Below are 60,948 nucleotides of genomic sequence, written 5' to 3'. Positions count from 1 at the left end.
AATTGTGTTTCACAAAAAATGCTGCGGTGCACATTCCAGCAGGCTAGTCAGTTCCTTTTTCTCACTCTTGGCTGCTGAAGCTATTCCACTTTGTATAAATCATAAAATATGCAGCAGCTTAGTGACTGGTGCTATAGACATGTGGTTAGGGTACACACCTGGGATGGAGACCCAGGTTCAAGTCCCTACATCTCATGCGAACGCCTTGGCTATTCTGGGTCTGGCGCTCTGGTTTTGAGTAGAAACTCCATCCTAGACTTGAGGAACCTTCTCAACAACATTTTCATGAAACCCAATATACCTTTATGCAAAGTTAACCTGTTCCAAGGAAGAACATTCGAGTAGCTCTACTTCCGAATCCCAACCCTTGTACCACGCTGGATGGCTTTGTGGAAGTCAGCTGACATTCCCTTTCCTATTGCTAGTTTCAAATGTTACCGTATAGACCATTCAATACGAGGAGACGGTGTCCATTTTAATTGACAGCTTTATTGTCACACCACTGATCTGTTCGTAGGCATGGAGAAGGGCTCTGCACTCTGGAGCATCAGACTGTGCAACTGCTAGAAAAGGAGCAGCTTTCCTGGTAGTGAGAGGCAGGTTGGTTTCCCCATGACAGACTTCATGGGCTCAGGCCCAGACTTCTTTCATGCAGTAAAATATTCAGATGAGGCACAGCTGTAACCATGCTGCTCAAGGCAATGGCTAGCCACCTCAGAGCAAGGCAATGGTCCAAACCGCAGCCCCAAGAGCTTTATAATCCAGGTTAACCCTTGTCACTAGGAGGGGGATACCCTTCTAATCCTGTAGCCACTGCAGCCCCCTATCTTGTTCTAAGCGATAGCAGCTGCAGTCTGCTCCATTTTATGAAGATAACATGCAGCATGCAGGCTATGGGTAAGCTGCCAATGTGCCCCCTGAGCTAGGCAGACTACAGGCATCCTCGGCCAGGGAATCTGGATGTTTTGACACAAAACCGTCTTTACATCTAAGCAGCCTTAAGGAAGAGTCCCCCTGCAGGAAAGACTGCAGCAGTTTTGAAGAAAAGTCTGCACATTTGTCTTCTATTGCCACAAATGCACCCCTTGAATTTCCTGCTTAGGGACCCACTGATGAGCCACCTGCCTCACACCTCTAAACTCCCTCCCACTTCTCTGCCACATAAAGTGACCGGCACAAAGGAGACCTGGAAAGAAAGGTCTGTACTGCTGATGAACTAAGATAAGCAGGGCTCACTTTTACAACAGGTTGGGCCATATCCTGAGATGGGAGAGGGAACACAAATAGTAAAGGACAAGTTAAAAAATCAACATTCAGGGGGTCTACTTAATACACTGTATACAGAAAATTCACAGTTAAGGTTGCCAGTTTGCATTTTAATTCAGTCACTAGTGCAGTGATTCCCAAACATTTTACCTCATGCCCACCCATACCCTGTCCACACTCCCCCCTACGGAGCCGGGAGCAGGGCTGCGGCTCCAAGAGGGGGGGATGCAAACAGTGATAAGGAGGGCCAAGGCTGAGGCCACATATTGGGATGGGGGCAGACCTTCAGCCAGGGGCAGAAGTCTTCAGTTGCGGCCAGCCAGATCCCCAGATGTGGGGCCACCCGCCATGGTCAGGGGCATATCCCTAGGCATGGGGCTGACAGCCAGGATCCCCAGGCACAGACCAGGAGCAGAACTGGGCAGCACTCCCTCCCCACCTCCTTTGGGGGTTGGTCTGGGTCTCAGCCGCACCCCACAGAACACAACTCTGCACCACTTCCCCCCAACCTCCCCCGTCCAAGAGGGCCTGCCCCATGACTGCAGACCACCGCACTAATGCCTAGGCATTGTGGCTTATATGAGAGTGTGTGACTGCCCCTCTCTTTTCAGTTCCCTCTCCCAAACAGCAAAACTGAAATAAGGGTGCAAAGAGAAACAGCCCAATTAGCTGGCTCTTGGGTGCAGTTTTCTTTGTATCAGAGCAAGATGGTTATTCCCCCCTGCCCCCACAAGAACAGCCTCTAAGGTGACTGGGAGCAGGTTATAGGAAAGCTTTAATGCACAGGCCCTGGTAAATTAATATCAACCATCCTAGCAGATTGCTTGGGGATGAGAGTTTATCTTGGCACAGAACCACTGCAGCTGTGTGAACCCAAGCATCACCTCTTGTTACTTTCAAATGTTTAAGACAAAATAACGCCCCCCCTACCCTTCCATACTCTTACAGATCCCAGAGCAAGTGCTGTTAAGCTCCTAAACACATGACTCGAAGAGACAGCTGCTTTCTGGGGCTGAATAAAGTCTGTAATTCAGTTATATAGTTTTCCCCCTACATCTAAGGTTCATGGGTAACTGTTGATAGATGGTGACTATCAGTGGCTTCTACTATACAAGAAGCCGCTCATCTCTTGTTCCGTCAAGTCCCAATGCTACACCCAAGTGACAGTTTATCTTTTTATACTTAATATGGCAGACACCAAGCATAAGTACGTATGATCATTGCTGGTTAAGGTGTCACATCTTTGACTATTTGGGTTTAGTTAGAGTGTATGCAGATTAATATGACCACAAAAGATGCTTCTCACAGGTAGGCATTTCTAGTCATTTGAAGTCACCTCGGTGTTCAGAATACATAACAGAGTTAGTCTCCCTTCCACCACTCTGGTACAATATCCACTGGATGTTTGTGTAGAGCAAAGGTGCCGAGATCCTCTCCTAGTTTCAGGATGTGCAGCACATGTAAACGTATGACAGTGTCACAGCAGGGAGGTTTCTGGATGTAGCTGCTGGTTTTAAAACAGTCTCTTAAAAACAGGTATCAGACTGTTTTCCTTGCCAACCTCATGAACTGTTGGACACAAGGCAAGTCCTTGTCCAGAGCTGGGTTATTTTCTGACCATTTAGTGCACTTTTTTAGGGGTACAAGAGGACACTAAGCATTGCACAGTCATTTAGACTTGGGAGTTTCCCCCAGTAGTTACCAAGGAGTCATCTTTAGTCAGCACGTGATGGAAGATAGGAGTTTGGATCAAAGTAGCAGTGAAGACTTGAGAAGGATCCTAAGAGTAGATAGGAGCTGAGAGGGGTAGAACAGAGCTGGCTGCTAATGGAGCTTCGAGTGGCAGCTGCCTCTAGACGGTTCTTGTTATCTCTCAGGGGTGAGCGCGGCTTCCGCAAGATTCCCTAATCCTGTCAAAAGAAGTACATCTGCCTGTCATGACTATAACCTTTCCTCCAGTGTCACAATGGAAGACAGCAGTATGCTGCCTAAGCAAAGGACTAAGTTTTTTTTGTTTGTTTGTTTTTTTTAATAGAGCTGCTGACATGCTTGACAAGGCTTAGAAACAATTCTGCTTATATTGACGGTATTCCTCAACACAATTGCAGCAGAAACCCCAGCCAGCACCAGAGTGTCATCTAAGGAGCTGGCAGAGGTAACAAGCAAATCATGAGCTACAACATAGAAAGGCCTGGAAGAGACATCTGGAAAACAGAGGGGCTCTTGGACAAGGTGCTAACTTATTAGTCTTTTGTAATATAGGCCAAATATTAAAATTAATGTTTTCACTGCAAAAGGCTGAAAAAAAATGCAGAAAGAAATGCAAACTATATTGCAGAGCTCCATCCTAAGGGATCAGGAAACCAGGATCTGTGTTCATTACATTCTGCTGCTTATTCTCAGCCTGAAGTCAGAACTGGCTGCTAGAACTGAAATTGACAGTATCATAAGAAGGGATAAACCTCAGCTGGGAAATAAGATACTAGCTCAGTTAACTCCAAACATTTAAAGATAGTTTGGTGTTTTGACTCAACTCCATATGACTTGCCTACTACTTAAAGACAGGAGAAGCCGAGTCCTGTATCACTGAAAGTTAGATAGCCATATATACCGAAAGAGCAGACAGGGGCCTACAAAGAGGCTGGGCCAGTATTATGTGCATCTTTCTGCTAATTCATCACAGAGCTTGCAACCACAAGACAGATTCAGAGCAACCCAAGGTCTGTGATGAATTAGGGGATGCATAAATGAATGTGAGGTGGTTGGTACAAGCAGCACTTTAGTGTGGTTAACTTGTACCTTTTACCCAAGGGAATCAGGGACAACTGCTCAGAAGCAAGATGGTTTCTAAATCCAGCATTTTGCCATAGCTTTTTAGTAGTAAATATCTCCCAAATGCCCGTTCTCTGATCCTCCTTACCTTGGAGCCCACGGATGGGAGAAAAGACCTTGTCCCAATAAATTCACGCCAAGTGAATTCTATTATTTATTTAAAGCGTCTCCCTCCAAAAATCAGCTAAGATCTCAGGCTTGGGCACAGCTTCTTTTTTCCCCCTCTAAGTTTTAAAGCAACAAGGCCTTAGAATGAAGTTTATAATCTGTTAATCCTTACAAAAACAGAATAGTAGGCAGAATTGAAGTAGTCCAGGCAACAGTGAAGTAGGAAAAACTAAGTATACAGTTGCTTGAAGCTTTTCAGTTTGGACAATCAGATGATCATGCCTTGTTTTCTGCTGATTATTCCTCCCTTTGCCAATTTACCACACAATTATGCTCCTCAATGGGCACAGAATCTGATATTCCACTTTCCCCACAAAATGCCCTGCTACTCCCAAGTTCATCCCCAGCAATCGGATCATTCCTTCTATATTAAAAAAAATGATTAGAAAAAGGTTATAAAAACTGTTTATTAAATAATGTAAAATTTCTCCTTGGCATTTTTTTTTAAAGAGAAAATCTTAAATTCCTCTTTGGAGTAGGCCAATCTAGGCAACCCCCCTCTTCCCCTTCGCATCCCATGCGTTATGGAACAGCCTAACCTAACCCTGCTATCCCTGTATTCAAACATCTTTTGTTTGGAAAAAGAAAGAGCTGTCACATCTGGTCACCTGGAGGAGCTGCGCTCTTTGCTCACACAATCATCTTGAGAGGTAGTGTCACCGTTACCCATTATGCTGCAAGTCCTTCTCTTTTTCCGCCGATGCATCATCCCTTCGGTCTCAGAGCCAGAATCGCACTAAATACAGAGAGACATAAAATGAATAAGCAAATCAGTGCAGGAAAATACAAACCTTCAGTTATTACTCAGAAGATCTGACAGTGAACCATACCAGTCACTAATACAGTCACCAGAGAAGTTATCATGCATGTTCTTCTCTGAAGCATCACAATTTCTATACAAGAGCGCATGTTGCATGCCCTGCAACTTACTGCAATACACTTAGGCTACGATTTTCAGGTATTCTAATCAGGCACCCAAAGGCCCCTGATTTTCAGACTGAGTGCTCAGCACTTTCTGGAAAATCAAGTCACTTAAGGCATCTCAAGTTAGGCAACCAAAATCATTAGTCACATCTGAAAAAAAATCTTGGCCCTAGCTCTGTGGCCTTGTTCCCCCATCTATAAAATAAGAATATAGTTTTACTTCCTATTTAAGGGTGGATACAGGTTTGTAAAGTGAATAAAGAGCCTCAGATGAAAGATGCTGTGCAAGTACTAAACTAGTCAAATTTTCTCAAAGGCTGTAAAGGTTGGCGAGACTCAAACTCACCCTCCCTCCCACTAAGAGTTTTTGTATGAGAATTTCTCATTCAGGTTCCTCTGAACACCTTAGAGAATGAGTTATGAAATGTAATAAGAGTCAGTTAATAGATACTGCTAGTAAGTGGCAAAAAAATAAAGTTTGAAGGATGGGAGAGAAAATGAGAAGAATGTTTCCAGGTGTCAGAACGTGACCACTGTATGGCTGGAGAGAGGAGATAGGGTCTACACAAGCCCATACTCATGAGAGTGACAAGGTATCATAACCTAGTCCCAGATTTGGACCTTAGCGTCCAAAATATGGGGGTTAGCATGAAAACCTCCAAGCTTAGTTACCAGCTTGGACCTGGTAAAGCTGCCACCACCCAAAAAATTAGAGTGTTTTGTGGCACTCTGGTCCCCCCAACAACATTCCCTAGGAACCCCAAGACCCAAATCCCTTGAGTCTCACAACAAAGGGAAATAAACCTTTTCCCTTCCCCCCTTCAGGTGTTCCTGGAGAGACACACAGAAGCAAGCTCCGTGAATCTAAACAGAGGGATTCCACCCTCCCAGTTTCCAGCCTTGGAAAACAGAAGTACCGAGAGCTAATCTCTCTTCCCCCCTCACCCAGAGGGAATGCAAAGTCAGGCTAGTAAATCTAACACACACAGATTTCCCCCTGACTTCTTCCTCCCACCAATTCCCCGGTGAGCACAGACTCAATTCCCTGGAGTTCCCCACTAAAGAAAACTCCAACAGGTCTTAAAAAGAAAGCTTTATGTAAAAAGAAAGAAAAATACATAAAAATTGGTCTCTCTGTATTAAGGTGACAAATACAGGGTCAATTGCTCAAAAGAAATATGAACAAACAGCCTTATTCAAAAGAATACAATTTAAAAACACTCCAGCAACTACACCATGTAAATACAAAAGAAAAAAACAATAACCCCTATTGTATTATGATCTCTGTACTCACAACTTGGAAACAGAAGATTAGAAAGCAGGAAACAGAAATCCTCCCATAGCCGAGAGAGACACAGGCACAAGACAAAGAACTCAGACACAAACTTCCCTCCACCCTGACCTGAAAAAGTCTGGTTTCCTGATCGGTCCTCTGGTCAGGTGTTTCAGGTTACTTTTTTTCAGGTGAAAGAGACATTAACCCTTAGCTATCTGTTTATGACACAAGGTCTCAAAGAAGTTGCGAGTATATCCATGCAACTTAAAAGGGAAGATCTGCAAGGAGCTGGATGCCAAGACAAATGGGAAGCCAGTGGAACCATTAGAAGATGGTGAAAACAGCAGCACAAAGTATATTAAGCATAAAAAGATGGGAGTCTGGGGAGCACAGAGAATCAGGAATGTCTCAAAGCCAAGTTTGTTTTGGCAAGAGGAGTTGGCCACCCCTCATAGAAGACTGAAGCTCTCACCAAGATCCCCACTGGTCCAGTCCTTTGCTTTATACTTGCACACTATTAGCTTTCTCTGAAGTTTAGGATTTAACTTTTGAGTCTAACGTTTATTCAACTGTTACCTTCAAACCCACTTGAGAGTTGAGAGTCAAGGAGATTGTACGTATTTTTAGAAAAGAAACAGGCAAGATTCCTTCGACAACTGGTTGAAAAGGGTAGTGTAGTCATGGGATAAGGGTTATCTGCAGTGGCAAAGCCTTACCTCTGAATCAGAGTCCGAGGAGCTGGAGCTAGAGGAACTGGAGGAATCACTGGAACTATCAGATGCAATACCTGTCGATTCTTGTAGATCAACTGAATCAGCCAACACTGCCAGCTCAGGATGCTCTTGTTTTAGGATCCTAAACACAGCCATCATGATTAGCATTTAGAACACAATGAGAAACAAAAGAATGTCCTTGCTTTTATGGGTGTAGCATGGTTTTAATTTACACTAGCATACATCACAAAATCTGTCCATTGCCAGGTTAATGCAAGATCAACAGATAATGATTTGCTAGCAAGATGCATCACGGAGCATTGTGCAACTTCCTGCACTCTAGCTTTGATGGGTTTTTATACAGTTTCCATAGTTATTTTACCTCAAATTTAATATTCTAACATGGAACCTCAAAGTAGAGAATTTTAACAAGGTTTTGATATCAATAAGATCCTCCTGAAGGGAGAACGGAATTAGTAGTGATAACTGAGTTGCCTTTTTTTTTAATCTAAAGTAGTTTGAAGTAAACTGTGCTTATATTCAGAGGCTACTGGGTGAGAAAAATACCTTGAATTTAAAGGTTTCCATAAGATACTAGATCTGGACAATAGACATCTCTAGAGATCAGTAAGGCATATGAAGCCTTTAACTTCTAGATTACATGGCTAAACATGAACCACCGCGGTAGTGACCTAAAGTTGTTGCTACCTGATGGCTAGTTAGCAGAATCTCAGCTCCTCCAACTAGAGCCTTGTCCATGTCACAAGAACCACATCACAATTAGTCTCACTGGTGGTGGTCTCTGCAGAACCAGGGAGTAAATGGGAAGGGAGAATAAGATATTCTCACCATAGTAGTTATCTCTGCAGATCAGGGGAAAAGACACATCCTTTCCAGGGGATAGTGGACTTCCATCTCCAAGGCAAATAACAGGACTCCCATCTCCATGCCCGCTAACATAAATCCTTTCACCAGTACTAAATTCCCCTTAAATGCTTAGAGCAGCAACTCCCATCATATTGGATCATGTATCACCTTCTTAAGAAAATTGTGAAGTAACTGACAGAACATCAAACTCATGCAGCACCAGTAGCACATGTACCACACTTTGGCAATCCCTGACTTAGAGCACTAGTTTACTAACTTACTGCCTCTACATTTTATCATGCTTAGCAAAGAATTTTCAGATTGCATTGTCTAAGTTTTATGCATGTCACTTGAACTCATCAAGTCACCTCCACAAGAGGTGAAATCCAGATCAGATCCTTCCCCAAACAGCAAGACTAAGCTACCAACTCCAGGGGAGGGAACCAAGAAACGTTGCTGTACAAAGCAGGACATAGCTTAGAAAACATGTCTTCAAAGTGACACAATGTGTTTTTCCCCCAAGAAAGTTGTACATGAGTATGTACTATGAGTGTTATTCCAGCTGCATGTCTTGCTTTGAAAGAAAGTGTTTGGACTATCCCTTCAACTGCCTAGAAATTAGAAATAGGAACAGAATTTACTGCACCGTTACCTGTACCACTTCCTTGATAATTTTGGCCTCCCTCTTACTGTCTTGTGCCATACCACAGGGAAGTTGGTACAGCTGGCAAAGTTCTGTGTGATGGCAATGGTTGTATCGAGATTGAGAACTACGTGCCACCAGCCACCTACAAAATGCAATGCAAGAGCAACTTTTAAACACATTTTTTTTAATATTGTTTAGTTAAAGTATTGTAGATACATCTATCTAAGGTACTTATACAGCCCCTATCACCACAGTATCTGAGCACCTCGCAATCTTTAATGCATTTTCTCTCAATATCCCAGTGCTGTTATTTTACAGATGGGAAACTGATGCACCAAAGAGACTAAGTGGCTTACCTAAAGTCACACATGTGCAGCAAAGCAGGAAGTCTCAGGCAAGGGCCCTAACCACTGAAATATCTGTCCTCAGCAGCTAGAATCAGCAATAGCTAATAGAGCCCACATTAAGAGGTGGAGTTGCATGTATATTAATATCTGTCTGTGGTTATGAATTTATGTATGTGTGTATATTACAAAGTCATAACCACAGTTGTACACATCTCATGACAATCAAGTTCAGAACATTACAAGCCTCCATAAAAGACCTTACTGATATACTTTTATAGTACAATAATACAGTATACAATCAGTTGGTTCAACTGCTCATTTTAGGGATTTAAACCATCTGTTCTTCTTTTGAGTTTCTGGACCCTAATCGTTACACCTTCATACCAGGAGGTCCCTCCACTCACCCTCTGACATCTTCCCAATATGATGACCAAATACAGAAGACTGCCTGCAAGTTTTTCCCCTAGCTCTCTTATTCCAGAATTTTCCCCTATACATAAGCCCCTATCGGAAAGCTGTAATCCTTTGACTCAGTGAATCATTCTTCAAGTTCAGTGACAGAACTTTCCAGCACATTATAAGTTAAATCTTCATTTTTGGTTAAGTGGTATCTCTCAGTATCTGGCTACTGACAGCTTGCTTAACTGCAAATGCCACTATGACCCAAGCTGCACAAAGGCCCAAGATCTAACTGCAGATCAATTTTCACACTTAAGGGAGTTTTTAGCTTGAAGAATTTCACTTTTTTTTTTTAAATAGAAATGTTTAAAGTTGTTTTTTCCCATAAAAGGGTAAAATTAGAGAGGTTCATATGGTCATGTTGTAATCCCATAAAATAATAAAGCCAGGATTCATAATGGAAATTGATAAGGCTCCAAAGCCTTCTTAACTGAAGACATAATAAAAAGGCACTAAGTACCAAGATTATTACAAGGCACTTTGCAAACATGAAATCATCATCCCCATTTTACAGAGAAGTAAACAGGCACAGAAGGGGAGATAAAGGATTTGCTCAAGCTCACATGGCAAGTCAGGGAAAAATAATAATAGAATTCAGGTGTCAAACTCCCCTGCTCTATCCAACAGATGTGCTCCTTCCCCTCCCAATTAAAGGAGGTGTAAGTCTGCATCAATTTCATAGGAATGCTATGCCCTTTTAATAGAGACACTTTTAGAAGCTACAGCATCATCTTGCATTTGAAATTAAAGTTGTGGAAAAAAGATGATGAATGGGGTCTGTCTGCATCTTTGCATGACTTTTTCCTCACACCTCACAAATCCTGTCATTTATCACACTGTCAGTAACCTCAAGAAAACAGAGAATGAGAGAAAGTTATTGGCCTTCAAAGGCCCCTATTTTTCCATGCTTTGATTACTTCCTCACTGCATAGTTTAGTTCAGGATCACTTTCCCAAGCACACTGTATGTTGTGTCTCTCATGTCCTGCTTGTTATGCAATCAGTCCCCTATAACAGGGGAACATACTTGGCATCTATGTTTTGGATATTCAAAGGGCAACACAAAAAACGTTTGAAACAATGTCTTACAGTGTAGAGTTTTGGAAAATGGAGGACTATGTAAACAAGTGTGGATACTTTTTCAACAAGGATACATCTAAATACGTGTTCTCCCATACTACTACAGATTTCCATTGGAGACAGCCACACATACCTGGTACAAAGACAGTCTCGCCTGGTTTCTGCACAATTTCCAGGGGTTTGAATTCAGGAGGCCAGGTGGGGAGCTGCGTCCTAGGGTATATGATACTGAACCAAGTGATCGCCTCATCCTGCTGGTTCCCTCCTTCTTCCCGTGTCACTTTAATCAACTCTCTGGGAGTGCTGGTAGGGAACAGGCACCAGCGCTTATGTCCGTGGACTAAGGCATTCCAAGCACTGGTTCCCAGAGGATCAATATGAATTCCTGTTCCTGATCGAGGTGGGCCCATTACAAACCATCTGCACATGGGGGGGAAAAAACATCCAGGTGCATTACAAGAAATAATTACTTTCTTCTATGAACTTTCCTTTTCCATTAAGCAAGCATGTTTTCCTCCCATTTCTACCACAGCTTGAAATTAACATGGTTCTTTATACATTTCTTAGTTTGGGCACCAGAAGCAGAGTTGGCAGCAGAGCACTGACTATTGGGATTGTTAGTTTAATACTGCAGCAAAAGGTGCATAATATTTTTGCCTAGGACCTATACAAATAATGGCAATTGTTTTTGTAATTTCTGGGAGCCAGCGTTTGTTTGTTTATATTAAAATAAAAATTGTTCAGAAACCAGAAATTGTTCCTCAGTAGATGATGATTATATCTGTTTTAAGGGCCTAAACCACCTGGTGTATAAAATGGTAATTGTGTTTTTCTAAGATTTTTCCTGGTTAAGAGTAGCATCTATAGACGTTCTGTTCTACAATTCTTGTTCCAATGAGGAACAAACAAAAAACATCTTCAGATAAGGGTTAAGAAGATGAAGTTAAGACAGCTCCCATCACCCACATACTGTTCACTTGTGACTTTCTATTCACCGCTGCATCATTTACCTGGTCACAGTTAATTCCCCAATAGTCTCATTGGGAAGATATGCAAGTCATTTTTCTCCACGCAGAAAACTACTGCTTCAAAGGCTTAAAGTTACACCCATCCCTAGTGATCTCAATTGGTCTGCGACAGGATATGAAAATGTACATAACAGTATCTAGTATGATATCTTATCTTAAGTTGGGTTAATCACTACTAGATGTCTACAAGAGAAGGAAATAATGCAGTTTCTACTTCCTGTGTGGGCAGAAGAGAGATTATGAATTAAGCACTCAGACAAGGGTATTGCGAGTCCTGTTACAATAAGATGCTTTGAGAACATCAATTATGTGCTGGAAATGGCAAATACCTCTGACATAAGAACTGTTCACCTCTCTGAGCTACATAGTTGGATTGATGTTAACTTTGTAGTGCAGGTCAGTCCAAATGTGTGGGGGGCATCTAAATTAGCTTCAGAAAAATCTTCACTACTTTGAGACAAATACAGTTAATTGATAGGCAGTTAAGCTAAAACCTCTAGTGTAGAAAAGCCTTTAGGCAGAGCTTGTATGAAATATGGAGCTAACATGAACTAGTTAAGTCTAACCTAAACTCGACACTTTCCTAGGGCTGATCTACATTGGAAACGTACATCCACAACCCTGAGACACATACTTATGTTGACCCAACCCCTGGTGTAGATAGCACTAGGACGATGGAAGAATTCTTCCATCAACCTATCAACCACCTCTCAGAGGAGGGTGGATTACCTATGCAAACAGATACTGTCTACACTGAAAAACTATAACAGCACAGCTGCAGCACTGCTGCTGTACAGTTTTAGCCCTAATCTAGACATGACTTAAAATACTGCTTGCTTTAGCAGGGCTGGTCTTAAGCACAACCGAAGTCCTAATAGTAAACTTGAGCCCAGTAACATAATTTGAAAATTCGAAGGCACTTTACAGCCACACAACATGGCTCTGGGGTGGCATTATTCTCATTTTACAGATGAGGAAACTTGTCTAAAGTCACATAGCAAGTCTGTACCAATAGCTGTTAACAGAACTCAGGAAACCTTACTCTGAGTTTCCTCCTCTCTATTCTGTATTTGCACGATAATCCCGAGAAATTTATAATCAAAATAAATTTAGGTTGCTTGTGAGCAACTGACAGAAGAAACCGGAATCCACATCCCAACACCATCCCATGGATACTGTACCTATAAGGTGGTCTGCGCTTCTCTCCTGCATATTGGAAAAGGTCATCAGTAAAGAATTTGGGCACTTCGTAGTCTTCCAGGAGTTTCCTGCGCTTAGGGTGCTCTCCGTAACTGCTGTCGAAGATGTAGAGGGGGCTGTCATCACGTGTGGTCTCCATATACTCTATGTAATATTTCATCTTCATCTTCACAGAGTACCCATCATTGTCCTCACCACACTTGAACTTCTGGTTCCTGTACTTGCGCTTCAGGCGTTCTAGAGTCCACTTCTCTTGGGCAGACCAGCCCATCTGAGCATTCAACAGAACTACAGGCTTATAAGGCTTTTCATAACGCTCAACAAATTCTTCCACTGATAAGTGGAGTGCATCTGCCCTTTCCACATTATCCTGTAAAAATCAGAGAACAGTTGGGAAAAAAGAACTGCAATGTACCGCAAAACACCTTAATCACCACAGACCAATTTTCTAAAGGTCAGTGCCTAAAATTATGTCTACGCTACAGCTGTAGTAGATTAGTGTAGACATCTCCTACAGTGACAGAACAAGTTTTTACATTGCTGTAGGTATCCAACTCTCCAAGCAGCAGTAGCTAGACTGACAGAAGCATTCTTCCACTGGCCTAGCTGCATCTACACAGAGGTTAAATTGGCATAGCTACAGCACTCTGAGGTATGAATTATTCACACCACTGCGTGCTGTAGCTATGTCGACCTAACTTGTATGTGTAGGCCAGGCTTAAGCTACATCTGGTAAATTTACGTTGGCAAGCCCTAACTTGCATTCAAACCTAGAGGATATGGAGACATTACATACAGTGCATGCAATTTTAGGCTTCCTCTGCACAATACTGCACTGACACTTTCCCTGCAGTGTCAGACCCCAACTGTAATAAGCCTCTGTACCTGCTCCTACACACATCACCTACATCATGACAAACATAAGCATATTTAAATTTTGCTTAATGCTCTTCAATGTAGAGGTGACCCAAGATCCACTAGAGATAAGCAAATCCCTAGCCTGAAGCCTGGCAAACAGTTCCTCTTGCACAGCATTTTACTCTGCTATTTGTGATGTGAGAATTCTATTTCTTCCTCCCTGTGATACCATGGGGAAGAGATTAAGAAACTACCTTTGAATTAAGTAGGCATATCTGTGTTAAGTAAAAATACACACCACTATGGAATCCAGGGGTTTTCCCAAGTCCCTTATCAACAATCCTGTTTTTATTATTTTGTTTTTTATTATCCGTCCTCTGACTCCCCCATCCTGACTTCCTCAAAAGTTTCAATGCATCTCCCAGACTCTCCTTTCAGGTCACCTAGTTAAATACTGTAGGAGCAACAATCATGCAGCACTAGGTCAGTTAACCAAATGACAATAGCTTTTTTCCATTTCCAAGAATTTTCCTTTCAGCTCACATACTGCCCATTATCTACAGCTCCTGCCCTTTCCCTCTCCACTCTTTGGGCTTGTCTACATCAGAAAGTTGCAGCGCTGGTGAGGGAGTTACAGCGCTGCAAATTTGAAGGTGTACACATCTGCAGGGCATCACCAGCGCTGCAACTCCCTGTTTGCAGCGCTGGCCGTACTCCCGTTTTGTCTCGGGTGTAGAGGATCCGCGCTGGTGATCCAGCGCTGGTAATCCAATGTAGACACTTACCAGCGCTTTTCTTGACCTCCGTGGAAGGAGGAAGCCTCTGGTAATCAAGCTGGTCTCCTTTCCTGGTTTGCTCTCTCGTTCCCGGAATCCCGAGCAAGCAGGTCTCCTTCCCTGCGGTTTGCAGGGTGGCTCCGGGAACGCGAGAGCAAACCGCGGCGAAGCTGGTCTCCTTTCCCGGTTTGCTCTCTCGTTCCCGGAACCCCGAGCAAGCAGGTCTCCTTCCCTGCGGTTTGCAGGGTGGCTCCGGGAACGCGAGAGCAAACCGCGGCGAAGCTGGTCTCCTTTCCCGGTTTGCTCTCTCGTTCCCGGAACCCCGAGCAAGCAGGTCTCCTTCCCTGCGGTTTGCAGGGTGGTTCGGGGAACGCGAGAGCAAACCGCGGCGAAGCTGGTCTTTCCCGGTTTGCTCTCGCGTTCCCGGAACCCCCCTTGAAGCCGCCCAACAGCGCTGCAGTGTGGCCACATCTAACACCACTTGCAGCGCTGGTTGCTGTAAGTGTGGCCACTCTGCAGCGCTGGCCCTATACAGCTGTACTAATACAGCTGTAACAACCAGCGCTGCAAAATTTTAGATGTCGACATGGCCATAGTCCGGCATCAAAAACGTGCTTGATGAGCTTCAGGGAACGGGAGAGCTTCACCAGACCTGAATCCTAGGAGTTATACTCAATGAAGAGCAACCCGAGCCGCTCCCTCCCTCCCTCCCTCCAGGAAGGAGAGAGCTACTTCTGGTAAGAAGGAAATGGATGCATGCCAACCCTTTTCCATGTTCTGGCCAGTCCCTTGCTCTTCCACAGCTTGTACGATACCCAGTTTAGACTAAAGCTCTTTGGGGCAGGCCCTGGCAATTTCTTAGCTGCCTTGGGGTGAAGTACCAGCAGCACCTCTCACTGTGACTGATTTGCTGGCTTCACAGGACTAGGCGCTGGTCTCCCAAGGCAGCCTCCTGCCTTAGGGAACCACAGAGCAGCCTGTCCCCTCCCCACTCCTCTTCATATGGGGGATAGTTGGGGGGGAGGTCTCCCATCTTCCCCTCTGCGAGCTCCCCCACACACCGTAGATGGATGCTCTAGAGATGCGCCAACCCCCTTCTCTGGGTGCCTCTTCTTCCTGAGGCATCTCGGAGGAAGGGCGGGGGGTGGGTGGGGCTCCACCGTTCCCTCACCAGAGATCCTAGGCTCTTTACCCCAGGATCCGAGTTCAGCCTGGAAATCCCATTGCCAAGGAACCGACACCCCCCTGGGCGGACCTCACCGTAAAGCCCCCTCCCCTTGGAGCTCGGGTCCGGAACTAGGCGCCCCCCCTCCCCTTGGAGCTCGGGTCTGGAACTAGGCGCCCCCCCCTTGGAGCTCGGGTCTGGAACTAGGCGCCCCCTTGGAGCTCGGGTCCGGAACTAGGCGTCCCTCTCCCGGTCGGCCCCCCCCGTGCACCGCCCCCGGCTCGGGGCTGGCAGGGGAGCCGGCCCCCGGGCTCCCCCCAGCCCGGTCCGCACCGTGCAAGCCGCCGCGCTCAGCGGGAAGGTCTCGCAGTAGTTGTGCCGGGTCCAGTCCAGCGAGTCCTTCAGCTCGGGCCGGGCGCTGCGCTTCGCCTCCCGGATCCGCTTCTTGCTCTTGTGGTTCATGCTCGGCGACCCGGGGCCGGGGCCCGCCGCCTCCTCCGCTCCCGGACGGGCCCCGACAGCCGCCTCCTCCGCTCCAGGCCCCAGGACCCGCCGCTGTTGCCGTTGGCACCACTAGGGAATCCCGGCCCCGGGGCCGGCTCGGCTCCCAACCAGGGCCGCCCGCGACTCCGCCAAACCCGCGCCCCCTCGGCCGGCAGGCTTCGAGAAATTTCACCCTTACCGCTGCCTCTACCTCAGCCAGGCCGGGGCCCCGCCCACGAGCACCGCGGCGCGAGCCTATTGGTCATTGCCTTCCCTTCCGCCTCGCGTCTCTGCCCATCCCCAGCAATGATTGGCCGCACCGGACCGGGGGAGGTGGGGTCTTTGCCGCCATCTTGAGAAGGAAACGTGGGGCGGGGGGGAGCTAGGGTAGATTCCTGCTCCACCTGCCCTGTCTTCTTGTGCTTCTCTTCTCCAGATTCCCCGTGGCTGCGCTTTCTCTCTGCTCTCCTTGATTTCCTTCCCTTCTTTTTTCTCTCTCCACCCTCCTCCACTTCCACTCACTCCCAACCCATTGTCTTTTCAGACACTTAAATGTACTAAGCAGCACTCTCAATCCCTTCCCTCTGACTCCTAGAGGCGTTCACATGGCTTAGCTTGTCATGCTTTGGGGCTCTGAAGGGTAAAAAGGGGGGGGGGGTCTGCAGCTACTGGGAACACCACACTGACAGATTAGCTTTTACCTTTTGTAACATCTGGGTTTTTTTTCTCTGTTGTATTGTTTTCATTGGTTCAATGACACACAACATGGTATTTTCAGTGTTTATATTTTGTGGGTCTTAACTGAAAACAAGTCAGAAACGTAAAAACAAACTAACCTTTTTCAACAAGCAGCTTGTTTCATCATGTTTATCATCCCAATAAGAACAATATTTATTTGTGCAAAGCTCCCAAACACTGGGTTTTTGGAAATTGAGACTTCTAGTAAAATGAAATGATGGAAACCAGGGTAGATCCTGAGATCATGGGTTGCAGGAGGGAATTCCAGACAGTTCCATTTAACAAATTTCAAGAGATAGTTTTAAATCCCACTAGATGGAAATACAGAGAGTTAATTTAGGGTAAAATTGTACAGTGTTAAAACACTGCCCTGATAAAACTCCCATTGAAGTCAGCATGAGTTTTAATGAAAGCCAAGAACAGGCTTTCTGTCTTCCATATGATTCCACTAGGATCAGCAGTTTTCAACCTTTCCCATTTTGTGATCACATGTTACAAGAGAAAAAAAGTTTCCTAGTTCTCTCTCACCTACTCATGAAGAAAGGGAGGGTGGCTATGACCCTCAGCTTGGGCCACCATTTCTTAAATAAACCTAATTTAAGGATTGATCCTACAGATTTGCTCCCTGGAGTAAAAGACTTCCCACATGATTGAGTGTCACAGGATCAAACTCCTTAATTATTGTAACTTTCCACAAACTGAGACAGTAACTCTTAAGGGCATGTATTTGTCTAGGGAAGAGATCCTCATACACAAACAGCTCATTCTACCTCTCAACAGTGCCTAGAAAAAATCAGGACCACAACGCTGCAATAATCTTTGGGTCAAATCCTGCATTCCCTATGCCTGCAAATTGCCTATTGACTTCAAAGGGAGCAGAATCAAAATTCAGAAGGTTTAGTCTGGCGTGGGAGTACAGGATTTGGCCTTCAAATGCCCACTGCAATTTAAATCTTTGCTGTTTTCATAAGGGAAGGAGGGGGTGCCGTGGGCCTGGATACTAGCCCAGAAATTTGCTGTGCTTTATTCTCCTGCAAGGCATAAGGTGATGTTATCAGGATCATCCCAATATTAGGGGTCTTGTCTTATATGAGCAACTATACCTCCCCCCAAAATCCCAATTTGTCACACTTGCTGTTGGTCACCCTAACTGCAGAATTAACGCCGCAGCAGCAGACTTAGAGCACGTACGCTGCTGCTGCTGGGGAGGAACTAGGCGACTGTGGGAGGTGATTAAGGGAAGGAAGTGGGTGGACCTTTTTGCCATTTTATCTTCCCGGGTCTCAGACCCTCTCAGCCAGCTAACGATGGTTGGACATTGACAAGACGCTGCCTTAAACTTTCGTGCCTGTGATTGGTCTGCTTTGATGTCAGTCAGCTCACGGGTGAAGTCAGCAGAGGAGAAGAAGTACGTGCATTATTGGAGCAGCAGCGGCCGCCTGGCTAGAGAAGTGATTCCAATGTGCGACGAGGGTCCGCGGTTCAGTGTCAAGGAGTACAGGTTTGCAGAAGAGCAGGACGAGCAAGAAAGAGAAGAGCTGAAGCCAGAGCTGGTGGTGCTGATTCCTGAGGTGCTGATACATTTACACCTGTAGCCCTTCAGTTCGTTGTGAAGCCTGATTGCCTTCCTCCCCTGATCGGGGTGCAGGGTCCAGGAACGCTGAGCCATGTGGGGATGGAAAAGGGAGGAAGAATTTTCATATATATAACAAAAAGGCTTAGATCTTTGCATTCTTTACCTGGATTTCTTTAAGGTGCCACCAGACTCCTCATTGTTTTTGTGTATACAGAGTAACACAGCTACCCCTCGGATACTTGGAATCATTGATAAACTCATTTGAGTGTGTAGACACAAAGGGCCTTCATTTTTAAATTGTGAAGAACTGATATAGACAGATAATTGGGTCTAAAATGCACTGAATCACCATATCTAGGCACAAATTGACTTTAAAAGGAGTTTTACCTGAGTAAAGATGGCAGGAGAGATCTTTCACCAAGGAAAAATGGGTTGAAATCAAGAAAAAGTAAATGTAGGCTAAATGTCAGATTAAAAATTTTAACAAAGATTCCCTTTGATCCTAGATTCCTTACTGTGTGCCTAGCTATGCTCTTTTACTGCAATAGGACTACTTAGCTGAGTGAAAATTCCAGAACCAGACTATTAGAATGTGGAATAATATCCCAAAACAAGATGATAGAAGTGTCATTGCTTGGATGTATTTCAAATGTGCACTGGTAAAGCACAAGACTGCATGCTTAAATCTTTACTAGTCTAGAAAAGTTAACCAGGAGGGTGAGGCAAGAGTCTTTGCTAATCAAGTAGGAACGCTGTAGCCATGTGGGAAATAGCTTACTTAATTGTAGGGATGTACACTGTGTTTGAATTACATATGAGCAGAAAATAACAGTAGGTCACTTGAAGTAGGGATAGCTCAGGATCAGGCTTAAAATGAGTGACCAAAGCAGAACTAGAGTAAAAATGCACTAATATATCTTCAGATCGTATAAATCTTTAGCCTTTTACTAAAGATTTTTCTGCCACTTTCGAAGTGTTTTGTGGTGCTGCCAAAGATCACAGAAGGGACTTATTGTTTCAGGTCCTGGATTCCCAATATGGCATGTATGTTTGGCCCTGTGCTGTGGTTCTTGCTCAGTACCTATGGTTTCACAGAAGAATACTACCTGGCAAGAGAATTTTGGAGGTAAACGTAGTCTCGAAAGATTTTTGATCATACAAACTTACCTTTAAAAAAAAATGAGTAGGCTCATGGTTACCGTGTCTTAACTCTCAATCAGTTGTACTTTCTTATAGATAAGCTAGGAAAGTACAATTTAGATGGGGCTACTATAAGGTGGGTGCATAACTGGCTGGATAACCGTACTCAGAGAGTAGTTGTTAATGGCTCCCAATCCTGCTGGAAAGGTATAACAAGTGGGGTTCCGCAGGGGTCTGTTTTGGGACCGGTTCTGTTCAATATCTTCATCAACGATTTAGATGTTGGCATAGAAAGTACGCTTATTAAGTTTGCGGACGATACCAAACAGGGAGGGATTGCAACTGCTTTGGAGGACAGGGTCAAAATTCAAAATGATCTGGACAAGTTGGAGAAATGGTCTGAGGTAAACAGGATGAAGTTCAATAAAGATAAATGCAAAGTGCTCCACTTAGGAAGGAACAATCAGTTTCACACATACAGAATGGGAAGAGACTGTCTAGGAAGGAGTATGGCAGAAAGAGATCTAGGGGTCATAGTGGACCACAAGCTTAATATGAGTCAACAGTGTGATACTGTTGCAAAAAAAGCAAACGTGATTCTAGGATGCATTAACAGGTGTGTTGTAAACAAGACACGAGAAGTCATTCTTCCGCTTTACTCTGCGCTGGTTAGGCCTCAACTGGAGTATTGTGTCCAGTTCTGGGCACCGCATTTCAAGAAAGATGTGGAGAAATTGGAGAGGGTCCAGAGAAGAGCAACAAGAATGATTAAAGGTCTTGAGAACATGACCTATGAAGGAAGGCTGAAGGAATTGGGTTTGTTTAGTTTGGAAAAGAGAAGACTGAGAGGGGACATGATAGCAGTTTCCAGGTGTCTAAAAGGGTGTCATCAGGAGGAGGGAGAAAACTTGTTCACCTTAGCCTCCAATGACAGAACAAGAAGCAATGGGCTTAAACTGCAGCAAGGGAGATTTAGGTTGGACATTAGGAAAAAGTTCCTAACTGTCAGGGTAGTTAAACACTGGAATAGATTGCCTAGGGAAGTTGTGGAATCTCCATCGCTGGAGATATTTAAGAGTAGGTTAGATAAATGTCTATCAGGGATGGTCTAGACAGTATTTGGTCCTGCCATGAGGGCAGGGGACTGGACTCGATGACCTCTCAAGGTCCCTTCCAGTCCTAGAGTCTATGAGTCTGAGTTTTAGTTTTGATTTCTTTTTTTATTTAGAAGCAGCAAAAAGTCAACAGACGTATTGGAGCATGAGCTTTCGTGGGTCAATACCCACTTCGTTGGATGATCCAACGAAGTGGGTATTCACCCGCGAAAGCTCATGCTCCAATACGTCTGTTAGTCTATAAGGTGCCATAGGACTCCTTGCTGCTTTTACAGATCCAGACTAACACGGCTACCTCTCTGATGCTTTTTTCCTATTTCTGCTTCAGTATTAATATAATTCTAGATGATCCTACTTCATGATCTGCCTTTTGGCATTTATTTTCTGTTGTCCATATGTCTTAAAATGGTCTAACCTCTGATCCAATTTATGTCAAAAATTACTGTGGTAACTTTTTTGTGGTTGAAGATTCGTGAAACAGTTTGCAGGTTTTTTTGGTCAAACATTAGAAAAATGCCTAAATACTCAAAGGAGTGATACAGTAAAACCATAATTAAAGCAGATATTTTTGCAGGCTGATTCATGGAAGCAGCAGTTAGGAGCAGCCATTAAAGGGGATTCCTATTAAATATAAGTTTTGCTCATTTATGAAGTGCAGGATTTATCTTTGTGAATAACATGTTTAAGCATGTAGGATTCCATCCACTTCACTATATTTACAAGAACAGAAACAAGTAAGCTTCATGACATTCTTAAACTTGTATCTGTGGTGTACCACTGCTGCTACAGATCAAATACAAATGTCTTATTCTCTTGAGCAAGGGCAGTTCGGAGGTGAACATGTAGTTTTAAAGTTACCATGAATTCAACTAAAGAATGGTATTAAACACCTTGAGATGAGATACAGAATATACTCCCCCATCCTTCAGTTATCCTTTGTATTAAATATAATTTATGAATGAGATTAAAGTCTGTCTTATTTTGTTTAGATTGGAGCAGGCATGAGCCTACCTGGTATAGTAGCTGCTAAATGTGGGGCCAGAGTGATACTGTCAGATACTGAAGAGCTGCCTCAGTGCTTAAAGAACTGTGAACGAAGCTGTCGGATAAATAACCTTCTAGGGGTACACATCATAGGACTCACATGGGGCCAAATATCTCCCAATCTGCTCTCTCTGCCTCAAGTAGACGTTATTCTGGCCTCTGATGTATTTTTTGAACCAGAAGGTTAGTGACTACTCTTAAGCAAATAAAATGTATGTAGCAATAAGCTAGAGAAAGTGAAAAATTAAGTGATAGTAGTATTTAATTTAGTCATGGAAGTATCCCCAACTCCACCTAGCAGGAAGTCACTAGCCACACCCTGAAGTTTGTAGATGTAGCTGTTTTAAAGACTCCAAAGGAGTCAGAACTGTAAACGAACAAAATTTCCAGACTTCAATGACGGCTTAGGGCTAGTCTACATGGGCAATGCTCTCCCAGTGCTCTATAGACAAGCCCTTAATATACACACACACACAAAATCATTCACTAGCAGCTCAATAGCATTAATAAAAATCCATTCCATGCTCTTCTTACTATACACTATTGCATACCAGAAGCAACAACAGTAGTGCAGTTAGCCTCAGAGGGTGCCTTCTGCTTTGGGAAGGAAACCGCAGCCCTCTGCTCAAAGCGAAGGGTACTCTGCAGCCGAACCTCCCTTTCTTGCCAGCCTGGATTTGAGCAGACAGGCTAGTGAAAGGGAGAGGCCTTTCATCGAAATCCACAAGCCAGACCCCCCTCTTCTCAACCTCCCCAGGGTTCAATTTCTGAAAACAGCTGGACAGCTAAGCTAGGGGAAGGAATAAAGGGTAGCTGAAAGCAGAATACCTCCCCCTTTGATCAAGAAGTAAAGGCTTCATTCCTGGAGGCACACTGCCCCACAAGGCCCTGTCTCATCCCACCTTTCAAGCAGCCCTGGAATATGATTTATTCTGCTGACATGTTCAATTGAGACAATGACATTGACATGGTGTGCAACAGAATGTAATGAGCCTGAAATGGATTTCATTAACCCTGAGCTACTTGTGAATGACTGATTATAGATAGTGATGCTCAGAGAAAAGTCACCAATAATTTGCCGTGAAAGTTACTTGATTTGGCACTGGTCACTTTGACACTTATTTTCATGCTAGGGAAACAAAAAAATCACTAAAGCTAGTGACAAAAGTTGTTAAGTAGGCAATGGATTTCAGAGGGAAACAATTGTGACTGGCCTTAAGAAAACATTTCCTTATCAACTGCAAATGAATGCATATTGAAGAAAGTCACTTCTGGGTGTTTGACTTTAGTAGTTCTGTAGGAATAAAACTCATCTTTATAGGTTTCATGAAGATAGATGAATTATTACAACAGACATGGTCAAAAAAGCAAACAATATTGAGATAAATACTGAAAGTTAATGGCTAACTTTAAAGTAGGAGCAATGGTGTTAATTTTCACTTACATACAACAGTTGTCCTAAGGCTTACTGAAGAACTATGCTCTAAACAGGGGCTTAAACAATTGTAGCTTTTTGAAGTTATTCTAATCATTAGTCCATTATTTGCCAAGGCATATTTTGGCATGCACATAGCTCAAATTGTTTATTTAAAATCTATATGCAGATTTTGAAGATGTCATAACTACAGTGTACTTCTTGATGAAAAGGAACCCAGCTGCTCAGTTCTGGACTACATATCAGGTCCGAAGGTAATTTCAGAAGAAACTAACTTGGTTGGATTTTGTCTTAAGGCTCCAAAGTCAACAGATGCAAAGGGCAGAGTTTTGACAAACAAGGCCTTAAACCAGTTAACAGAATAAGACAAACACATGGATAGCTGTGCGGTTAAGCTTTTTGTATTTTAAGTTTGTCAGTCACTCTTCTATAGTTACTGTGCTTGTTCATGCACAGTAGTTTAATGACAGAACAAGCACTGAACTTGTAGCAAAACAGTCCATCTGACATTTCTTTCTTTCAGTTCTGACTGGTCTATTGAAGCTTTGCTGTACAAATGGAAGTTGAAGAATGTCCATGTTCCCTTATGGTCTTTTAATGCTGACAAGGAACAGTTGGCTTCCTCTCCTCTCCCAGGAAGACATACCATTGAAATGATGATCATTTCACTAGCAAGAGCAAGCTACACTTAAATTTCTGCCAGTTGCTGGTTCTAATTCAAGAAAGTACCTCAGAAAACTGACTGCACACCACTTCAAGCAAGTTTTGGATGGAAATGCTGTTTATTTGTCTGGGGAAAATTAATGCCACTTGATCAAGAGATGGGGGAAGCATTTGTTACCACAAAACAGAATGCATTTCCTCTACAGACCCATGCTAAAGTCATTTATCATACCCCTAATGGCTTTAGTGTAATTCTTGTGAAAGCAGGTATATTAATTAGTACAATTTTAAACAGAATTATTTCATCTTATCTTGCATCACATAAATAAGATCTGTTGAAAGTAAGTGTTTGGTTATGACTTTCTTCTAAAAAGTTGTGTTCACACCTAGAGAATAAAAAAATTAAGAGGATTTTTACATGTACTTTAATTGCATCACAGGTATAGGAGAAAAACTGAAATTCTGGCAAAACATTCATGTCTACATACTCTAGCTTACCATGCTGACTATTTATAATGGCCAGGTTGTGGTAGTCTTCAAAGTTCAAGTTAGGGACTTGACTATTACATAAAAGTTACTATTTCTTACCTGTTTTCCAGCTTAAGAGCTAAACCGTGAATTAACAATTTAACTTTTAAGGGTCTGAACAATGTTCATTTTATGCAGTCACCCTTTCTGTATTTAGTAAGATGTAATTATATGAATAGTACGATTTTCCTGGAACAAAGTTCTAGTTTAGTGGACCACAATTTACTTTTATAGACATCTTAGTATTAGATAATTTTTTAGGGCAGTTACTTCCATTGTTGACATTTGTTCTGGAACAAGTGCACCTTGTTTCTATTTAGAATAAGCACTTTCAAGACTGCATTAACTTTGAAAGTGTAGACAAGCCCTCATACTCATATCCCTGTTAAGTCTGAAGATTAGATAATCAAGACTTTCAATCAGAAGTGCACTGAGGCAGTATTTTGATAAACAGATGGTTTTCTATGTAGTGTTTGCAGGTTGCAATTACAATTCCATTGCTGTCTAGCTCAAAAATACTACCATTACTTTTCACAAGATTAGCTACCTTCACTTTTAAGCTGGCACAAAGGCAAATCTAACAAGTACTATTGTTCATTACTTGTTCTTTAACAAACAGGACTTCAAGCAACCAGGTCTGCCACTTGGCACCTTGCCTAAACCGTCAATATTTAAGGTTTGTATTGTTCAAAAAGAAACGTTTGTTACTAAGATGATATGCTAAACTTAGTATTTAAACAGCTACTCCTTGTTGATACAATTTAAGAGCAATAGACAGTAAGAAGTTACTGAAAAGAAAACAAACATTCACAATACAATTGCTGAGATCTTTATAAGCTAAAAATAAATGCTGACTCAGACATTAGATTGAGAAAACTTAACACCAAGAAAAATGTTTAATAGTAACTACAGGGACAGTGGTTATAGTACATAATGTCATAAGCAAAAGATACACCAATCAGTACTTACAAAGGAATGAAACATTTGCTCTTAACATTACATTTCTTATATGCAAGTTCATAAAAGATGGTAAGATTTACCATTCTGGAAAAAATAAGGTGTGTATATCATCAGCTAGATGTGCTCACTGTATGCTCCATTATTTTTATGCAAGGCCCGGGTGACTGGAAGTGCAGTTGTCAGGCATTTTAATTAACTGGACAGCCATTTGTTTCTGCACGACAAGGCATCGTTACACAGGAGCAATCAGGAGAAAACAGGAAACAGCCAAGCACTCTGCACTGCAACACGCCACCTTAACAGCTAACCAGCATTACTCAACTGCTACACAACTGCGCCTAGTGCACAAAAATACATAAGAGAAGAGATTAGAATTGAGTCTGATAAAACAATCCTTTCAAAATCAACTGTCACCTGAAAAGTTTTATACAAATTTGGAAATCGTCAATACTATTTAAATTCAAAGTAAATAGCATTTACAAGAAGTTTACATCTGAAGAAGTTTTGCAGAATTTTATTTAAGGAATGAAGGCAAATTGAGAACACTTCCTTGACAGTCAGTTTCTCAGCATGTAATGGCTGCATGTTTCCGCAACATGAAACTTGAGGCAACAAATTAAGTTACCACCAGTTTTGTTTTTTTTAAAAAGTCAAACAAAAGCCAGCACTATATAAACAAAAATGAAAAATTTACCTCAAATATCCAAGCCAATAATGAAATCGGTAGTCGTTCACTTCACTAAATTACAAGAAATTTGAATAACAGCAACAAAATGGCACATAAAATGTAAAGTCTGCCATTTGAGGCTCAACTTAAACAAGTAAAAAGTTAGACAAAAATGTTACAAAATAACCTTTTCAACAGCTGGTTGCTTGTGCCTGGGGTCTCTCCAATGGACTGAAGATTCATAGGATCTTTTCCCCCTAGAGGCCTTCTTTATGTAGGTTTCTCATTTATCTGATGCATCTAGGTTTGAAGAGAGAACAGTTCAGCCACATTTCCACCATGCACCTTCCCAATTACGTGGATGACTTCAAGTATGCTTCTGGTTGTGATTCAACTGGCCTTGCCTAATTTAATTAAGTTTTATTATGCATTATTTATTAAGGATTATGTATAGTGCTTCACCTCCCCCCTTTGTCACCACATCACCTCTAATTCAAAGGCCAAATTTGAAATTCAAAGATGATAGTGAAGAAGCCTTTAATAATCACATTAGTTTAAACTCCGGTTAGTGAAGAGCAAGCATCAGGCTGTAAATCATACACTTAACTTGAATTCAGCCCATATAAGAAGTTATAGAAACTAATATTTTGTGTAATACTTATAAAGACTTAATTTTATCTTCCAACTGGCATTCAATACAATCTGAGACAGTATCACTAATTTTAACATACAATTATTTAACCGTACAACTATCTTAGGCCCATTTCCATTTTAAAAACAGGACCAAACAGTTTGAGGGGTTAAAGACACACTATCCTTTCCCCACCCAGTATATCCTTAGAAGTCTCTAAAGTTCATTTGAGGAAAAACTAGTTTCCATTTTTATTGCATTGCATTTGCCACTTCTGTAAGAACTTCTTTTTACCTCCAGTCAGTACAATGACTACTGAACTGATGTTCCATTATAAAAGGATAGTGTATCTTTAACTTTTAAAGACAAACCTGCTCCAATACACGCCCACAGAAACTGGTCCCTGGAGGATCAGCCAAATCAGTTAAAATCTGCAATACTGGCCAATATTCTTTTAGCAAACAGGAGACCGCAGCTTTAAAGGGGAAAATGCAGATGTTGGATAAAAACAGCAAGAAATAGTCATTTTCATTAATAGGTTGCGTCTCATACAATATTTCATTAAAACCAAACCATTAATCTCTCAACAAAACGAAAATGTCCTCTGCAAAAAATTATTTCCCTAGCCGAATAACTGAAAAGTCTGCACAAAAAGGTAACAGTGTCTCCCATTACCAGTCACTTGATTCAGGTTGTTAATATCGTAAGAACTATCCCGATACACCCCACTTAAGGGCTATTATGAAGTAACATGCAAATTGCATAGAGTTCCAACTACATTACCATTTTCCTAAGAGGATACAGCTCCTTCCTCTTCGGGAGATTTAGGGGGGCTCTTAGACCTGGATCTGGATTTAGATTCCCTCTTTGAGACTGGTGGGGGGCTTCTAGACCTGGATCTGGACCTCGACCTGGATCGGGATCTGGAGACGGATGACGACTTGGATTTGGATCTCCTGGCAGACCTAGATTTAGAGGTGGAGCGAGATCGGGAGCGTGTGCGAGATCTGGACTTGGACCGACTGTAGCGGGATCGACTGCGGGACCTAGAGCGGCTCCTGCTCCTGGATCGACTACGGCGGCGTCTTCTGGGGCTAGAATGTTAAAATCACTCGATTAGACGTGAAAAAGACGTGATGCGCTGGGCCAGTCAGGGTGGAAGTGGAACAGGTCTCTTCCTCGCCCCCGTACACGCGGCGGTTACAAGGCGTTATTATTCCGAGGAAGCGGCCTGGGGCTGAGCCTACCATCCACCCCCGAACACTCCCCGCAGCCATGGACACCACGTGGTTCTGTAAGGCTGCGTTTTCGCGCCGATCCTGCCTTCCCAGCCAGGAAACACCCTCCTCCATTGCGTCACGTTGGTGCCAGTGGCTCCCCCAGGCTGTACCGCCGCTGCCCCTCAAACCCATGGTTCCTACCCTCAGTCCTGAGCCTCCCAACTCCTCTATAGCCCTGGGAAAGCAGCCTTCTGCCCCATCCCCCACCTAACACGCCTGGCTTGCCGGGCTCTTACCTGCGGCTGCGGCGTCCATAGCCACCACCTCCGTATCGGCGCGGCGGCGGCCCCCGGCGGCTGTGATGCGAGTCCGGAGGCCTCCCGTAGCGGGCCATCTGCACGCGCAGCTCCCGGCCGTCCAGCACTGCGCCGTCCATGGCGTCCATCGCATCCTCAGCATCGCGCTTGTCGTGGAAGCGGACGAAGGCGAAGCCGCGGCTCTCCTTGGTGTAGCGGTCCCGGGGGATGTAGACGTCCCCCACCCGCCCGTACTTCTCAAAGACCCGTCTCAGCGTGTCTGGAGACGTGCGGTAGGTCAGGTTATCCACCTTCAGGGAAGTCATGCCCTCCACATCAGGCGGGGGGCGCCCGTAGCTCATGGCGGGCGGAGGCCCCCGAGGGGCGGCGGGACTGAGGAGAGAAAGCTGGCGAACAGATCAGGGCAGGCGGTAGCGGATTTGGCCTGGGAGGACCCTCAAGCCAGGGAACAGACGCCGAAGCGTGGAATGAGACCGCAGAAGATTCGCAGGCTCCGTAGAGGCAACAGAGGGGCACCCAAGCCCGGGGACTGGAGGCCGAGAAGGGGGAAGGGCAAATGCAGCGCAGCTGCCACCCACCTCTCACCGCTGCTACTAGCAAATGAGCGAAGTGGAGCCCGCACCCTCCTACTTAACGCCACAAAATGGCCGCTTCTGACCCGGAAGCGAAGCGGACCCGCGCGCGCGAGACCGCCGAGCTCTCTCCCTAACCAACATTTTCAGTTCGTTTATTTCACGCCTTCGCGCGTTTTACAGAAGCGGCCGTGAAACATCCATGGGAGTCCGCCTCTCAAGAAATATTTCGGCGATCCTAGAAAGTGGCGGTTGGGGCGGCCGGCCAGTGACCCCGGAAGGGATCGGCTGAGGCGGGGAAATTTTGAACGAATTGTGGCCCGAAAATCGGGACAAAGATCGAGGGTAAATCTTCGTCCCTCTGGGAAAGGAGAAAAAAACCCGAACAATGTGAAATTTCTGGGAGGAGCCTCCTGTGGCGAAGCACCGGGGAGCTGTTGAGGAAAGAACCGAGTCAAAATGGCGGACGATCAGCCGAAAGGGCTGGTGGGTGTGAGGGGGAGGGAAGGTGCGAGCCAGACTGTCATGTGTGAGTGACAGGGCCAGAAACATAGGCAGAGGCGGGAGGGAGCTGTAACAAAGTTAGATACAAGCTGGACACGCGCCATTCACTTGTATCGTGGGCTGATTAGTTAGGAACCTCTCACTTCAGCGATAATGGGGAGGGTACTTTCCCTTTCCACCATGCACCTGTAGGCCCGTGGTCACCCCTCATGTGGGATGGGAACCATGGTCCTGTGCTCCTCAGAGGCACACCCACACGTTGCTGTTGTGCTGGTCAGTCTCCATTAAAGTCCCATTTCTCCCTCCCCCCACAAGCATTACCACAATATGGGGTCAGTGCATGAAGCCCCCTACTCGCCCTGCCATAGTGCAGCCAATGCCAGGTGAAGGCACTACATGTAGGCACTTCCTTTCCACCCTGCATTCATGCCGACCTAGGTGCAAAAGGTGTCATTTTAAACCTCCCTCCCAAATACATGGGTGGGGGGCTGTGGGATACAAACTGAAGGCCTCAGAACAGCCATGCATACCTGCTCTGCTATTGTAAGGCCAGCATGAAGCCTTATGTCAAGCTGCCATGTGCTGCAAGTGTCATGTCAGGGCACTGTGTGAAACTCCTTCCCTTTCTGTCTCCCATGAAACACACACTCCCTGCAATTATGCTGGGGTGTCCCATGCAAGTGCCACCCCCTCCTGCCAAAGTGCTGGAGGCAGTTTATGAAAGTAGCACTCCCTCCCAAATACATCCTGCCACTTTGCTTGGATTGCCACATGAAAGCTCCCTGCATTTACACACATTTTTCATCCTGTGGTTGGGAATGCTGCATACAAGCCTCTCACACATATATACATTGCCACACTACTGGGGACAAGGTGTGTAAAAGTGCCACAAACATTCATGCGCTTCCATAGTGCTGGGAGTGCCATGTGAACTCTCCATGCATGTATGTACCCTTTCCAGCAATGTGAAAGCTTCCCAAGGATACCTCAGCATATTGCTTGGAGTGCAGTGGAAAAGCCCTTATGCATGATCTGTGACAGTGTTGCTGGTGCTGTGTGAAAGCTTACATGCACATTGCCAAGGTTTTGGGGTGCCATGTGAAAGCCGCATAAGCATACGCATGCTGCCATGTTGCTGCTGGCATCCTATAAAAACCTCCCTGACGCCAAGGCATGGATATTACCTCTCAATGGCTTCCACATCTCTACTCCAAGGTGCTAGGACACCACATATATACTTCAGTGGCACAAAAGACTGCTAGCATTATTCTTCAGATATTCCACTGCTGCACTGCCACAGTGTAGCTCCACTAGTGGGATTGTAGCAATAGTGGGAGTACTAGGGTGACTGGCATTTGGAATTGTTACTTTTCTGTTGTTTACGCCTGCTCCAACTGATGTAGAAGAGATACAGTCAGCTTATCCATATTAGCACTGTGACTATACTCCACTAGCCAGTGCTGCAATACCAGTGTTAGTGTGACAGTGGGAAATTTGACCTTGTCTACACAGTTTTCTTCAATGATACTAGTCAAATAATAATAATAATAATAATAATAATTAATAATAATGACTAATGATTATGTAGCTCATTACTAAAGGTTTATGATTGTGTTCTTCATAAATTGCTTTGTTTAAAAAGAAAATAAACTGAAATGAAGAAGAGACTACATTTCCAGAGATCTCTCTTTAACTGGGATTACAGTGTGAATGAGAGATTTCTAAAAGCTAATAGTTAGATTTGACTTTTTGTTCTTAGTATAATGCTTTGTTTAATAAATATTTTACTCAATAGTGAAAATAACATATAACAAGAAGCAATAATGTTGATATAAAAACAAGAAGCAAGGTATTTCCTGCATGAGCAATCTCAAGTAAGGAAATAATGCCTCACTTCTTGTTTTTATTTCTGTTTTATTGCTGCTTGTTATTTCTTCATTTCACATAGAACAGTGAGATTTAAAATTTCTCTTTGAATCACACCACAAAAAATCCTTCATATCAGGAGAGATTTAAAAATCTGCTTTACAGTGAATCCCTCAAAATGGTAGAGGGAGTCTCTCTCCTATGTTTCTTAGAAATCTCGTCTTGTAAGCAGGGCCGGCGCTTCCGTTTAGGCGACCTAGGGCACCAGGATTTTGGAGGGCGGCATTTTGCTGACCTCGGCGGCAATTCGGCGGCGGGGGGTCCTTCCGCGCTCTGGGTCGGTGGCGGCAATTCTGCGGTGGGTCCTTCACTCGCTCTGGGACCCGCAGCCGAAGTGCCCCGAAGACTGGGAGTGCGGAAGGACCCCCGCCTAGGGCACCAAAAACCCTGGCGCCGCTCCTGCTTGTAAGTGTTCATAATGTAGAAACGAGGGGGAAAGAGCTACTCTTCCCAAGTACATAACCAAGGCCTTCTCCTGCAGTGTGATCCATGCAGGCATCTCCTTGAGTCCTGGCTCTTATTCCAAGTCAATACTCATAAGAGTAGTGTTATTGACTTGCATAAGTAACAACAAAGCTCTAGTTTCAAATAAAATACTGTACAATTTTGTAAAATACTAGCTGAGCAATCTTTAAAATACTGAATAAGTAATACAGTGTTTTTGGCTGTTGTTGGAATGGTAACTTCTGGATAAGGCTTTCAGGGCAGGAAGAAATGCTGGATGAAACTGTGGGACTCCACTGAAGTCCATGGGAGTTTTGTCATTGACTTCATCTGAGCCAGTTTTGCCCTATGTCTTTGTATGTATTTGTGCAGCAGTTAGCACAGTGGTTCTCAAACTTTTGTACTGGTGATCCCTTTCACATAGCAAGCCTCTGAGTGTCACCACCCTCATAAATTAAAAATACTTTAAAATATATTTAACACCATTATAAATGCTGGAGGTAAAGTGGGATTTTGGGGACTGACAGCTCGTGACTCCCCATGTAATAACCCCCCCGACCCCCAGTTTGAGAAGCCCTGAGTTAGCACAATCCTCACTGGTGTCTGTGGGTACTCGTCTAATACAAGTGCTAAATAATAATGGCAGGAAGTGGGGGTAGACTTAATATGAGATGTCTGACTTTCTTTTTCTGCTTTACTCACTTTTTAAAATAGGGATCTTCTGATCTTTAGGATTACTTATTTAAAACAACTACAAAACTCAATACATAAATATATTAGCAATTAAATAACAGGTTTTATGTTGGAAGGATTTCAAGGCAAAATATTGAGTGCAGCTATTTCACTTCCTTTTCAGAGTGACTGAGCGACAGACGGAAACAGTGAGAGAGACTGTGCATGTGTGTCAGTGACAATGAAATATTTCCTTTCCTTTCTTTTCTGCTGTGTTTACAGAAAAGACCCCCTGAGCTTTTCAGTCTTCATTTATGAATGCTTTTTGCGTGACTGAAAGCAGTAGGTGACAGTTTTCTTAAAAGACTTTCTGAGAAATTTGGTTTCTTGTCCAAAGTATTATCGTCTAAAGGTTACAGAATATTATTTACAGTAACCACAAACATGCTATTGTTATTTTAAGTAATACTGTAGATTTACTCTTTTTTTAAGTCATAGAAATGCTGAAACTGCATTTCCCAGAGTGCATGAGGGTGTTCTAGCCTGATCAGTCAGCTGACCTGGATTGTGAAATATTCCTTATTTCCTGTTCAGCGTGAATGGGCATGGCTTGCGTTTATGATTGTCTTTTCTTTCCTTTGTCAGGTGATTTAATGTCTTTTGACTAAAATCTGATTCAGAGCAATGGTGGCAAGGAAGTGAGCTGATTTATTAACTAAACGGGTGGCAAACTACTTCTGGGGGAAGGGATGTCATGGAGAAATAATATACTGCATTCTGCATATCTTCATACGAAAGGATCTGAATAATCTTCACAACTTTTACTAAACGTTTGACTTGTTTTTTTTTTTAATTTTATTTACAGTGGAGACTAGACCTCTTAGCTTGCCAGTGAATACTTCCCAACACTTAACAATTAGTTTACAGTAACTTGTGTTTGTGAAGGGTTTTTTTTCTTAAGTGGTTTTTTTTTTTTTGGCAGACCTTAAAAGGGAGCTTTAAAAGGAAAATAGAACTTTTCCGGACTGAAGAGGACAACTTCCTAAGAAAAAACAAAATGTCTCCTAAATCGAAAAAGCTTTTTAACATAATTATGTTAGGAGTTGCTTTTATGTTTATGTTTACTGCCTTCCAAACATGTGGAAATGTTGCGGTAAGTGCAAATATCAAAACACTCCACATCCTCACCTTTCTTTCTGACATCCCAATTTCAAGGGTTGTTTTGTTTAGGGATCTAAGGTGCATGATAGCATTACATTTTATCCTTTTGTGTTTCTCTTGATTTAGTATTTGCACAGGTACTGGAGTAATCTGTTTCTTTAAAAGAGTATTGCAGTGAAACAGTAATGGTATGAGACAACCTATGTTGCTTTGAAAAAAATTAAGTTAATTAAACACATTCAGCTTAATAATATCTGCTCTGGCAATTACCTGTCCAGCAATTGAATTAAACTGGATCTTTTCATGTTTCTGAGCTTTTTTATAATTTCGCTTTAGAACATATGGCTGGGATGCCATTTGTAACTTTGTCACCTAATTTCTTCTGGTTAATTAATCTTCCTTAATCTCACATTTTCACTGTGTAATGACAAACTGGAGATTGAAGGGGTATGAATACAATATATGGCGAGTGGTCGTACTGTCACAACTGACACTGCCAAGTCACTTTACATGTCACTAAATAATTTACTGCTAGTCTCTCTCTCCTTTACTGCAGGCAAATTGGACATAAAAATAATTCAATTTACCCATAAAAGCAGACTGCCCTTTATTACTTTTATTATTATAATCCTGTGTTTTGCTATATTTAGAGACTCTCTTTTCTTATTTTCAGGAGGAATTCCTGTTTGTAGATGTATAAAGGTTGCTTTACCATGTTGTATGGTTAATTTATGATAGAGGAGACTGATTTTGTGGCTAAAGCACAGGACAGAGAGTTTGGAAATAGAGGTTCAATTCGTGATTGCTACAGAGCATGTCCATGGCTCAGTTTCCATTTCTGTAAAAATGGGGCTCATGCTGCTTTGCATTAAAGAGAAGTTGGGAGGCTTAATTTGTTAATGCCTGGTAAATACTTCGAGTTCTAAAGGCACTATAGAGTCACAAAATATTAGTTATTGTTTCAAATGGACAGCTTCACTCGAAGCATCTTTGTGGAGCGAACTTTTATAAATAAAAGCTATATATAGTGCTGTTGTAGCCATGTTAGTCCCAGGATATTAGGCTACAAGATGTACAGTGTACCCGCTCTTTGTTGGCAGGAGACAGTTCTCCCACCAACAAAAAACTTCCACCGGCAACGAGTGGCGATGGTAGCTTTGTCAGCAGGAGAGCTCTTCTGCCAATAAAGCGCTGTTCACAGCGGTGCTTTTTAATCGGTAAAACTTTTGTCATTTGGGGGTGTGTGTGTGCTTTTTTCACACCCCTGAAAAATAAAAAAAATTACTGACAAAAGTCCAGTATATACAAAGCCTTAGAGAGACAAGGTAAGTGAGGTAATATCTTTTATTGGACCAACTTCTGTTGATGAGAGAGAGCTTGTCCAATAAAAGATACTACCTCACCCACCTTGTCTCTCATAAATAAAAGTGTCTGCAAGCAATACTCATTGTCTGGCAGTGAATGAATCAGGTTCTGTAGTTCAAATTGCAGTTGCCCCATGACCAAACCAGCATACCAGAAAACCAGTAGACAGGGGAAGAGTGTAGGAACGAAGGCCTAGATCAGTGGTTCTCAAACTTTTGTACTGGTGACTCCTTTCATATTGCAAGCCTCTGAGTCCGACTCCCCCCCTTTATAAATTAAAAACACTTTTAAATATGTTAACCCATTATAAATGCTGGAGGCAAAGCAGGGTTTGGGATGGAGGCTAACAGCTTGTGACCTCCCAAGTAATAACCTCACAATCCCTGAGGGGGGTGTCCCAACCCCCAGTTTGAGAACCCCTGGCCTAGATCCACAAAGGGACTTAGTCCCAGATCCCTCTAAGGTATTTAAGGCACCCTAACTTCTATGCAGTAAAAAGAAGTTGGGAGCCTAAAAACCTTTGAGATTCAGGGCCTTAGGCTGTAATTAATAAATGTGGTTTTCAAAGGCTTGCATACTGCTCATTTGAAAAGAGAAGGGAGTATAGAGTAATTAGAAAAGGAGATGGGAGCCAGAATTCTGATGTCAAATCCTTGACTCTGCCACTGAATCTGAACAAGCTGCAGTTGTTTCCATGACTGTATAATGGGTGTAATAGTTACTTCCTCACATAGTTTTACAAGGTATAATGGCCATTTCTAAACTACTTTTAGTTCCTTGGGCATTGTTATTAACAATCAGTTCAAACTTTGCTCTTATGCTAATCTGTCTGTAGTTTTCAGATTTTAAAAAAGTATAAAATGTACTTTCTGTATTATTATTTATAATTTTCTCTACACAGCAAACTGTTATCACAAATTTAAACAACACAAATTTTCATGGCAGTGGCTATACCAGGTAATATACCATGATATTTTTGTCCTTTTGTTACTTTAAGAGGCATAGCTAGTTTTAATGAAGTCTTATAGGGACATGGTCTTAGGTGATTGTATTTTTCTCCTGAACTTACACGTTAAAAGCAAAATTATGTTATCATACTTAAACATAGCTTACTGGTAATTTTACATGTAGATTTTCCTATTTAAATGAACCACATTCGTGTTTTGCACTTTTTCCGTGTAGGGAGAAACAATGCTGTGCTTTGCTTTTTATCTCAAGTCATGCAGTCTTTGGTGAAATTATTGAAAAGTAAAGCAGCTAGCAAAGGCGTTGATCCTACAAACTTACCCACGTGTGTGGACCTTTGTACCCACATAGAGCACAGGGTCTGCCTGTGCAGATTAGCTTGCAGGAGAGATTTCAACAGTCATATGGAAGGGAACACTCCCAAAGATAGGAGGATCATCGAGGTATTGGAACTGTGGAAAGCAGTTTTTTAATGTTTATTGTATTGTCATAGCAACCAGAGTCCCCAATCATGATCAGAGGTCTGTTGTGCTAGGACTGTGCAATCATTTAGGAAGACTTGGTCACTGTTCTGAAGAGTTTACAAGGTGCAACAAACGAGGGTAAATAGCAATAGATGGGAAAGACGGGCTCGAGTAATAAGATCATGCAGTTAGGTAGGCTAGACGATATGTTTGATGTAATAGTTTTGAATCATTTGAAAAATTGCCTAAATAGATAAAATCGCCTACACTAGCCAATACTCTTGAATTGCATTTGAAATGCTTATTCATCTTTATTATTTATTTGTGTAGCATGGCCATTATTTATGGGGTGTTCTCTGCATCAAATCTTATTTCACCTTCAGTGGTTGCTGTAGTGGGACCTCAATTATCCATGTTTGTTAGCGGTCTATTTTACAGGTAAGTAATTCATTTAAATCTATAGTTTCTGCTTCCTATGCATCTATTCTCTTTACTTCACCTTCAAAAGGTACCATGTCTTGCATGAAATTGTACTGGCTGAGGAGGGCAGGGTTTGGCTTCTTGCAATGATATCAGTGTTGCTCTTGAGTCACTTGGAATGTCACTTCAGAGCATACCCTCCCCCAGAGACAGTGACCATGTTGTTTCCACAGCACTGGCAGGTCTGGCTGACCTTGGAGTAAAGAACCAAGATCAGGCCTTGGTCTAATGACTGTATTAGAAAAATAGCATTATATGTTTAGGGTAATAAAAAACTGTTTTGTTTCAAATCTTATTGACTTGGAGTCTTTTCAAAATGAGCTTAGCAATAAGTCCTTGATTTAGAGGAAGCTAAGATGCAGATCTGATTGTTAAAAAGCGTAATAAGCATAACATTGCCTGCATTCAATTTGAATATAATACATTGTTATATTTTAGCATATACATTGCGGTTTTTATCCAGCCTTTCACATGGTCCTTCTACACTGCTTCTGTTTTCATTGGGATAGCAGCTGCTGGTAAGTATTGTATCTGCATGTACTTCTTCACTACATTTCTCTCTCTCTCTTAAAACTATTTTTCCTCCTTTCTCAGCAACTTTTTTACTTGAATTTCAGTAATTTGGACTGCACAGGGAAATTGCCTGACGATAAATTCAGATGAAAACACTATTGGGAGAAACAGTGGAATCTTCTGGGCACTTTTACAGTCCAGGTAACTTTCCTTTATTAAATCTTACCCTTTGGTTACATGCACCCTGTACTTGCTGTGTTGTTCAGTGAGAGTGCAAGGGAGACTTCTGTCTCAGGCAGTACTTCAGAGTGATGCTCCACAGACTATGAAATGAAAGGAAAAGCTGGAGGTGACATTGTTGCTGATATTCAGCAATGCTTAATGGTAAATAGGAGTTATATATGGCAGGTCTTTCCTCCTGATGGACTAAAGTTAATGTCATTTCTGATATCTTGGATTCCTTTGAAATATAGAGCCGGCCTTATGAACGTGAATCCTCAATTTTTTTTTACATTTCTATAGGGCTAGCACAGGGGTCAGCAACTTTTCAGAAGTGGTGTGCCGAGTCTTCATTTATTCACTCTAATTTAACATTTCGCATGCCAGTAATACATTTTCATGTTTTTAGAAGGTCTCTTTCTGTAAGTCTATAATATATAACTAAACTATTGTTGTATGTAAAGTAAATACGATTTTTAAAATGTTTAAGAAGCTTCATTTAAAATTAAATTAAAATGCAGATCTCCCCGGTCCGGTGGCCAGGACCCGGGCAGTGTGAGTGCCACTGAAAATCAGCTCACGTGCCGCCTTCGGCACACGTGCCACAGGTTGCCTACCCCTGGGCTAGCAGTTTGACTTTGACAGTGTGAGGACAGGCACCCTCTGTCTCTTTCACATTTACACCATACCCTTTTATATATAATTTTGTTATCATGATAAATACTATATTCCTGTGTTATCCCTCTTTTGTTTGCAGCTTGTTTTTTGGAAATCTTTATATATACTTTGCTTGGCGTGGGAAAACTCACATATCAGGTTTGTAATACTTGCTTTGTGTATAGAATACTTTGATCTATCATAATGTATGAAAAAATGGATAATGTAATGAAGTAGGAAGAGGCCATAGGCTATGTCTACATTATGGACCTTACAGCGGCACAGCTGTACTGTGCTGCTGTAAGGTCTCCTGTGTAGTCCCTCAATGCCAGTGGGAGAGAGCTCCCCTGCCGGCATAATTAAACCACCCCCAACCCAAGTGGTGGTAGTTATGTTGGCGGGAGATGCTCTTCCGCCGACATAATACTGTACATACTGCCGTTTTTGTCTGTGAAACTTTTCTCGAGGTGTTTTTTGCACACCCCTGACCAACAAAAGTGCTCGTGTAGACATAGCCATAGTTGTGACAGCTAGAAACATAGGGAGCAGTGGGTAAAATTTGTATTTGTTTTCTGGGGAGTATTTTAGTTTTAGGCTTTGTTTACACTGGCAATTGAAAGACAAAACTTTTGTCATTCAGAGGTGTTACACACACACACACACACACAAGACAAAAGTTGTGTTGACTTCAAATGCTGGTGTGAACAGCGCTTTGTAGTCAGGAGTGCTTTCCTGCCAATGACGCTAATGCCGCTCTTTGGAGGTGAAAGTTATTTGTTGGCGGGAGAGCTCTCGCCTGTCTACAAACAGCGGCTATACTGTGCACCTTTTAGCAACACGGCTGTAGCACCATAGCTGTATCGCTAAAAGCTGTGTAGTGTAGACGTAGCCTTAGTATGTAAAGCTATGTGATACAAGAGCTGTGAATATTTCCAGTGTTCCTAGCTGCTGTTCCCTTTGCCTGCTTTCAGGGCTCGTGTACAGAGGGAAATTGATCAGAATAGTGTATTGCAGAATTCCATAATAGCTTCCCATGTGAAGACTCTTATTTTGGAATAAGAATGTCCACATGGGGAGCTGTTCTGAAATAGCTATTACACTTTAAATTACATCCTACCTGTTCCAGAATAATATCCTGGTGCAGACAAACCCTCAGTGTCCCTGTCTTGATACAGATCATCAAGGTTAATTTCCTGTTTGAATTATAATTAATATTGTGGCTGGAGCCTTCCAAATCTATCAGAGTAGAACTTGGAGCAAAGTGCTCTCATATTCAGTGGAGAAAGTGATAGGTGGTCAAAGCTGTAGGGCTCCACACAGAGCATGTGGGACCTGAGTTGCTGTTAAAAGGTGGAGGCAGGGACTGATATGTGGGTGGTGGTTGTCAACAAGAAAAAAACAGAATTGTTATACTAAATGAAGGTGATGATCCTGCTGTAAGGTGCATGTGAAGAGGAGGGTTTCCTATATTGTGTACTAAAAAAGAACTCACATATCTGAACACGAAGCCTTTTCCCTGTAAGACATCCTTCCAAATAAATGGAATTTTCAGTCTCATTGGATAAATGTTTTAGGAGGATGTTTCTGCTAAAGACAATTAGGAATGAAATGTAGACTTTTAAATGATCATCTCAGACTTCAGAGTTAGCGCCCGCTTGTGATGAACAGGGCAGTTCACAGCTCTGCTACTGTACTATTGATTTGGGCTCTGCAGACTGAGTAACACAGACTAGATAAAAAAAAAAAATTAATTAAAAAATCCAAAAAATAAAGCGAAAGCTTAAATTCTGCCAAAAACATAAATCTGTGGAATCTGAAATTCTGTTTCCTGATTTATATTGCTCCTGCTAATCACCTCGGATTACAGCATTTAACAGAACTCACACTGAAGTTTTCCTTTACCTTTAAGTGAATTAAAATCCCTTGAAGCATGTTGAAACAATTTAGGAGTCTCCTTCCGTTTCATTCTAAGGTGAATGTTCCTACATTTGAACATCAGTACCCCCTTGTCACACTTTATTTCAGGTTCCCACAAGAGCTGTTTGCACATGCACATAAAAGACTATTTTAAAACTACACACCCATAGACACATTGTTATTGATTTGGAATTTTACACAGTTTTTTTTTAAAATATATTTTAAAACTTTTCTGTTCGCCTTTAAGCCATTGGAGAAATAAATATAAGTACATAGGCACCATCTTTAGGATTGAGAAGTGGGAGCCCAAAGGTTAGTTTGTCTCAACACAATGCATGATTAGCTACTTCTCAGCAATTTTTCTGCCTGATGAATAGGGGAAGCCTCTGCACGAAAGAGTTTACCATGCCAAACACGTTGGTTAGTGTAGAGAGACTGGTGCATGAAACATCAAGTACCTTTCCCTCCAGATACCCACTGTTATCTTCTGTCAAATTCTGCAGTTTCATGAGCATATGGCATTTGAAATTTATAGGTCTACCAGTTGATGGTATCACATGATGTAACATTAGTTCCTGGGGCCGGAGAGGAAGAAAGTTATTTCTAATCAGTGTAGGGGAGATGATGTAGCCTCTGCCCTGCAAGCAATACTGTTATTGAACAGCCTCTGCACTTCCTCTTCCCTTTTATTAACCCCCACTTAGCCACAGCAGAAAGTGGCAGTGATATTCTTTGACCAGACAGTATTCCATTGGCATATCAGCAAAGACAAAGGAACTTGCCAAACATGTGGGCACTTTGCCCCACGGGTGGTAAGTCAGACACCACCACTGAAGTTAATATGTATTATATATAGACCTCTTTATAAACTGTACCTATCTTTAGCATGGAAACATCTTAGCTATCTGCACCATTATTTGTGGAGATAGTTTACTAGATATGAATTATTTTATGCAGACCTGTGTGTGACACTTTTTTGATTTTTCCACAGAGAGTGATCGCAGGACTGTTTTCATTGCTCTAACTGTCCTCAGTCTCGTGGGCACATTTCTGTTCTTTCTGATTAGGAAACCAGAGGAGTCAAACACACTGGAGGAGGAAGTCTCCTCCACTGACGAAAGCATTGTAGACAACTCGTAAGTGGTTATGGCAATAACACATTACCATCCAGCCAAGCATGTGTGTACCTAGAGCATAATGGAAAACTCCTTGTTCGCTTCTCCCTTCGAACCAAAAGCATGTATAATTTGGATAAAGTATAGAAGAGTCCCTGTAGCCATTAACTAGTTGAAGCAATCCTTACTTGTTCTCCTCATAGGTAGTACACTTGAACATGGGATAGGGCAGAACAAATAGTGTATTTTCATTGGTGAGTAAAGGGTCTTTGGAGACACATCATTTATCTCCCTCATCTCACTATTAAGCGTATGTATGTTCTTTTATAGTTTTCCTTGCCCTTATCTCCAAACAGTAACTATTGGTCTCCAACCATGGAAGTGATTTGGGTATAGAAGCAGAGCAAAGGGAGGTTTATGAAGGCAAAAACAGATCTGGGGTCAGATTGGAATGAGACTGTTTACTTCCCTTCTAAAAGCACATTCTTAATTTGTGTTGCTGCAGTAATTATTCTGCAAGAGAGGGCTGACCTCCTTATTGAACAGCACAGAAAGAACCTTCAGAGCCTCTCTGAGAATTGTAGGAAGTTTGATTCATTCTTATCAGAATTTGTATCTGGCAGTCAAGTGCCTTTGTAGTTCTAAGAGCTTTGTAGGTTTCTAAACCCTTTTATCCACACCCCTTACCTTAAACAATTCTTCCATTGTCCTTTATTAGTTATTTGAAGCTAAGTGGTTTGTAATTTTGGTTTGCTGGTGAAGATAGGGCTTAGAATTCTTACTGGCAAGTGCTTTATGTATGGGTCAGAATTTTCAAAAGCATCTGCTCAACAAGGCCTGTTGTATTAGTGGCAATGTAGGCTGATTATCTGGCCAACAGTTTGAAAACAATATCATGCCACAGTGATAGGCAAGGGTTGTTTGGACAGATTTAATAACCTGTAGAGATCTGTTAAGCTATCACTTATTATTTAGCTGCAAATCACTCATAAATGGCCTAGGTACCATGCTGATGTGCACATTAGAAATGCATAGCTATAAGCACTAAAGTCTTCCTGAAATGATATTTGCAGATACAGTTATTTTATTAGCAAAGCGGTAAGATGATTAGAAAGATGAGAGCACATGTAGTGAAGAGAACAAGTCTGATACAGACAAAGCCCAGAGACATAGAGCTATAAAAAAGGATACTCTGTGAATGACATATACCCACACTAAAGGCAAATATCTTTTACAACTGGAGGATTATTCTACAAAAATATTTTATTAAACATATTAGTGTGTTGAAATTGCTAATTATGGGCAGGAAAATGTACAGAAAACTAAAAGATGAATTAGTCATTTTCCAACATAATGGTAAAAGCATGGGTATCTCTGGTTCATCTTTCTGATCTTAAAAAAATATTTACCCAGGTCTGTCCAAAGCAAAGCAACGAGGGCAGTGGATGCATTTAGTAAGTATTATTGCACTTTAGAACCATCTCTCAAAAATATTACAACAGATTTATGAATTGTCAAATGATCCTATTTGTACACCACCATATATGAATAATTTTAAACAGAAATTTGGCTTTAATAATGCAGGGCAATAGACCTGCATTCTCCCCTTCCTTAATTCTGAGACACTTAATCTTCCTTATTTATCACTCAGCTAAACAACCCTCACAGTTCCCTCATCTGTTCTTAATTCATCCAATGTATCATGTAGCCCAGATCGTTCATATCCCAGATTAGTCCAGGATCTTTAGAGTCTTCAACTGTGGTGCCTGCTTTAAAGTGACATGACATTGCGGCAAAGAGTAGGATGCATCTGTGTTTTGAAGCTCTAGGCACCTCCTGGTTCAAGGCTCAGTGGAAAAAGCAAAGATCTCATTTAGTGGAGATTAAAGAGGATTGATGAGCAACTGTGCGAGTTGCTGAGTTGGGAGGGAAGCAAAGGATATTTGATAATCTCAGGACAGAATTGAAACAAGTCCAGGGAGATGAAAAAGAGGGTTAACACTAGGAAGGGAGGACAGGGTATGAAAGGGAGAGATCATGGGGATGAGGGGAGGAAAAAAGGAAAAGCCACTCTATGAAAGTAAAAATGTTTCGCATTAAAGAAAGTGCAAGACGAAGTATAAATTACCTTTTGTATGCTTTTACATCAACATTTACAATAAAGTTCCACCACTTAAAAAATAAAAATTTTTCATTCAGGTACATGTGTGCAGCTCCCATTGGAGCTTGTAATTAGTGGCACTTAACTGAAAGCAGAATTTGTCCCAAAAACATTTAGAAAAACTCAATTACTTTAAAATAAAAATATTCTGAATTGAGATTACAAGAGTACAGTACATAAAACCACTCAGCCTTTAGTCACTGGAAAATGTATTTGGTTGATTTCCCTCTCTACCCTGTCCCCCCACAATAAAACCCATTCAGATTGGACTTTTATGTTAAAGGCCCCCTAAATAGCAGCCTTATTTAATCAAAGAGAGAAAAAGTCAGTGCATGGTTTGTATTTGTACCTTTGGTAAACAGCAAAAGAAAGTAAATGTACCCTTAATGTCCGTGAATTTTAGTCATTTATGTGTTTTCTTTGCAGAGAGATCTATTAAGCTATACTTCACCAAAGAGATTTTGCTCCTCAGTGTTACAACGGCTTATACAGGTAATGAAACAGGCAAAAAGGCACAATCATTTGCTAGTGCCAGGGCATTTTATGGGACAATAAATGAGTACCCCTCAATCAGGATTATATTCCTGTATCCCAGGATATATTACTTTAACATACTGGAGTTTATTATCCTTTTATAGTATTTTTGTACTCTGTTTCTGAAAAGTGCTCTTCTGTAGATTAATTTTTTTGTACCTAACCCTGCCAAAATTATGGGATTTAATAAGAGTTGTTAACCCAGTTTAAGGTCAGCCAATTTGTATCTTGGCTAGGGCATGGTTTATGAATCTGTTTTATTACATGGGTTGTGCCTGTTCATACTGGCCAGATTGAATCATGTTAGAACATAATTAAACTGCAGTGGAGTCTAATAATGGTAGTTCAGCTCATTTTTGTAGATGAGGTCTTTAATATCAGCTTCATCAGACTTGCAGTGAAGTGTATGAGACTTTTGTAAGAGCCCTTGTCCTAAAACCATGTGTGCATTAGGAAGATGTTGCAAAGACTTCCTTCATTGCAACCACTTCTTTGACTCTGTAATAGGGCAGCCCCCATGTGGAGTGCCCTCCTATGGCAGGCCGCAACACAATAAAAATATAAGAACAACCATACTGGGTCAGACCAAAGGTCCATTTAGCCTAGTATCCTGTCTCCTGACAGTGGCCAATACCAGGTGCTCCAGAGGGAATGAACAGAACAGGCAATCATCAAGTGATCGATCTCCTGTTGCCAGCTTCTGGCAAACAGAGGAGAGCGACACCATGCCTGCCTATTCTGGCTAATAGCCCAATGATGCTATCCATGAGTTTCTTTAATTCTTTTTTGAACCCTGTTATAGTCTTGGCCTTCACAACATTCTCTGGCGAAGAGTTCCACAGGTTGACTGTGCGTTGTATGAAGAAATACTTCCTTTTGCTTGTTTTAACCTGCTGCCTATTAATTTCATTTGGTGACCCCTAGTTCTCGTGTTATGAGAAGTAAATAACACTTTCTTATTTACTTTCTCCACACCAGTCATGATTTTATAGACCTCTATCATGTCCCCCCTTAGTCATCTCTTTTCCAAGCTTAAAAGTCCCACTCTTATTCATCTCTCCTCATATGGAAGCTGTTCCATACCCCTAATCATTTTTGTTGTCCTTTTCTGAACCTTTTCCAATTCCAATATATCTTTTTTGAGATGGGGTGACCACATCTGCACGCAGTATTCAAGATGTGGGCGTACCATGGATTTATATAAAGGCAACATGATATTTTCTGTCTTATTATCTATCCCAGAGGTGGCCAAACTACGGCTCACAGGGCTGTCCTGCCCAGCCCTTGACCTCTCAGCTGGGGAGGCTAGTCCCTGGCCCCTCCCCTGTCCCCCACAGCCTTAGCTCCCCGTGCTGCCAGCATTCTGGGCGGCAGGGCTGCAAGCTCCTGCTGGGCAGCGTGGTGGCATAGCTGGTGCCAGCAGGGCGGCACGGCTGCCAGTCCTGCTGCTCTGAGCGGTATGGTAAGGGGGTGAGGGGGTTAGGTAAGGGGTTGGGAGTTCCAGGGGGCAGTCAGGGGTCACAGAACAGGGGCCGGTTGGATGGGGCAGAGGTTCTGAGAGGGTGTCAGGGATGGTGAACAGTGGGGGTTTGGATAGGTGTGGGAGTCCCGGGGCCCTGTCAGGGGGCGGGGGTGTGGATAGGGGTCGGGGCAGTCAGGGGACAGGGAGCGGGGGGGGTTGGATGGGGCAGGGGTTCTGAGGGGGGCAGTCAAGGGGCAGAAAGTGGGAGAGGGCGGATTGGGGCAGGGGCCAGGGTGTTTGGGGAGATACAGCCTTCCTTACCTGGGCCTCCATACAGTTTTGGAACCCTGATGTGGCCCTCAGGCCAAAAAGTTTGCCCACCCCGATCTGTCCCTTACTTAATGATTCCCAATATTTTGTTCCCTTTTTTGACTGCTGCTGCACATTGAGTGGATGTTTTCAGAGAACTGTGCACATGATGCCAAGATCTCTCGAGTGGTTACATCTAATTTTCACCCCATCATTTTATATGTATATTTGGGGTTATGTTTTCCAATGTGCACTACTTTGCATTTATCAACATTGAATTTCATCTGCCATTTTGTTGCCCAGTCGACCAATCACCCAGTTTTGTACAATCCCTTTGTAGCTTTTCACAGTCTGCTTTGTACTTAACTGTCCTGAGTAGTTCTGTATCATCTGCAAGTTTTGCCACCTCCCTGTTTATACCTTTTTCCAGATCTTTTATGAATATGTTGAATAATACTGGTCCCAGTACAGACCCCTGGGAGAAACCACTATTTACCTTTCTCCATGCACCTGCCTCAGTTTCCCGTTTGTTTGCCCATGACAGACTCTCAGGCTTGGTCTACACTGAAAAGTTATAGCTGTATACCTGTGTCAGTCAGAGGTGTGAAAAAAATACATCCCTTACTGACTTAGCTATGCTGACAAAATATAGACACAGCTATGTCAATGGAAGAGGGTTTCCATTGACATAGCCAACTTTATTCAGGGAAGTAGTGTTCCTACGCTGACAAGAAAATCCAAACTGTTTTTGTAGGCTACATCTACGCTACAGCACTAGGCTGATGTACCTATGCCAGTATAGTCTCCGTCATGTAGATATACCTTCACTGTCTGATACAAAACCTGCCTCCGGGCATAATTGTTCATGTATACCAGTGCAGTAATTCCCCTAAACTCTTGCAAGAAAACTGTTCTTGACAAACTCACAGTAAGAATACTAATATACAACAATTTTTCCAATCCTCTCTTCAGGAACAATGCCTCCAGATCACCCACAGAGAGTCAATAGTGGCACGGTGTTCCCATGTCCTTTTTGCTCTGCTGTCCAGGCCGTCCATCCGAGTGACCAGTCTCATGAACTTTACCACAGTCCTCAAGTCAGGTTGCCCACAAGAGAGCTCCTCACTATGTTCCATGCCTCAGGACTCCCTGCCTGAGTCCTACCCTTGCTGAGAGCCCAACTTCTTGCTTCAAGGCCTAGCTTCTTCTCACCAAGCTGGATAGGGGTCACTGCCCAAGCCTTCTGCTCATCAGAAACTCCCAGTTTGATCAAGTCTCACCAACAATTCTGTTCCAGCTCTCTGCAGAACTCTGCTTTCTCTACCAGGTCTCCTATAGCTCTGTCCAAGCAGCTTTTTGCTCTCTCTCTCTCTCTAAATACTTCTTGTCTCTGATTCTCCAGGTTTTGTCTCTCCTGTTCTCAGACAGCTGAGCTTTCATCTGGTGATCACCTTCCTCTAGGGGCCAGGACAGGTGCCCTGTTTTAAGACCAGTTGGTGGTCAGCTGACTACACATAGGTCCACACCCCCGAGCGACATAGATAAGCCAGCTTAACCCCGGATGTAGAGAGTGCTGAGCTGACAGAAGAATTCTTCTGTCGACTTAGCTACTGCCTCTCAGGAAGGTGGACTAACTATGCTGGTGGGAGAACCTCTCCTGTTGCTGTAGTGAGTATCTACACTGAAGCGCTGCAGCACCATAGCTGTGCTGCTGTAGCGTTTCAAGTGTAGATAAGCCCTTACTTTCTTGGATTCTTATAACGTTTTCAACTTTGCAATTTACCTTTAACACACTTTTAAAAATGGCTATTTTAGCCATGCTGCCTTCTCATCCCTGGGGGGAAACTGCATGAGAGACAGGAGAGTAACATTATTATAGACATTTCAGTGTCATGCCTACTCAGTACCAGAACGGTGGGAGAATACAATGCCCACCCTTTATGTTTGGGGAAAAAATTTCTGTCAAAATCCGTAAGGCTACCACTTTATTGTCTTTCAAATGCCTCCTTAAGACTTACCTCTACCGTGTTGTCTATAAACCTCTGCCAACTGATGTCTAGGCTGGTGGTGAACCGAGACTATACCTTTTGAATAATAGACAACTCATTTTACAGTTGCTTTGTCTTCCATCCCCTATCTGCATTAGTTTGCTTCATCCATTGGTTGTGTTTTGTGACAGGGGCTCTCTTAATACATGTCAGTATACCGTCTAGCATAGTGTGGCCCTCTTAGAGGTGCAGTACCTTTGGAAGTCGAAGGAAAGTAACATGGTGCTACTGTGGTACAAAAATACAAAAAATAAGATGTCTTTTGATATCTGATTCCGCAATCCTTATTCAGGCAAAACTCCCATTGAAATCAATAAGAGTTTTCTGTAACTCAAGCCAGATTGGGCTCTTAAAGTAACCATGTCAGAAACTGAGTCTAGCTTGAAATATGTTGCTGCCATCTGGTGGCTCAAATTCACTAGCACCATCTGTATTGTAAAGTGATTTGGTACAATTCATCTAAGAGCTGCAAAAGCAGATCGTGATTCCGAATTGTTGTGGTCTGTTATTGAAACTGTTGAAAGGTTTGTGAGGCTTTACAGCTCACATACCATGAACAATCACCTACTATTACTAGATCTTTATATGGTGTACTATATTTTCTGCAATAGCAAAGGCCAAAGAGGTTTACTTAAAACTTCATTTTTGGCCTGGTTTTGTGTTGGTTTAAGCAAGTCTCTTGCACTGTTGTAAATATACTTGCTATGGAAGAGTTGACATTTATAAAATGGACTCTATATATTGAAAAGTCTTATTGCATGACTCATGTTTCTATGGTCACCCTAGTTGGGACTCAGCCATATTACCTTCTCTCATGTTAATGACAGTACAAGGGTAGAGAAGTACTAAGCAAAACATTGGTCTTATCTTAGAATTTAGTTTATTCAGCTTTAATTAATTATAAGTGTATTGAAAGTAGTAGTATATAGCAGGAGCTTAACTTTGAATCTTTCACTTCCTTTATAAGTCTTTAGACAAAGGCTCTTTTTCAGAAATGCCATCACTGGACCAAAAAAAAAAAAAAGTTGTTGTTTTTCCTGCACTGAAGTCAGGCTTTAAAGACTTGACTATTTGACTGTTTCTCTGAAATTATATTTATAATAATTCTGTGGCATTTTCATCTGCAAGAATTTCCAAAACAGTTGGAAAACTGAAATACATATTGTATTAGGGATCACATTGCTCATCACTAACATAGAGCTACCTCTTGGATAGAACACAGCAGCTGGTCAACACTCTGCAATAACAATACATCACAGCTTAGGACAGGGCATGAAAAATACCATATCTTATTAGAACGTTAGGGGAAGTGTATTAATTAAACACAGCTATTTATAGAGCACCTTAGGTATTTTTTTAGCGGTGAAATATATAACGTTTACTAAACAAAGAACAAAATTTATGTAGGAAAGTGTGTACAATCCAAGGGCAATTTGTCTAGTGGCTAGAGCATGAGACTAGTAGTCAGAAGCTCTGAGTTCTATTATTAACTCTACTTCTGACTGCTATGTGAGCTTGGGTGAGTCACTTAGCATTTTTTGGCCAGTTTTCCCCTCTGTAAAATGGGGATAATAATGGTTACTTCCTCATGTTAGGGGTGTTATGAGCATTTGGGTTTTTGTGTAAAGCACTTTGAAGTTGAGGAGTATATGCTAAATATTATGAATGGATATAATACACAAAATAAACAAAGTGGTATATGGTCGCCACAATAGTGATGCTTCATGGTGTAGGTGAATATTCATGCAGAATTTAACAAAACAGAAGAGAGTTGCCCAAGCGGAGATCTAGTCAGAAATGACTTTCTGTGTTGTAGTGACCTCAGAAACATAGCATTAGTGCAGCTCATGTCACAGTACCCTTTTTTGTGAAAGCCACTACAAGTCTGAAGGTTCTCACAGGGTTCCAAATTTTGTAATATGCTTTTTTGAAGTGTATGTAAATGACTGAAGCACTGTTTTGGTGAGCGCTGGCAGCAGGCCTTCTTAATATAATATTAAATGGTCATTCTAAGTGTGTTACTGGGGCTATAGGATTGACATCCCCATTGTATAATCTTATAACCAACGTCCAGTTATATATTGTTCCACAGTATCTGAAAGTAGTGATACACAACACGTGTGTGGTTATATTGTCATACATTTATTAGGTGTTTGGTGGGAGGTCAAAGACCCATGGTAAAATCTTACTCCCATTGAAGTCAATGTAAGTTTTGCCATTGATTTCAATGGAGCCAGAGTTTCACTCCAGGTGCAGATATGACACTAACTGCACATGTCATGGTTTGTGGGTTTTTCTAAAATAGTTTATGTATTCTGACTTACGAAAGTCATATATTTATGTGGCTTGGAATACTTCTAAACTAATGTGATTGCATCTACAATCTTCATATTTTAACCATATATTTATAAGAGACAATGGTTAGACATAAGGAATTTTGCATATTAGTGTCTGAAATAATGCATAATACTACAGCTGTCAACTTTTGTCTGCCTTTCCTTAAAGGTCTGGAATTAACATTCTTTTCTGGAGTATATGGGACCTGTATTGGTGCTGTGAATAGATTTGGCACCGAAGAGAAAAGTCTTATTGGACTGTCTGGTATTTTTATTGGCATTGGAGAAATTTTAGGTGAGTCTAAAGAAATTAAAGTTTAAGTATAAAAAAATGAAGTTGTTGAGATTATTGAACAGTGCACCACACATCAGACTTGCAGCAAAAGTTGCATATGCAATAAGTAAAGTACAACTAAAATCTGCTACAATACTTGGCGGGGTTGTACTAGATGACCCTTGCGGTCCCTTCTAACACTATGATTCTATGATTCATTGTTGCGCTGCATCTTGTGTAGTCATTTACACTAGTACAAACTGAATGCAGAGAAGGATGTGGAATATTACCAGATAAGAGTCTTAGCATTTTACACCCATTTTGCATTGGTATAAATGACTATGTGAGACAAGAACAACAGTGAATCCAGTCTATAGTGTTAATAGGCCATTTTTAGCATTTGTACATCATGCTTTTATAGTTAGCTGTGTCTGATTTGCATTTTGTATTGCTAAGTCTAAACCTTCTTTCTTATAATAAAAAGCTAAGGCTGTATGCTTAGAGATGAAAGACTAAACATACACCAAGGGTAAACTTAGTACTCAATTAAAATGATTGAATACAAATCTCAGTTGACTAGATCAAAATCTCCTACCCTTTGCTTACACTAGAGCATTTTGAAATCCCCTAACTTGTGAAACACCCTGAATCCACACACGCATTTACACCACGGTTTAATTGCACTTGCTCTGAGTGAGGCTAAGCACAGTATCATCCACCACTATTACCCTTCAGCTGTGGTTCTCAAACTTCATTGCACTGCGACCCCCTTCTGATGACAAAAATTACTACATGACCCTGGGCAGGGGGACCAAAGCCAAAGCCCAAGGTTTGAGCCCCAGGTGGGGGGCCTGTAACCTGAACCCACCACCCGCGGCTGAAGCCCTTAGGCTTGGGATTTGGCCCTGGGCAGTAGAGCTCAGGCTTTGGCTTCGTCCTCAGCAAGTCTAATGCCAGCCCAGGCAACCCCATTAAAATGGTGTCGCAACCCACATTAGGGTCCTGATTCACAATTTGAGAACCGCTGCCCTTCACCATTGCAATCCCTCTATAGATAGTAAGTACTGTCAGACAGGGCCACCCAGAGGTGGGGGCAAGTGGGGCAATTTGCCTCGGGCCCCACAGGGGCCCCACGAACCCTGGCCTGGCGGCGGTCCTGGTCTTCGGCGACATTTTGGCGGGGAGGGCCCTTCAGTGCTGCCAAAGACGCAGAGCGACTGAAGGGGCCCCCATGGCCGAAATGCCGCCGAAGAGCTGGACCACTGCCGGGTGAGTACAAGCGCTGCAGCTCCCCCCGCTTTGCCCCAGACCCCCTGAATCCTCTGGGCGGCCCTGCTGGCAGAGCAGCTGCAATAATGCAATTAGCCCTTTCAGTACTGTCCCACAAAGCTCCTGCCCACCTTTCATGGATGGCTCTGACAACCCAGAGAATTCACCTCTGTTACCTGTCAAATTGCATCCCTTCCCCCATGGAGCCAAGGTACCACCTGGCTGATCTCGGCTCTGCTGGTCCCTCCTTCAGGGTCTATCATAGATACATTTCTAATGTACATTTTCAACATGTGCTGCCATACCTGAAGTTTGGATTCTTTCTTTACACTGTAAATATATGATTTAATGGAAACTTTTAAAACGTGTTTCTTTCTTTTTGTCATTAATACTAATAATTACTCTGAAACAAATAATGATGTATTCTTTTCCCCTCCTACAGGTGGAGGATTCTTTGGATTAGTGAACAAAGATAATCGCTTTGGCAGGAACCCAGTTGTGATGCTTGGCATTGTGGTCCATTTTGTAGCCTTTTACTTAATTTTTTACAACATACCAAATGATGCCCCCATTGCTTCCTTCGAAGGAACAGATAATAGCGCTTATATGAATCCAAGGTACAAAATGTTTTGTTTCTCTTGATCAGTGTAATTCGAAAGCATAGAAATGTAAGGCTGTTGTAAGGGCCTCCAGAGGTCATCTGTTCCATCCTCCTGGACTGAGGCAGGATTAAATATACCTAGACCATCCCTGACAAGTGTTAGTCTTCCCAGTTTTTAAAAACCTCCAATGACAAGGATTACACAACCTCCCTTGGTAACCTGTTCCAGAGGTTAACTATCCTTGTACAATACTTATCAAGTTTTTTCTAATGTCAAATTTAAATCTTCCTTGCTGCAGACTAAGCAGATTACTTCTTGTCCTATCCTGGCTAGAGGTGGAAAAGAGTTTATCGCTGTCCTCTTTTTAACAACCTTGGAGAGAAGCAGCTTGTTCTTCTGTGGGAAAGGCAGCTTCAAGCTTTTTTCACTGACTAGTGATCAAGACCTTACAGAAGGTTTCCATCCACAGTTCTCCATTCTGAGTAGCTTCAGATGTTATAGCAGTTCATACCAAAATGTAGGGGGTTAAATGGCAGGTCAGAATGGTGTCAGTTCATATTAAGTGCATTGTTTGTGAACATTATTAAGGATGATCTGAGAAGTTACTTTAGTTATCATAGATGCCAGTGATTCCAGATATTCTAATATACCAGAGGGCACAACTATACCACACACTATAACAGCAATTTCTAAAGCCAATTGAATACTCATTGTCCAGGTCCACTCCATTAACTTGTGGCCAGATTCTGCCTGCCCATTACATGGGTGCTCAGTGTTGGGGAGTGGGCATCGGAAGCTTTTTTGCCTTGTGCATGCATGATCCAGGTAAGGGCCAAGCAGAATTCTAATCTCTGTGGTCAGGATATTTCAGGGACTACTCTGTTTCTGTGCCTCCATTGCTCTATCATCTTGCTTCCCACACACACGTGTGTGAAGGAGAATGAGTTGGAAGGGAGCAATCCCACATTTAAATACAAGTAACTGCTAATTTGCCAACTTAAGAAACTGTGAACATATTAATGGATTTGTGTTAAGCATTATATTTGAAATTTTCTGCAATTTGAAAGGTCCTTTTTAAGCCTCCCATATTCATACAGTTTTCATGCTCTCCATATCTCTGGCAGTCAGATTTGCATTACTATTTTTCTATTGCCTGGGAAAGCATTGTGAGCTTGGTGGTTGCAGGCATTAATATCCGGATATGCTTGCCCATTAACAGAAGAGGAGTCCCAAAGTGAGGTGGTAGTTTCAGCAGCTCCAATTCAGTGTAGGATTGACTGGCTGTAGCACTGACAGAAATCTTAGAATTTCAGAGTACAAAAATCCTGTAAGGAAATATTTCTACCACCCACATCAGTAATTTTCCATCAAAATTCAGTCCTGAATTCAATTTTCTGCTTTTATTTTCAAGACAAGTCTGACAAAACAGTTTGTTTATACTGAGAATCTCTATGTGTACTAACACTAGCCAGTAGCTGAATATCCCTACTAAAGTTGGTTTAATTTTTCCCTACAGCAAAGAGTTGGCCATTTTTTGCAGTTTTCTGTTGGGACTAGGAGACAGCTGCTTTAACACCCAACTCCTCAGTATTTTGGGGTTCCTTTATTCAGAAGACAGTGCACCTGCCTTCGCTGTCTTCAAGTTTGTCCAGGTATTATCTTGCTTCAAGTAGCAAAGTCAGATAGTGTATGTGAAGATGTCTTTGGGGGTATATGAATAATTAGCATTCTACTGAAATAATACAGATTTTTTTTAGTGAGCTCAATAAATTTAATACAGTAACTCCTTGCTTAATGTTGTAGTTATGTTCCTGAAAAATGCGACTTTAAGCAAAACGATGTTAAGCGAATCCCATTTCCCCATAAGAATTAATGTAAATAGGGGGTTAGGTTCCAGGGAAATTTTTTCACTGCACAAAACTATAGTCTTATATACAGTATAAGTTTTAAACAAACAATTTAATACTGTATACAGCAATGATGATTGTGAAGCTTGGTTGAGGTGGTGAAGGCAGAGGGTGGAGGCGGGTGGGATATTTCCCAAGGTATGCCTTGCTGCTAAATGATGAAGTGGCACTCGGCTGAGCCCTCAAGGGTTAACACATTGTTAATGTAGCCTCACACTCTGCAAGGCAGCACAAATGGAGGGTGGGGAGACATTATAGCAGACAGAGACACACACCCCGTGTGTGTGTGAGAGAGAGAGAGAAGCACATTCCTCTTTAAGTATGCTGACCCCACTCTAAATACATTGCCTTTTTAAGTAGATCAGTAAGTTGAGACAGCAGCTGCTGCCAGCAAGCTCCCTCCATCCTGAGCCCTGTCATGTCTCCCCCCCACCCGCTCTGTGGAGATGGGGTAAGTGGGAGACAGGGAGACACCCTGAAATTAGCCTCCCTCTCCCACACACACCCTGAAATTAGCCTCCCTCTCCCACACCCACCCCAGCACAGCAAGCAGTAGGCTCCTGGGAGCAGCTCCAAGACAGAGGGCAGGAGCAGCACATGGCAGTGTGTGGAGGGACAGCTGAATGGCCATCAATTGATAGCCTACTGGGTGGCTGCAGCACAGGGAACTTAGGGGAGCGGGGAGCTGCTAGGGGGGCTGCCGGTCCACCCTGGTTCCAAGCTCCCACCAGCTAGCTCCAATGGGCTGCTCTTTCTGCAAGCAGTAGGCATTAAGCAGGCGGCTGCCAAACAGTGTTATAAGGGAGCATTGTGGAACTTTAAACGAGCATGTTCTCTAATTGATCAGCAACTAACAACAAAACAACGTTAATCGGGACAACTTTAGGTGAGGAGTTACTGTACTATCCTTCCCAAAAAGGAGGGAGCCTGTTCTGTCTTCTGTGCAAAAACTGGTTCAAGTAGTAGCCCTTGGTTCAGGAGAACAATATAAAATTGCTGTGTTGATGTATTGAACCATCAGGCACTCTCAGGTTTTTGAGTGTGAGTTACAGATAATGGTGGGTTCTGCTTTAATATCTAAAGGTATGTTCAGATATGCAGATTCTGATTTTTAGTTTAAATATTTATTTACTGGAAGAAGTCTTTGGAGATTAGGCAGTAGGTAACAGCAAATCTATTGGTTAAATGTTGATTTCCAAGTTTTTAAAAGTTTGTACCACATGTCACTCGGAGTTACCAGTTGTGCCCAACACTTGGTGAGGGGAGCATGGGCATAAGAAGAATTGAAATGGTCATTTCACATGTCTTAAACCATCACCCCAAAATATTTATAATTATGCCAGTTGTGGACTAAATTAGAAGCCCTTCACATAAATGATTGCTTTTTCCTATTCTGAATGGGTTGATAAACTAGCAGACATGGAGCCCAAATGGCTTCCCTCTAAAAGAGGAAACCTTTGCAGTTTTGAGCTTTCTCAGATCATGGATTGTGATAGTCAGAAAACTAGGTATGAAGAGGTGACAAGACTTGCCCAGGGTCACACAATAAGTTGGGGCTGGGAACAGAGGTGTTCTGACTCCCAGCCATGTGCCTAATCCACTAGATCACAGCTGCTGTGTTTGTAAGGACTTTATTATTTCCAATGATTTCCCAACACACCATTCATCGTTTTGATAACATTATCCAAGATAGTTACGTATTTAACGTGATGATAGGTCAGGCTAATTATAAAGGTTCTTTAATCTAGCTGAAGGCTAATGAGTATTGTAGCTTGAATCCTTAACAAGGGTCAAGTGCATTTAAGCAGCTAGCTACTCTTGGTAGAAATTTGCAGTTATGTCATACATGCATGCCTCTGGTTCTGTAATAAAGTGCTGTAAAACTGGGAAAAGATTATTTAGGTTATTGTTTTATATACTGTACTCATTCCTCGGATGTGTTGTGCATGAGACACCGTGGTTTCAGTACCAGAGAATTGCATATCGGATACTATAAATACCCTTGTGTGTGGTGTTCAATTCATCCAGTGAAGCCCACTTAAATGACAGAAGTAAAAACTGAATTTTCTGTGTATCAGGCCAAAAGAAATACAGAAATATAGTGAAGTCTTTTTACCTTTAATATCTGATACAGGAGTTATTTCTAAGAGAACTAAAGGCTAAATGTCATTCTGTATGCATGTCAGTAATGATAATCTTTACACAGAACAGTTAGACTGCATACCTGCAGTGATAGCCTTTGTTTTGTGTTTTTTCTTTCAGTCCATCTGTGCTGCAGTCGCATTTTTCTACAGCAACTACCTTCTTCTTCAGTGGCAGCTCCTGATCATGGCAGTGGTTGGGTTCTTTGGAACAATCTCCTTCTTTACTGTGGAGTGGGAAGCAGCAGCATTTGTCGCCCGTGGCTCTGACTACAGGAGCATTTGATCCAGGTGCTCCATCAGCCTGATGTGAGGAGATACATAGAAACATATTTATTGAAATGACTTGAGAAGGTGAAAAGATAACATCACAGAGGCTGGGATGAAGGAAGCCTCTGTTAAAGCCCTTTCAGTGTAACTGATAGGAACAGTCATAATGAAACATAGAAAAACAAAATGCCAAAATGAAAAGGCTCTCTTTCTTATTTTTATCGACATTGATGTGCAGGGTCACAAAAATCGCGTATGAGAAAATGGAAGGAAAATGGGGGATCTGTGCATTGAACAGTTTTGTTCAGATATACCCCTTTGCTGAGTGCCTGTTTCTCTTAATTTCTCGCTTTGTGATCATGTACTATAGAAATTCTACTTTCAGTCTTCTCAAATAGTTTTATTTTTATTTACTTAGATCCAAGCTCTGCAGACTCTTGTCTTGTAAAAATTCCTTCTGTGTATGAGTGATATTTTTAAAATAAGATACAGTGTGCTGCAGCATGTCTACGAAACCAATCAAAACCATGGAGTTCTGTGGCAATAGAGGTGTTCTCATTGGAACATTTTGTGATGCTGTGCCCCTCCATCCCTTGGTTCCTAAGTCTATAACATTGTTGATACCCTATTTTATAGTTTAAAATCTTATCTAGGCTCAGTTTTTAAAAAAGAGAGATCTTAAGTATTATGGGCTGATGTGAAGCATATTAGAAAAATTTGGACAAGATTTTCTTTATTTTAAGCTTATCAGAAGGCTAAGTAAAGGCCAAGATGATTAAGGGCCTGAACCAGAGAAGTGTGGAACAACTGAATCACTATTTATATCAACAGGTATTGTGAGTGCTCAGCACCTCTCAGGATCAAGCTGTAGATTAGGTTGGCTGCCAGAACGTTCTCCAGGAAAAGGAGTCATAGAGACATGGCTCTCAGCCTACAAACACTGAGTTCACTGGCACTGCTCATGCTTAAAGTTACTCAGGTGTACAAGTATTTACAAGATCCGGGCTTAGATTAGTTAGATGTACATGTTAGTGATGGCATCTTGTGATGGGCACATTTTCCCATTTACTTCTTTAAAGCATGGTTAGAGGGGAAAGTGGACTGTAAAAATTGTCTCTTGTTACTGCACATACAGTGTCTGCTTTATGTTCATCATCTAAGTAATATCTGAATAGCTGATTGACAAACATATTTTATCACTCAATAGAACATAGGAAAAACATGCAATAATTTATTCTGCATCATCAAAAAAACCTGGCAGCTAAGTTTTGGATGCAGAATTATTATAATTGGTGATAATGTATGCACCAGATACAACGCACCTAGATTTCATTTACCTAGTTGAACTTGCAGTGCTGGCAGTTAGGTTTTGACTAGTAAGCAAATTGATCTGAAGCAACTGAGAATAAATGTGAACACTGACATGGAAACTCTTTCGAAACACCGTATTAGAAACTTTATTGATTCGATTTTTGGCAAAGTACCATCCTTTGTTAGACTGCAAACCTTTTGGTGAGCACAGTTGGTATGTTGGCTTCTTGTATTTAAAGATGATTAAGAAATATTTAAATTATGTTTTAGTTTCTCATATTATGTCATAACTACTTAGGTGTGTATGGAGGATAAATTAGGTATTGAATTAGGGGAACCCTGTGACTTTCTGTATCTCCGTGCCCCTCTCAAAACGGTGAGTCACGTGAAATCCTCTTGTGGCACAACCAAGCCTGTTCATAGTAAAATGGCACTGTACACAAATTTAGGGGTATTGGCTTTGGGTTCACTCCAGGTTTCTGCTGTGAGATCAGAAAGATGTTAATGAGAGAATTATTGAAACCCCAAATACTTAGCTGGGAAGTGGATAGGTGAGGGAAATGAAAGGAAACCTTATTGGTCAGAAGGAGTTTCATTGAATAAAGTGTAAAAGGGAATGAGATGGAGAAGATGAAGAAAGGGGAGAAGAGCTAATATAACAATTATACTTTGTCAGTCAAACTAAAGGGGAAATTCAGGGCATGGAACCAAACTGAATCAATGCATATGATGTTGCTGGCTGCACATTAGTGCCTCCCATCCACTTCTTTTATTTAGTAATTTCAAATATAATATTTTTATGTACCATTCATGATGGGGGAAAAAAGTAAAGACATTAGGATATCCTTCAGTGATTAGGTATTTTCCTACTGCATTCTTTTTTATATTTTCTTCAAAGTACAAAAAGGCATAAAGAACTTTAATTAAGAAATAAAATATCAATCTTCATACTATTCTGTTCTCCACACACTAGTGAGAGAAGATTTTAATTGCTACAACATCACAAGGAACAATTCTGTTTGGTAATAGGTGGGTGAACAAATTTGCGCTTATGGTGATGAGTGCCTTGCAAATGCATTAAAAATAATACAATTTTGTTTTAGAAGGTAATGATTCTGATGAGATAGCTTTTAGAAATGGTGCTTTATTAATGGATGTCTGTGTGCAGTGTTGTTCATATGGGATAACAGAAGTATGTAGAATGCCTTAGTAAAATCTGTAGGGAAAGATTTTCAACTCTAAATTTTCACAATTTCAGCAAGTATTTTGGACCTGATTTTCAAATGTGCTGAGTACCTGACCTCCCACTGCTGACAATTAGAGTTGGGGGTTCTCAGCACCTCTGAACATCCAGAGCCTTTGTCTTTTTCTATTCTATCTGGTTTGACTCAAAACTAGATGATGTAAGACACAAGGAAGGCTCAGAATTACTTATTAGGTTATTAAGGTGAACTAAGTTTGCTTTTTTAAGCCAAGTTTGATAAGAAAATTACAAAATTCTTCAAGCCACATTATGAATATCAAACATTTAAAAATTGCATAACCTACAAATGTATGCAGTATTGTTGTAGCCCTATTGGTCCCAGGATATTAGAAACACAAGGTAGGTGAAGTAATATCTTTTACTGGACCAACTTCTGTTGGTGAAAGAGACAGAGCCTGACCTGAGGAAGAGCTCTGTGTAGTTTGGAAGCTTGTCTCTCTCTTTATCATGTTTTAATTCCAATTTTTAAGAAAAGTAGAAAAAAAACCCTCAATTATTTAGGCAACTGTGTGATATATAGCTACATCTAAACTTGCAGACTTATTCCTGTGGAATGTCAGGACATGAAAAATACATTCAGCTGCACAGGATAAACCACATTAGTCAGCTGTTTTTGATACAATGGTCAGCAGTAAATAGGTTAATAATGTTGACATCTAATTATGCTCCCATCTCTGTCAGCATTTCTAAAGCTCCTATCACCATATCTCAGCACCGGCAGTAAGAGCCAATTGAGATGAATGGGATAAAGTCACATCTCTCTTGGTGCTTGAATCATTGCCCACTGAATTCAATTGTGATCTTTCCATTTTTTTCAGTGTGAATTTGACCAGGGCCAGACTTTTTGTGAATTTGTTGTAGTCTGGTTTGCATGCTCCAAAATCACTGGTGCATGGTTTATATTGGGAAAATTTATCTCCAGAAGCAGAGCTATAGATTGAACTTGGTTAGCTGCAAGGAAATATATTTGTTTGGTTTACCCTTTGCTCTTAATGCTGTAATGGTTTCAACTTCCTATGATGTCACATTGGGAGTCCTCCAAACAAATGGCAAAATCCTTTAGAAAGAAAGGAATATCAGTTTGGACTTCTAACTTTTTAATGCAATTCTCCCCCCACCTCCCTGATTTTTTAAAAATAGGCCTTCTTGATTCATCAAAAAAGCCTAAGGGTGTATGTACATTTCTCTTCATTTTGCACTTCTCAGAAGTTTGGATTCTTATGAAAACAGCAAAATCTACGGAAAGATGTTTTGCAGTCTGGATGTCTATATTCTTTGTTCATCACTAATTGATGTGTTTTAATTTATATTGTTTTATTTTCGAGTATAATCTATACTAGTAGGTTGGGATGAAAAGGGAAACTATTATAGTGGTTTATTTTACAAAAACAGGGCCAAATGCTCAGCTGGTATAAATTGGCAAACCTCCAACTGACTTTAGTGGAGCTACACCAGTTTCTATCAGCTGAAGATCTGGACCGAAAGTTGTAGTGATCCATAGCTACCACACTGTTTGAATGCTGCTAACTATTCTTACAGAAATTGCCCTATGAGCTTGTCTTCACTACCAAATTAGGTCAGGTTTGAAGAGTTGTGCTAACTAGCAGAATGTTAAACACAACTTTGCAGTCAATATAGACAGGGACCATTTTGTTTAACATCATGCCAGCTGGACATGGGTATACCCAGCTTGAACCATAGCTTTAGCTCTGATCAGCTGGCACAATGCTAATCATGATTTTTCTCAATACGCTGAATGCAAAATCATGTTTAACATGACCCAGTTTTCTAGCAAAGATGGGTCTTATAAGGCTGTGTCTACACTGATTCTTCTGGAGTTCTTGCAGCTGTACCACTGCTAGCAATGGTGGGAGGAGTAGCGGAGACCAGCTTCCAGTGTATTTTTCACCATGTCTTCTAGTAGGTGACATGGTGGTAAAATGGCAGCCGTAGTAGAAGTTCAG

The 60,948-nt window shown here is 42.0% G+C and overlaps 4 protein-coding genes across 13 annotated transcripts; 2 read left to right on the top strand and 2 right to left on the bottom strand.

Moving 5' to 3' along the window:
* Nucleotides 1-469: 469 nt before the first annotated feature.
* Nucleotides 470-16,314, bottom strand: JMJD6 (jumonji domain containing 6, arginine demethylase and lysine hydroxylase). The gene is made up of 7 exons (XM_030534096.1): nucleotides 15,938-16,314; nucleotides 12,787-13,175; nucleotides 10,711-10,997; nucleotides 8,699-8,834; nucleotides 7,183-7,321; nucleotides 4,875-5,002; nucleotides 470-3,176 (listed from the first exon to the last, which is right to left on the bottom strand). Exons 1-7 carry the CDS (start codon nucleotides 16,064-16,066, stop codon nucleotides 3,140-3,142), a joined length of 1,245 nt encoding a protein of 414 aa, XP_030389956.1. The 5' UTR covers nucleotides 16,067-16,314; the 3' UTR covers nucleotides 470-3,139.
* Nucleotides 16,315-18,165: 1,851 nt separating this feature from the next.
* METTL23 (methyltransferase like 23) lies at nucleotides 18,166-24,184 on the top strand. Of its 2 annotated transcripts, XM_030534949.1 has the most exons (5): nucleotides 18,166-18,396; nucleotides 19,423-19,527; nucleotides 21,646-21,883; nucleotides 23,305-23,389; nucleotides 23,659-24,184. In XM_030534949.1, the coding sequence occupies exons 1-5, from the start codon at nucleotides 18,193-18,195 to the stop codon at nucleotides 23,825-23,827; spliced, it is 801 nt and encodes a 266-aa protein (XP_030390809.1). In that variant the 5' UTR covers nucleotides 18,166-18,192; the 3' UTR covers nucleotides 23,828-24,184. The 2 variants fall into 2 exon arrangements, with proteins under 2 accessions (XP_030390809.1, XP_030390810.1); XM_030534950.1 differs by lacking the exon at nucleotides 18,166-18,396 and having other exon boundaries at nucleotides 19,439-19,510.
* A 960-nt stretch (nucleotides 24,185-25,144) lies between these two features.
* SRSF2 (serine and arginine rich splicing factor 2) lies at nucleotides 25,145-28,773 on the bottom strand. Of its 5 annotated transcripts, none has more exons than XR_003996684.1 (3): nucleotides 28,101-28,773; nucleotides 26,141-27,678; nucleotides 25,145-25,624 (listed from the first exon to the last, which is right to left on the bottom strand). XR_003996684.1 is itself a non-coding variant. In XM_030534953.1 (3 exons), exons 1-2 carry the CDS (start codon nucleotides 28,460-28,462, stop codon nucleotides 27,375-27,377), a joined length of 666 nt encoding a protein of 221 aa, XP_030390813.1. In that variant the 5' UTR covers nucleotides 28,463-28,773; the 3' UTR covers nucleotides 25,145-27,059; nucleotides 27,368-27,374. The 5 variants fall into 5 exon arrangements, 3 of the variants coding, with proteins under 3 accessions (XP_030390813.1, XP_030390812.1, XP_030390811.1); XR_003996685.1 differs by having other exon boundaries at nucleotides 25,145-26,253; nucleotides 26,956-27,678; XM_030534953.1 differs by having other exon boundaries at nucleotides 25,145-27,059; nucleotides 27,368-27,678.
* A 4,015-nt stretch (nucleotides 28,774-32,788) lies between these two features.
* On the top strand, nucleotides 32,789-57,304 carry MFSD11 (major facilitator superfamily domain containing 11). 5 transcript variants are annotated; one of them, XM_030534943.1, is made up of 14 exons: nucleotides 32,790-32,884; nucleotides 33,222-33,392; nucleotides 35,667-35,722; nucleotides 36,526-36,633; nucleotides 37,114-37,193; nucleotides 37,293-37,389; nucleotides 38,165-38,223; nucleotides 40,973-41,117; nucleotides 42,510-42,550; nucleotides 43,684-43,749; nucleotides 50,116-50,241; nucleotides 51,932-52,106; nucleotides 53,608-53,743; nucleotides 56,261-57,304. In XM_030534943.1, the coding sequence occupies exons 1-14, from the start codon at nucleotides 32,858-32,860 to the stop codon at nucleotides 56,423-56,425; spliced, it is 1,452 nt and encodes a 483-aa protein (XP_030390803.1). In that variant the 5' UTR covers nucleotides 32,790-32,857; the 3' UTR covers nucleotides 56,426-57,304. The 5 variants fall into 5 exon arrangements, with proteins under 5 accessions (XP_030390805.1, XP_030390804.1, XP_030390803.1 ...); XM_030534945.1 differs by lacking the exon at nucleotides 53,608-53,743 and having other exon boundaries at nucleotides 32,789-32,884; nucleotides 56,261-56,420; XM_030534947.1 differs by lacking the exon at nucleotides 32,790-32,884 and having other exon boundaries at nucleotides 33,304-33,392; nucleotides 36,579-36,633.
* Nucleotides 57,305-60,948: the final 3,644 nt, after the last annotated feature.

The sequence above is a fragment of the Gopherus evgoodei genome, chromosome 15 (assembly GCF_007399415.2).
Source record: "Gopherus evgoodei ecotype Sinaloan lineage chromosome 15, rGopEvg1_v1.p, whole genome shotgun sequence".
NCBI lineage: Eukaryota > Metazoa > Chordata > Testudines > Testudinidae > Gopherus > Gopherus evgoodei.
Note: the sequence above shows the minus strand (reverse complement) of the source record. Positions and strands in the feature narration are given on the sequence as shown.

Excerpts from the sequence above, each read along its gene's own strand:
- METTL23 (XM_030534949.1), top strand. The coding sequence starts at position 18,193 with ATGTCAGTCAGCTCACGGGTGAAGTCAGCAGAGGAGAAGAAGTACGTG. Across the intron at positions 19,528-21,645 it reads CTGGCAAGAGAATTTTGGAG|ATTGGAGCAGGCATGAGCCT; the intron begins GTAAACGTAGTC and ends TATTTTGTTTAG. Across the intron at positions 23,390-23,658 it reads ACTACATATCAGGTCCGAAG|TTCTGACTGGTCTATTGAAG; the intron begins GTAATTTCAGAA and ends TCTTTCTTTCAG.
- JMJD6 (XM_030534096.1), bottom strand. The coding sequence starts at position 16,066 with ATGAACCACAAGAGCAAGAAGCGGATCCGGGAGGCGAAGCGCAGCGCC. Across the intron at positions 7,322-8,698 it reads TTATCAAGGAAGTGGTACAG|GATCCTAAAACAAGAGCATC; the intron begins GTAACGGTGCAG and ends GGCTGTGTTTAG. Across the intron at positions 3,177-4,874 it reads AAAGAGCGCAGCTCCTCCAG|GATTAGGGAATCTTGCGGAA; the intron begins GTGACCAGATGT and ends TTCTTTTGACAG.
- MFSD11 (XM_030534943.1), top strand. The coding sequence starts at position 32,858 with ATGATTGTCTTTTCTTTCCTTTGTCAG. Across the intron at positions 32,885-33,221 it reads TCTTTTCTTTCCTTTGTCAG|ACCTTAAAAGGGAGCTTTAA; the intron begins GTGATTTAATGT and ends TTTTTTTGGCAG. Across the intron at positions 35,723-36,525 it reads CATGGCAGTGGCTATACCAG|CATGGCCATTATTTATGGGG; the intron begins GTAATATACCAT and ends TTATTTGTGTAG.
- SRSF2 (XM_030534951.1), bottom strand. The coding sequence starts at position 28,462 with ATGAGCTACGGGCGCCCCCCGCCTGATGTGGAGGGCATGACTTCCCTG. Across the intron at positions 27,679-28,100 it reads TATGGACGCCGCAGCCGCAG|CCCCAGAAGACGCCGCCGTA; the intron begins GTAAGAGCCCGG and ends TTAACATTCTAG.